Source organism: Poecilia reticulata, chromosome 8, assembly GCF_904066995.2.
Source record: "Poecilia reticulata chromosome 8, P_reticulata-male-v2, whole genome shotgun sequence".
Lineage (NCBI taxonomy): Eukaryota > Metazoa > Chordata > Actinopteri > Cyprinodontiformes > Poeciliidae > Poecilia > Poecilia reticulata.
In genome coordinates this window covers 19,362,563-19,423,510 of record NC_088837.1, presented here as the reverse complement: position 1 = coordinate 19,423,510, position 60,948 = coordinate 19,362,563, and the positions used below count along the sequence as shown (strand labels likewise).

At 38.2% G+C, this 60,948-nt stretch overlaps 4 protein-coding genes across 9 annotated transcripts; 2 read left to right on the top strand and 2 right to left on the bottom strand.

Annotated features, from left to right (window-relative positions):
• Window positions 1-6,084: 6,084 nt before the first annotated feature.
• On the bottom strand, window positions 6,085-29,816 carry ttyh3a (tweety family member 3a). 3 transcript variants are annotated; one of them, XM_081610142.1, is made up of 15 exons: window positions 29,680-29,816; window positions 29,057-29,359; window positions 25,718-25,887; window positions 23,644-23,755; window positions 23,266-23,486; window positions 21,958-22,053; window positions 21,166-21,238; window positions 20,396-20,471; window positions 15,774-15,829; window positions 14,531-14,623; window positions 13,837-13,929; window positions 13,140-13,276; window positions 11,849-12,022; window positions 10,544-10,619; window positions 6,085-7,899 (listed from the first exon to the last, which is right to left on the bottom strand). In XM_081610142.1, exons 2-15 carry the CDS (start codon window positions 29,180-29,182, stop codon window positions 7,756-7,758), a joined length of 1,647 nt encoding a protein of 548 aa, XP_081466268.1. In that variant the 5' UTR covers window positions 29,183-29,359; window positions 29,680-29,816; the 3' UTR covers window positions 6,085-7,755. The 3 variants fall into 3 exon arrangements, with proteins under 3 accessions (XP_081466268.1, XP_081466269.1, XP_081466270.1); XM_081610143.1 differs by lacking the exon at window positions 29,680-29,816 and having other exon boundaries at window positions 6,085-7,832; window positions 7,869-7,899; window positions 29,057-29,551; XM_081610144.1 differs by lacking the exon at window positions 29,680-29,816 and adding an exon at window positions 10,018-10,119 and having other exon boundaries at window positions 7,810-7,899; window positions 29,057-29,551.
• Window positions 29,817-29,885: 69 nt separating this feature from the next.
• snx8a (sorting nexin 8a) lies at window positions 29,886-42,422 on the top strand. 3 transcript variants are annotated; one of them, XM_081610146.1, is made up of 14 exons: window positions 29,886-30,016; window positions 31,891-31,957; window positions 32,607-32,734; window positions 33,013-33,133; window positions 34,242-34,432; window positions 34,588-34,708; window positions 36,008-36,144; window positions 36,273-36,353; window positions 36,461-36,621; window positions 36,752-36,881; window positions 36,947-37,015; window positions 38,544-38,693; window positions 40,456-40,605; window positions 41,018-42,422. In XM_081610146.1, exons 2-14 carry the CDS (start codon window positions 31,921-31,923, stop codon window positions 41,096-41,098), a joined length of 1,557 nt encoding a protein of 518 aa, XP_081466272.1. In that variant the 5' UTR covers window positions 29,886-30,016; window positions 31,891-31,920; the 3' UTR covers window positions 41,099-42,422. The 3 variants fall into 3 exon arrangements, with proteins under 3 accessions (XP_081466272.1, XP_081466271.1, XP_008414125.2); XM_081610145.1 differs by lacking the exon at window positions 29,886-30,016 and adding an exon at window positions 31,584-31,793; XM_008415903.3 differs by lacking the exon at window positions 29,886-30,016 and having other exon boundaries at window positions 31,584-31,957.
• A 65-nt stretch (window positions 42,423-42,487) lies between these two features.
• On the bottom strand, window positions 42,488-51,168 carry nudt1 (nudix (nucleoside diphosphate linked moiety X)-type motif 1). Of its 2 annotated transcripts, none has more exons than XM_081610148.1 (4): window positions 51,003-51,168; window positions 50,705-50,883; window positions 48,631-48,776; window positions 42,488-42,865 (listed from the first exon to the last, which is right to left on the bottom strand). In XM_081610148.1, the coding sequence occupies exons 2-4, from the start codon at window positions 50,854-50,856 to the stop codon at window positions 42,693-42,695; spliced, it is 471 nt and encodes a 156-aa protein (XP_081466274.1). In that variant the 5' UTR covers window positions 50,857-50,883; window positions 51,003-51,168; the 3' UTR covers window positions 42,488-42,692. The 2 variants fall into 2 exon arrangements, with proteins under 2 accessions (XP_081466274.1, XP_081466273.1); XM_081610147.1 differs by having other exon boundaries at window positions 50,705-50,862; window positions 51,003-51,167.
• A 486-nt stretch (window positions 51,169-51,654) lies between these two features.
• mrm2 (mitochondrial rRNA methyltransferase 2) lies at window positions 51,655-54,738 on the top strand. Its single transcript, XM_008416249.2, has 2 exons — window positions 51,655-52,087; window positions 53,578-54,738. The coding sequence occupies exons 1-2, from the start codon at window positions 51,799-51,801 to the stop codon at window positions 54,006-54,008; spliced, it is 720 nt and encodes a 239-aa protein (XP_008414471.2). The 5' UTR covers window positions 51,655-51,798; the 3' UTR covers window positions 54,009-54,738.
• The last annotated feature ends 6,210 nt before the right edge of the window (window positions 54,739-60,948 follow it).

Genomic DNA, 60,948 nt, shown 5'->3' with positions numbered 1-60,948 from the left:
TCTCAAAGGTGTACACGCACGTATGTGGAATTGCTGTTTATGTTGCGCAAAAGGGAATAATTTTGGAATGCTTTGTTTATTTTGTAAAAAACGTTTGCTGATTTTGACCTGTGAAAGTTGTACTTACTTACGTTTATTGTGAATCTCCACTTAATAAATTGATTAGAATTTAATTGTGAATTAACGAATGTGATATTTGTCCTTGATGATAATGTAAAAAAAAAAAAAAGTCATGAGGTGCAATGAGCGGCTTACATAAGAGTGTGCACCCTTAGATAAATACTTTGTTTTATGCACCTTTTAATCTGCTTTCAAATGTTTAGTCTCCAGCTAAACATCAGCTACAGTGAATCTGTTTACACTGAAATAAACTTTGGCGTTAGAAGTGAGGGTTTTCTTCAAATTTGCTTATTTGTGTCCATTATCTGCAGCTGTAGTCTTGAGACAGCTCCCAAAGGATCAAAAATGATCTCATTGTATAAAGGTATCAGTCAGGAGCAGAGTACAATAAGATGGCAAGGTTTAAACGCAGAGGGGTTTCCATTTGAATAACTGCAGAATACCTTCAAGGAAAAGAAATAACATTTTTGGGATGGCTCATCCAGAGTCCACGATTAAATAGAGCAGAGCCGAGGACAAGAACATTTCTCAAGATCCGATAAATTTGGAAAATATTTACCAGGCAGAGTGGGCAAATGGTGAAAGAAGCTGATGGACTATTAGCTAATTAAAACGTAATGCTAGAGTAGAATGAAAAAGTGCTTCAACAAACTATTAGTTTATGGTCTACACCCTTTTGCTAACAGATTACTACATCTTTATATACACACAATTAGGATATTATTGAAAAATACATTTATTTCGTTTCACCAAGAAGCACATTTCATCGCTCAGTTACACAGACTGATGCTTTAAAGCCTTTATTTTTGTTAACTGTCATAGATTTTCTGCTTTCAGGTAATGGAAACACAAAATTTATAATTTGATTATATGAAACCACTACAGAAATATGAGGTTAGTGAAATTAAGTTTTTTTTTTTGTCATTTCAAAAAGTTTATTGTATTTTGACAATTGAGGCTCAGAACACATTTTACAGTTTATTGAATATGACTTAGGAGGGACCATATTTTCACACTAATTCTTTGTTTTTGAGGTAAATTGTGTGATTGTGTGATTGTGTGAAGATAGATGTGAAAAATTTTTCAAAAATGGTTTCAAAATGTTCTCATTTTATTTACTGCACAAAAAAACCTTTGACCCTTAGAGTGTGCAAACATTTAGCGTCAGTTGAAACATATTCGACTGACATGACAGTTGAACAGTTGAACATGTTTCGAGCAGCTACCAAAAGTCCAACCATCAAAATGCCTCAAATTTGAATGAAAATTAACATAATGAGATATTACTCATTAAAACTGTAAATCGGCGGTTTAACTGAAACCAAATACTGACAGATTCAAAGCAGTGGAAGGATCCTCTGGAATGCTGTTTTGCATATCCTGGATGTGGAGACAGATGTGCAGCTCATAAAAGTGGAACTGCAGACGGCCGCCGCTGGTCCAACCACCTGCCTGCCAGCGAGCTGAGGCTGAGGCGGCGGTGTTACGGCTGATTTCTTTTCGCAGATAAAGGAGCCTCTACCATGAATATCATGTTTACAACACACACAGAAAGCCTGCATGACCTGCCTCGCTTTCTTTTTGACTCTATCGCCTCCTCTGAGGACATGAACACAAAACACGAGTCGTTTATGTTGCGACTGACAGGCTGAGAGAGCAGTGAGGTTTTATGACTGATTTTAGATGCTCACGTCAAACACTTTAATCAGTAAACCAGAGGAATGCAGGTTTGAGGGCCATAACGTGTTCTTTACAGCTCCGTTACATCAGCCCGCGTCTCCATTAAACGTAAGAGTAAAAACAACATGTTGTGGACAACAAACTGACTTCTGAAGTAGATTTAAGCATATATCACAATTGACTGCTGAAGCTCGAATACAACCACACAGGTGTGAATTCAATGAGGATTGACTCAGATTACAGTTGTAAAAACAGCTGAAAGTCACAAAACAACAGAATGTTAGCGTCGCTTATCATTTCAGTGCTGTAAATTATTTTTTGATGTCTGTAGAAGAGGCTCTCTGACCAGTGTTAGTGTACATTTTAAACACTTTTTTTTGGTTTCGTTTTGTATCTCTGCATTCAGCAGGAAACCCAAGCAAGCCTGTTAACACTCTGCATTGTGACCCGTTTAAAAATACAAACACCTCTGTGTGCTTTTTTTTTACACCTCCTATCAGATTTCTGAGCGGGAATTGTGAAATTTCACATCTCTATAAAGCCACACGCCTTGCATGAAGAGCAGCTCTAACTGCTGAGAGGAAAATGGAAAGCCCCGGTTTTTTTGGGGGGCTCGGGGGGTGGAGGCGGCGGAGGGGATGTGGCGAGGCATACATGTGGATGGATGCTTCTGAGGGACAGGGTGCAGGGGATTACAGAGACTCTGGCCAGTTGCACATTGTCTTCATGACTCTCTCTGGCTATATCAGTCAGTCTCCAATTAACAGCCTGCATTGTCTGCAGGATTAGAGCTGGCGGGACAAGCCCCGCTGGACTGATCTCACAACAACTGGCAGAGGCCTTAATCCCTCTCAGCATGTGCTACAAAGACCCACCAAGTAGGAGTTTACCCATAATCCGGGGTATCACATATCTCTGCAAGAAGAGAGACTTGAACTTCATAAGCAGCACTTGAGTTGAGGACCTGAAAAATGCGGAGGACCGCTTGTCTTGAATATTTAGGGTTTCAGTTTGTGCCGCGAAAACAGGTTCAGGACAAGCAAATAGGTTTTTGATAGATCAGTTAACTAAATCATCCGCACTGATTTCTTTTTCACAAGAATGCCTACGCTCTTGTTTTTATGTAAGACACAATGAATAAGAATGGAACTAACTAACTTAGAAAAAACACCCAAGAAACCTATTTAGAGCAGCATATTCTATAAATTCAAGGGAAAGGAAAAGAGAAGTGTCTTTGAGGGACGCTGCCATTAAGATGACGGTCTGAGCAGCATGGATATTCAGAGTTAAGGTAGATCACAATTTTTGGTGCAACCAAAAGCCAATTCTCGATTGTCCCAACATTTCAGTTTGGATCATGGAGCTGACTGAGGAGAGAGCCCTCAACGGTGTAAATGAGAAACATACAGACTGTTTAAAATCCATGGTGGGATTTAAGAACCACATAGATGAGTGACGGAGTTCTTGACAAGTTCTAAATGTTGTAGGGCTACTGGATTTGATTTAAAATAGTCCAGATGGCAGGTTAGAAAAGCAAAGTTCTCAAGAAAGACGGGAAGATTTTTGTTTCACAATGGTTAGCTGGAAAGAAATGGATTTTATAACGGGACTGATCTGTTTGACCAAATGGGTGGATTAGATTTCCTATACCACATTTGTTTAATTTTCAATAAAACTTAGAAGATTTAACTTCATTCAGGTCATAATTTTGTAAAGAAAGCTGCTTTACTGTGGTGTCAGGAGGTCACGGCTGTACAGATTACCTGGCAAGAATTAGGCCTGAGTGTTGGCAAAGTAATGATACGGACCATTATATTTGTCAAAGATTGACCCCAGGAACAACATGTACACGATGAAAAACAATGGGCCGAATACAAGACCCTGAGGCTGAATAGAATACAGGTTTGCAGACCCATTTTCTATGTTCAATCCAGTTCTTACTACAATGATCAGAATATCACATTAAATCACTGTCACTCCATTCATTCATTCATGAGGATTATAAACCTAATCATGAGAGTATATTGTGTAATAATGCTATATGTGATGTAGGCGCTTTTCTCATTGTTGTACAGTAAGTACATCCTTCCCAAACATAGCAGCTGTTTACAATTTGACACAATAGGCCCCCCAGGCGGTTTCTGTCTTTCTTTTTTTTTTGTCTCCATCTGAAGAAGAAATCAAGAGGTGCCTTTGTAGTTTGCTGCTTTATCTTCACTGTGATGACAGTAAGTTGAGGTATGAGAGGAAAATGAGAACAATATGCCCAAGACTCATGTTTTACTTGATGTTTTGACATAAGCTGAAACTACATGCAGTCAGAAAGTCAGGGGCACTAAATATTTATGGAACCTTTTGCAAGAAAAAATCAACAACATAGACATTTTGAGTTTTTCCCCAAACACGTGGAAAACCCGCACGTTTAAGCAGTTGGTCCTCTGATACATCGTCACAGCGTTATTGTTTGACAGAAGAATGGCTTTTAGACACGAGGTCCATCAGAGAGGTCTCAGGCGGAGGTGACGTCCGTCTCCCTTGTGTTTGGGTCTGATAAAAGCAAAGTCTCTTCTTTTTTTTTTTTTTTTTTTGAAATGGAAGTGTTGAATTGCCTTGATGTGGGGGAAAACGGGTGTGTGTGTGTGTGTGTGTGTGTGTGTGTGGGGGGGGGGGGGTTATCTCACTTGTGTTACTTGCTTTGCTGCCTTGCAGCTGCTCAACACTGAGAAGAAGGAGAGCCATGGTCCGACAGCTTGGCAGAGAGCCCAGTCCAACTCAGGAAGTGTCCATGTGTGTGTGGGGAAGAGAGGGTGCGCTCCCTCCCTCCGTCCCCTTCTTCTTTCTCCTCCTCCTCTTCTCCATTCAGCTCTTCACCTCAAAGCATTAGTAATGCATTCCTCCAGTTCAGCAACAAGCAGGGTAATTCAATTTCCTCAACAGTGGGGCCGTGTGAAATTTCATTTGCATGTTCAGTTCTCTGAGTTTACAGGCTGTAAAAACTTCCCGGCCTCCATTATGCTTTGTTTGATCTGCAGTTATTCCACAACAAGCAGCAGGCGATCAGGAGATGCTCTCATCAGTCGATCAGTGTTTGATGCTTTAAATACCCGAGGAGGCTCTACAGGGTTTTTTTTTTAAATTTTTTATTTTTAATTCAAAATATGAGTAATAGCTACTTTTAGCTGAGCACAAGTGAGGTTGAAAGCTATTTTTCTGTTCCAACCCTCAACGTTGGAAAGTATGTTTTTGGAGGACAGCAGCTGGCTGGGGCCACAAAGGAAGTGACAAAACCAGACTGGTGGCCTGGCGCTGACACTGACCTCCCCGCCTGCTGTCGATGAGGCGAGGTCAGACACACAAGTCTGGCTTTTTCCATCTGCACCACTGCATAAGAAATACCTACACTCATTTAGATCCAACGTGAACAAACAGATGTATATATAACTTTTGTAGCCTTGTAATAATCCCAGTGAGTAGTATGCACTCTTCATTTTTGTAACACACTTATGGCCATTATTAAGCTTTAGTTGGAAATCTGTTTTGTTCATAAACGTCAAAGATTTTTTTGGCTTTTTAGATTATATTCATCACAGCCTGATGTTAAAACCTCTAAAGTAATAGTACATTTCCTTTCTGTGATTGTAGCCATTACTTTATCCATCCACTGTTTATTCCCAGTGATATCTAAAGGAAATTTAGATAAACCAATTAACTTATGTTTTGTTTTTGAATTGTGGCAGGAGAACCAAGGTCAGGACATTAATCCGGGATAGATAACAGACCGTCAAATAAATAACTTCTGTTTTTATTTATTCCTTTGGTCAAATTTTTTTTTTTTTACTGCAGAGTACTGGTGGATAAATTTGATCCGATGCATTAGAGATAAGAGTGTGGCTTCCCAGAAAATTAGCAACAAAATCGTACAATGTTGAATCAGAAGGAAGCGAGAAATTCAGAACATGAGCCTGCAGCTGTCATAATACAAAATGTTTTTTTTAAATTCTCTGGCAGTTGTATTTGTCTAAGGGGAGTAAAAGAAAACAAATGAAAATGCTTTCACATATTACCGCATGATCAGTGTTCCGCTATACCTGAGAAAAAGTGTTTTTTTTTTTTTACTTTCAGGGCTCCAAAGCTTTAACTTTAAATGTGTTGTTTTAAGTTGGAAAAAGCACAAAAAGGTTCGTCTGTTGCACAAGAAGATCTGAGCAGCGACGCTTTGCTGCTCCCTGGTGTTTGCTCTGTGTCAAGATTTGCTCGTGTTAACGACCCCGACAGCCTCTGCACTTCAGTTAAAAGTTCCTTTAATTTCAAAACACAGCATTCAAGCTTCAACATGACCACAGCCTTTACAAGAACATTACAAAATTATGTATAAAAAACAGGTCTATTACACAAAAGAAGAAGAAAAAAAAAGACAAATCTATTCATATTTACATTAATTCTTTAAAAAGTAAAATAAAGGAATGCCTTAAAATGAATCACAGGCCTTCTAAAGAAAGAAAAATAAAGATTTCAGAGTCGGAAATGTTTTGTAATCATCTTTACCTGTACATTACAAAAAGATCAATACTACTACTACAAAAAAGAAAACAAAAACCCAGACTGCATCAGTGAATTATCAAAGGGAAAAAAAAACATTGTTTTGAAAAACTCAGGCTCATTTTTTGTTTCACAGCCACTCGGGAGCCGTTGGTTGAAAAAAAAAAAAACATCTAAAAAGTTACTGAGATACTAAAAGATTTGTGCTTAAGTTGTTGGCACAGTCTCAACATCACTTCTTACAACAGATCACATCTTAAGAAGCAAGCAGAGGCAGCTGAAATGCAAAACAACTCACTCCACATTTGAAGGTTCGTCATGCTGCAACAGATTATTTTCATAAAAAGAATTTCAATTTTTTATTTATTTATTCACAGAAAGTTGAAGATTTCACAATCCTTTCACAGCACCCACTACTTTCTCTGAGTGTTATATAAATGCTAAAACACATTTGAGGCACCGCATTGCAAATGCATTACATTTCTCCAGAAAAACCTCTAGAGAAAAAGCCATTTTTTAATCAAGTCAAAACTCCTACTGGGATGACTACTGCTGCATTTTGTGTGTGTGTGTGAACAGTTTGAACCATAGAGAGCATTACAGGCAGTCAAGAAGCTACAGGGAACTGAAACTTATTCTTAAACCCTTAAAGCGACCACACACTTATATTTTTCACAGTCATCTACTGGAAAAATAAATTACAACTTGTTAGTTTCTTTCAACCAAATAAAACATGTGTCAGGTCAGAGCTTCACAAGTGAGCAACTACTGCTGTGAAAACGGGGCTCATTGTAATTGTTTTTTTTTTTTTTTTTAAGTCAACCAATAAGAAGAAAGAAACAAGACTGTGGTCAAACATGCAATACCACAGGAAAACTGGTCCCAGACAACAGATTTAAGACAGAATGCCACTATAAGCCAAGTGTGTTGGATGTGCCACAAGTACAGTACGATTCAAGCTCCAAGAACAGTAGAGTCTTAACAAGCTAAAGTTAATCTAAGCAATGGAACAAGTAGATCTAAGCTGAGTGTGAAAGACCACATCTACAGATTCCAGAGTAAACACAGAGTATGTTGCAGTACTTTAACCGCCATGTTTGATATCATCATGAATTATAGCTAAAAAAAAAATCGTTCAAGTCCATTGGATCAGCTCAGGAGTTCGGTTGCAGCACCCTTAGTGATCCTTGCAAAGATAAACAATGAACAATGGAGTGTATATCTGTACTTCTGACTCACAGTTCGCAATCTGATGCAGGTCCTCCGGTTGTTCTTCAGCCAAGCAGGAGAAAGCATGTTTGGTTCACATAAACTGATACAGAGAAAACAAGCAGGAAGCAGAAGAAACGGGACTGATCAGTTGAGGAGAGACTTCAGAGATGTGCAGCGCTGCAGACTGGTGGAGAGCGGAGAGACTCAATGAGCAGGAGGGCTGTTGGGATCGGGTCGACTGTTGGGATCGGGTCGACTGTTGGGATCGGGTCGACTGTTGGGATCGGGTCGACTGTTGGGATCGGGTCGACTGTTGGCCAGGTACTTTGCCCGCATGCTGGAGGTGTACTATAAACAGAACCAGAAGAAAATAGGTAATTGTTTTACTATTTATACATATATAGAAAAAGGTAAAAAAAAAAAAAATCTGGTCTCAAACCCCCCCCCCCCAAAAAAAAAATCTACTAAATCTAATGTAGGATTTTCTCATTCAACAGCAACACACTGTTTCATGGACAGAAAGATTTTTGGAGCTCTTATGAATGAAAAAGATGCATGAATTTCACTAAATCTTGAATAGATTACTGTAAAGAACTATAAAAATATACAAAGGTATAAGGAAAAACAACAAAACACTAAAAAGAGAAAATCCTGCACAGACCATCTTTCTACATGAACATCAAAATCACAGAAAAATTTACAGGAGACAAATAAAAGGAACAGTCAATATAACCCTGCTGTAGTTTGAATCGTTTTTCTTCCTGCTGTGTGCAGACCGACAGAGCCAGACATTTATATACAGGTGGAACGGATCCATGCATGTACAGATGTGAGGAAAACGAGCATGACAGGGGCTGCATTTCACTCCTGTGGAGACGACCATCTTGGATGCATTTAGGTTTAGATGTATTTTATACCATGATAAAAAAAAAAACCACACCAGAACTTCCTCTTTTCAATATCAACTTAAGTGCGTAATGCCGTAATTCATGGTCTGCATGATTTTATTACTTATACTACAAGAGAGAGAATGGTAGAATCTTACACATTGTTATTGTGGTGGCACTCTAGCCAGGTCTCCATTTTAGTCTCAAGACCAGATATTCAAAGTTCTGGTTTTGTCTGGATCTCTGACATGCTGGACTTGTAATTATTTCCATGAGATCAAGAAAATAGCTGCAACGGTCTTTTGTGTAAAACTACTGGCTGCATTCAAATGCCTCCAATAAAAAGCTTTTATTTTGAAAATGTCAACGTTGTCACCTGGACTCCATGTGGCGAGGATGAGAAGAGGAGAGGGATGACAAAACAAGATGGAGAAACACTTCTCTGTGTTTCTGTGTGAATGTTTTTCTCTGTATTAGAGAAAGTCCTTCCTCCACCTCCACTCACTCTGCCTGCAGCTAATGTTAAGTTCATTAATGGTTAAAAAGAAGTCGGACCAAAAAAAAAAAAAAAGGTTTTTGCTGAATTAAATGTGACCTTATGCTTTCACCCATGCATTATTTCAACAAAATAAACTTTACATTATAAAGTCATTCATACTGAGGACCAAAAGTGCAACAATTAGATAAAGAAAAAATGTTGTTAGACATTTATTTTGTGATATAAACTGAAAATTCACAGTAAGTTAATGAGTACTTATATTTTTATGCATTTAAATATTAAAACAATTTATATAGCCGATAAAAAATAAAATGTGAAATCATGTTTTAAAAAATTTTATTATTCAGTATTTCATACTTCTGGTTTACAATAGTTTTTCCTCAACGATTTAAGAGAGGAAAAACTACTCACTTAGTAGTTTTTTCCTCACTACTAAGTGAGGAGTGAGGGGCACAGTGACAGAAAACAGTGACTGATCTGCATAATCAAATATTCAATGAGCCACAATCAATTCATGATGGGCCATGGCACAGCAAAAATGCGAAATAATTTAACAATGAAACACAGCATGATTTTAACATAATTTAAAACTGAAGTGATGAGTTATCTAATTATAATTGACCAGAATACCAAAACAAACATAAAAGCATTCTTTTTTTTATTGGCTTCTTAAGCGGAAGTGCTCATTTAGTTATTGAATTGGAGCATTTTTGGCCCTCAATAACAGTACTCAAGAAAATACAAGTCATAAAAATGCTGGAAGGGATTTATAATTTCACCACTGATTCATACGCCACAGTGACTCAGGGAAGAGTTGCAGCCTCACATGTTCCTGTTGGTTTGGGAGGGGGGGAGGCAAACATGCAGCCTGGGGGGGGGGGATGGGATACAAACATCAGATTAGACATCAGGTAGGACAGCAGGGAAGAGAGGGCGGGGTACATGAAGGGGGAGGTTTCCCTAAAATCCCACCGCTGGGACCTTAGAATGGGGTCAGCAAAGCCAAAACTCTGGGAGGTGACACAGAGGGAGGACAGGCCAGCAGGTGTGGGGAGGCGGGCGGGCGGCCATGTTCTGTACCTGTTAGTAAAGCAGACGAAGTTACCAAAACGATCTTGAACTCTCCGAGGGCTTTAACTGCCAGCAGTGACCGCTGTTACTGTCCGCGGCAGTCAAATACAACTGGATGGGTTCGCAGAGAAAGAACGACAAGAAGAGAGTACAGAGCAGATGCACAAAGCAGTGTCCAGGTCCAAGCAGACACACAGACACGAGGGAGAGCAGGGTTTCTAGAGGAGGGGTCAAGGCCGGGGCGTGTCGGAGGCTAAATAACTCAGTTCAACCCTAAACTCCTTACCGGGAACGAACCGAAACAATCCTGAACACAGGAGTGAACCTCAGAGGTCTGTTTAATGAAGCTTAGTCAGAAAAACAGCATGGCTCTCATGTTTGATGGATATGAATGATTCCTAAGGGCTGAGGGGCAAAATACTACACCACACCTGCTTAAAGGTCACTACAGTTGCTGTCACTTATTAAGATATTGGAGGATAATGATGTATAACAGTCTGCTGGTACAAAAAAAAAATAGAAAACCAAAACTTACAGAGGGAGGAGGAGACTCGCGTCCGATCAGTGGCGTGTTTTCACAGCGAGAGTTCTGGAAGTTGGAGTTCTGAGCCCTGCAGAATAAAACACACACACATCAAATACACAACCTCATCTATAAGGTAGCCCTCAAAAATCTAAACAACCAGTTTAAAATGCAGGTCGTCGCGAGGTAAAAAAGGAGACAATAATGCATCAGTTCAGAATTTTTTCAACTATTGCTGCTGTCAGATGGAAACCTTGCATCTCCAAAAATACACTTTTTCAGGAAGTTAAATGTAAATTCATACTATTTAATCCAAGTTGCTATTTTAGATAGCGTGACTGGAAATGTAAAAATGAAACCTCCAACAGACATGATCACTAGAGCTGATTTTCATAAGAAAACAATTACAAAGTTTCGTCAGAGTAACAAGAAAGCTTTAAGACTCAGATGAAAATGCAAAAGTTTTAGAATTCTTCATTTGGTGACGCTCAATTTTAAAATTGTGACCCAAACATTACAACTACAGTAGGCTTCAGCAGACACATGAGGCCGCTAAGGTTTGGGAGAGATTAGCCAGGCCTGGATATCTTCTTCTGAAGAAAATATTTTTTGCAAACCTAATCTTTAGTTCACTAGAATAGAGGAGATTTTTACTAAACAAGTACTTGGAAATCCCTGCAGCTCCTTCCATGCTGCTGTCACTCTGCACAGTGTCAGTCTTACTTTTTCATCAGTTTCAGAAAAAAGTCCTGTTTTTTTTTTTTTTTTCGTTTCTCCAATTTCAGATGGATGGCTTTGGTATTGAGATCAACATGGTATTAGTTTAACATGATGCATATTTATGCCACAAGTTTACTACCGCTGTTTTACCCTGGAGACTTCATTTTCTCTTAATGCAGCAAAATAAAATCTTGTTATTCACATCACAAAATGTCAGTAGTGTAAATTTTCGTATGTGTGCACATATTGATTTTAAGGTTTCCACTAAGGTTTTGCACAAAGTTAGAAACTGAAGTATCCCCATCCCCCAGTATCATTAGCATGAAGCCTCAGAGAGCTTTGGGTTTCACAACCATCACAGCTGGAGAGAAACAGCTGCATCTGCTGACTATGGGGGGAACTAAGCTTCTCTCTGGGGTCACATAAACTTCCTCTTGACAACAAGAGGAAATAATAAAAAAAAAAAAAAGAAAAAAGAAAAAAAGAAATCTCCCTTAATGTGCAGAGTTAAGAACATGGCATGCAAATGCATAGTCAACCACTTCTGCTTTCAGTTACAGTCTCTTGTTGCATTGTTTTAGGCAGGTGGGACCTTACATGTACTCTGTGACCGGAGCGTTGCTGACGGTGTGGGCTGTGGGAGGAATGGACGTCTCGCTCCCGTAGCTGCTGCCACAGCTGTACAGGCTGGGCATGTGGACCCGGTACAGGCTGTCGTGGGTCTGCCGCCCGGCGGGACTCAGAGACTCATCTACACTGTCCTCATCGCTCCTGCAGAAAGCAAAAACAAAAAACTGAATTTTAAACGACCACCAGGGGGCGCCTCTGATCTACAGCAATGATAACAATGGAGCAAAAACTTGCCACACAGTCACGTTTTCCCTCCTGCGACTTTTAGCCTTTTTAGGTTGAAACCCCCCCCCCCAAACCCCAAAACAAAAAAACAAACAAGATGCGGGATTATAAAAACCTCATGTGTAAAAATATACCAATGCAATTTATTCAGTTTCAACTAAAACGGTCAAAGCAAATATCTTTTGCTTCTGCCGAGATAAAAATCTGGAACCAAGAAAAATAAAAATAGTGCACGTCTCCCCCTGGAGTTCATGCCCACCACCTGCTTGACTTCCATCATACCATATTAATGACATCATCACTGCATTTATTATACTTCCCTATGGATTTCATCACACATGCATGTTGGGAATTGATTCCAAACAGCATAATTATGGCTCAAAACCCTAAAGAAATATTGGTCCTGCTTATAAATCCCAGTCATAACCTGCCTCTGTGCTGCGATTCCAGATGTGCTGAAATAATTAGCTTCCATGCTTCATTACGACTCGACTGCTGAACAAGCTTAGCAGGGGACACTGGAAACAACAGACTGGTAAAAGCGTAAGCTTTTTGCTCTGCGACAGGAAGCACCAGCTGAGATAAAACTGATTAACAAACCCCCTCCTTTGATAAGGAGTAATCAGTTAATTATGTGGGGAATCTGGAACTATTTTACAAGTAGCAACTGGAGTCATTATCCTGCTGCTAATGGGAGAAAGAAATCTGAATAATGTTACATTTTTGCTGAAGATCAAGCGAAGGATTGTGATAGATTTTGGCCAACATGGCACAATTAGGTGGAGAAAGCAGCTGGAGTCTTCTGAGCTGGATGGATTTTTGTCTTCAGATCATTCTGGTATAAGGCTTAAAGAAAAAAAAAAACAACCCTAAAAAGCCAGATCTTTTTATTTTTTTTTAACCATAAATGATTAATCAGTTTTCCTTTTGAATTATTAATCACTCCATATACAACTCAGAGTACAAGTTTGACATGAAAGCTTTTGGACGGCCATGTTTGTGGAGCTTTCCACGAAGGCAGCGGATATCTCACCGCTTGCCGCGCCAGGTGTGAGGCACGCTGCAGACGATGGAGCTGAACATGAGCGCAGTCACGAAGGAGAAGAGCAAGAGGTAGATGAGGCCTTCCAGCCCGTCGTAGCACAGTCCCGTCATGCCCTGAACATAGTCCTGCAAAACAAATTCAGCCCACAGTCAAATCCCTACAGCAAGTCTCAATATTATTTTATCAATCAAAGCAGTTTTTATCTGTATTCTGCTAGATTACATCAATGTGAAAAAAGTTTAATAAGATTTAACTTTAAGAATTACTCATGAAATGCAGAGTTAGCTATTTATTCATATTTTAACAGTTCAATGTGGTGGTTTCATTGATAGATTTTGCTACCACCTGTCCTTTGAGTGTATTCATGATTTTGATGTGGCCTCAAATGAAAACTTGATATATACATGAATATACCAAGAAAGTTGTACAAAAATGGTTTCAACTTCAAATGATTTTGGATGTTAACATCCTGGGACTTATGAATCGGGGAGCACTGCCGAATTCATACCGCAGCAGAATAGGTACAAGTACAGGACACCACAATGCAAATAGAGTGAAAACTCAGCCATCAAAGATGGGTTCCTTTATACAAGTTAGCTGCTGTAAAAACTGCCTGAACGAATCAGTTTCCTGGTCAGAGCAGCGCCACAACGAGACGGCGTCTCGGCTTGTCGCCTCTGCTCACCATGTGCAGGCTGCGACAGTCCACCAGCGCTGTGAGCTGATGAAGGCTGATCTCAGTGGTGTTCAGAATGCCCTGAATCTCTTCCAAACTTCCCTGGAAAGAAATGGAGGAAAAAAAAACCCCAGCATAATTGAACAGCTGAAACACCAAGAAAATCAGAAATATTCAGAGTTAACACGAAAAGCTAAGAACCTTGAGCAACATTTTTCTGTTCCTGCTTGATAGTCGTTTCTCGATTATTCATTCAAAGCGCATTTATCTGGGAACGGCCTTTCATAAATATACAGCAGTTAGAGCTGAAAAGCCGATTTTAATTCATGATCATTTTAATTTTTCCTCTAGTCAACATTTTATCTCCATCTTTAGCTGGAAACGCATCAGCTTGCCTGACGAAATAGTTTGAACAACCTCAGCACATTTCTCTGTGCGTGTCGGTGAAGAGGGAAACGTGCCCCGCTGTGTTCCCAACGTCAGCTCTCATTCATGCCGCCATCAACGGAGTAAAAACCAGCGATAGACAATACCAGCGCTGTGTGGACGAGGCCCAGTGAAAGCCTAATGCAGCTAAATGGACATAAAGCAGGTCCCAGGTGTGCCATCAGCTGATGGTTATGATGGACGGGTCCAGCTCCCCCGTCTGCAGCTCAGTCTGATTCCTTTCACTAAGATACAGTTTCAGCTCCTCGTATCTTACCCTGGTCTGTTTGTATTCTCTGGTGGCAGAGCGCAGCAGCTCAGACACGTCGTCCTGCATCTCCACTAATGCTTTATGGCTCCCTGAAAGCCTCTGAAAAAGAAAAAAAAAAAAAAAATTGACAGTGAGTGACGACCGTGTGCAAATAAAAGTTTTACAATTCTCACAAATATCACTAGGAACCTTCAGCGGCCATTTCTATTTTGGTTCTATAAGGCATTTCATAGTTAAAAGCACAAAGGCATCTATACTCTGATATATGAACAATAGACGCCCTTGACATCAGAAGCACTCAAAGGTTTTGACTTATTGATGTGGGCCGAACATATAAGACGCAGATAATCCATTTTGAGAAACAAGTCTGACATTGACAGAAATATTCCACAGAAACATGGCAAAGCTTTGAGTTGAAGGTTTTCCCCAAAGTTAAAATATGTAAGAACATTTCTCCAGGCTGTAGCTACACATTTTCATTTAAACCTTTAGATCAGAGCTCAGTGCAGGAGGCAGCAGATCCAATGGAGACGCCATTAGGAGGCGTAGATAGAGGAGGACCACCCTCTATAGCGTCTCGGAGTGAAACTTTGGTGTTTTACTCCGAGACTGAAAGGCATGGTAGACATCAAAGGGAGCAGGCCACAAGTAATAAAGTGAAACAATTTTAAAATGGCAAAAACAAAATAAAACAAGTATCATGTATTCAAATAGCTCACTGGAGATCATAATGAGGAAGCAGAAGTACTGCTTTCTGTTTTGAAAAGCTTCATCTTTGTTCCTTGTAAAAGGGAACTTCACAAAATGGAGGAAGTTGTGCGTTTGGATCGATGCAACATCCAACATCTAGTAGAGATCAATAAAAGTTTTCATTTGAATCAAGTTTGTTATTTGGAGGTGCTGCATTTGTTTTCCTTTTGGATCACAAAATAAAATCTATTATTCAAGAAAATAAATTAAGTATGCTGTTCTAAAAAAATCTTTGTATAGACTGTGCCGGTGTGTAAACAAATGTTTAATGAGTACAGTTTGCACAGACTCAATCCTATTAGCATGGACGCATGCTGTGGTGCATCAGATGAACTCCCTGAGAAAATAACGCATTGAACTGCTGCAGAGGGATGAAAAAAAAAACCTTGCTAAACAAAGCAGGTTTCGTTGTCATCCCTTAGATTTGAGTTGTTAACACATTAAGATAATATTTCAGAGAAAAACAAATTCGCAGTTGTAAAATGCAAGCGCAACAAACCTGCTGGAAGGGGTTGGTTTGCTCCGGACTGCAGCTAAGGTAGTACTGGAGGATCTCTGAGAGGAACAGAGACAAGAACATGTTAGAGAAGCATACATTTATTCTGATTTTACAGACAACATAATTACCATTTTAGCAATGTCTGCATTATCGTTCAGTCCAATAACTGTCAACTGGTTGTCATAATTTTACTAAAATCCAAAAGCCAGTTGAAAAGGTGAGGCATTTATCTTGGTAAGTATCTGAAAAAACTGACCAGTCACTATTACTATAAGTTTAACAGAAGGTCACAAAACACAGTGGAAACTCCTGAATCTACTTCAACCCACTTCAGATAGATTTCATGCAAAGGCAGAGTTGCAGCATTGATGGAGTTTAATCTGCTTGTGCTGCAACAAAGAGGGTTTTATAAATAAAGAAATGCCATGTGAGAGGAGAGGGGGAGGTAAATGCAAAACGAACGAACAGAAAGCAGAAAAATCTCAATTCAGAGTATTTTCGACTTTAATGTGTTCTGAGAAAGTGTTATAAACATACAGACATTAAGTTCTGTTTTCTGTCTTTAAAGTTTTGTTGAAGCCCAGAAAAAGCCCACTCCGTTATCTTGTGACTTGTCACAGCTTGCAACAAGTCAGTACCAATATAACTATGTAGGAGACAATGCTAAACTCTCAAACCTTAGAAAAGATACATAAACGTTAAATGAACCATTTCAGATCCCTGTAGCTAATACAAACCCAGTGAGAATTGCAGGTGGAATTCCTCCTACGGCACACAGCTTTGTGAAAACTCTAAAACCCGTTACATCATTAGCGCCGTTATTGCTGTTATAAGACCAAACTTGGATTCTGCTCCGAGTACAAAGTGAACCAAAGAGGATTAGAATTATTAGAAGCTAAGACTTGCGATCACCACGCACTTCCGTCGATGAGGAATCCTTCACGTCTGACTCAGAAGTACTGCGACACAGAGCCAAGCCGTGAACACCGCAGCCACCAAACTGACGCATAACGTGTTGGTGACATTCAAACTCTCTGCTGAGTCAGGAGATTTATTTTCACCCGCAACACAACTGAACACCCGGAATGTTTCCGACACAGGAAGGAAAAACACACACGCAGGTCTCCGTTAGCCCAGATGACGGGCGAGAACGTTAGGAAGAGCAGATTCTCTGATCTCAGTAAATGTCGATTTGGACACCTAGACCTCTGGTAACTTATTAATAGTGCTGCTAATGATAAAATAAGCATATTAACGGTCCACATAATAATCCAGTGCAAATACTCACCGACTTCTAAAACTATGCCACTTGAGAACTTCAGAGTAGAATATATTTTCAGAAAGACTTTTTTTAAGCTAAAATGCAAAATGTATATATTTTTTGTACAGTTTTGATTTAATTACTGCTCCAAGTATTCCTTCAGCAACTAGCCTTTCTTCTTAGTCTATACACGCCATGTAGCGATTAATCTATTACTAGATTACCTCGTTCTGTGTAATATTTCAATTTCAATTATTGATTTATCTTGATTAATCACTAAACGATGATGGACAAATGGATGGAAAGATGATTGAAGTCACAAATGGACAAGCTAATAGTGAAAGACAGACGGGAACAATCTTTAGACAATGGTATAGACTCTGACTCATTGTCTTAAATTTGTTTCTGTCTTCGGAAAACTTTATGGGCTATTCTTTAATGATCGGTTTGCTAATCTCTGCTGTCTTGAAATATGCAGTCATTAAAAAAAAACATCTGGCGCTGGAGTACCAAATGAGCAGGCTGAGCAACACCGAGACTCACTGGAGTAGCTGTTTAGTTGATGTGCGTTTTATTTTTAACTTCATAAAATTTTAAAAGACTGGCTAATCAGAATAACTGACTAAGCAAAGGATCGGCTAAACTAGCTTCATCTCAATTGCTGAAGCAAACAAATCAGGAAATGCAGATCGCTTTAGGTGTATACAGGGGTGAAAGTAGTTTTGAATTCTTGGGGGTACTATGACAAAAAAAAAAAAATAAAAAAAAATAAAAAAATAAATAAATATATATATATATATATATATATATATATATATATATATATATAAAAGCTGGGTATCTCTTGAATTGGTACAAAATAAAGCTTCATTTCCCTCAGCCCACTGGCTGTAATGTTGACACCTTGAGATGCCGTGAGACCCAAATCCTGAACATCATGGCATGGAGTGCATCCCAGTTTTCCATGTCTGGCATATAACCATTTATTTTAGCTTTTAAACTGGTTATATTGATCCTGTGTCCAGACAGAGGGATAATCAGTAGCCCAGCATCATGACCTGTTTGTTCTGAAGATCCTGCAGCTTCCACTTCTCTTCCTAACATGGCGCCTCCTCACCCTGAATCTCATACTGATAAGAGGAACCACAGAGCTCTGTTAGGTTAAAGCTCATCTTCTGAAGTTGGGATATTTTTCCTCCAACAGGATCCAGAGGAATCACCTCAAACCAGATGTTGGACTGGATTTTATTTCAATGTCATTTGTGAATGTTAGAGCCTTATTTTCAACAATGGAGCTGTAAAGGTTGAAAAAGGTTATTTTGGAAAAATTCTCATCAACATCAATATTTCCACTAAATAAGAGGCAAAAAACAAAATTATTTGATAAAGGACAAGCCTCTCAGACTCTGAGCCCGACAGCACCAAACTATTTTTTTATATTAGACATTTAATTTCACATAATTATCGCGGTCGAAGTCATTTGTTTGTTAAATACTTAATGAAACGCATTTACCGTGTTTTATGTTTGTTGTGATATAGTCACACAGAACGAGGTAATTAGTCTAAGTTTGCAGTTTATTGAACTACAGTAGTTTAGTGAATGTTCAGAAACTACAGCGGCTGTGATTCACCAAGACAAAAATAAAACAACCTGAACAGGTGATCAACTTTAAACCACTCGCACATTTTTACTCTCGGCCTCTCTCTGTCATTTAAGAGATTATGTTAAAAACATTAGGTCCGTTACGATATTAAGTTTTCAGGCTTGATATTTATTATGCGATTATTAATAAGCCTCCTTGAACACAGCGGTGGTTGATTAGTTAATTTTAAACTCCTGCTCCGCTCGTTATTTTGGTAATGGAACCGAAACGCACATAACTGCGCAACACCTTGTTGAAACAATAATTACTGATATTATTATTGTTGATGAATCATTAATTTGAACACGTTTTGTTGATTTTTTGTTGTTGTTCTTTAATAAAGTTATTAACGTTTTGATAAGGAGTCAGAGGAGGACGTGCTGGTCTCAGTGTCCTTGCGGGGTTCAGTTTGTCCTAATGCCGAGATCGACTCAAAACCTTCCACGATCGACGTGTTGCAGCCCTGCTCTATAGCACGAACAGTTCAGAGACCATATAAAATGGGGAAAAAAGTTATTTATTAACTGTTTAAGTCTGTTTTAGATTGTTCTTGAAAAACGAATCAGTCATGGCTAATTAGTGGGCGCAGTCGCAGTTGCACAGTGAACCCACTGATTTTTTACAGCAGACAGCCGCTCCCCTCTCTTGCAGGTACTGAGTACCCCCTCTAAATCTTTTAGGGGTACGCAGTACCCTGCCGTACCCCACTACTTTCACCCTTGGGTGTATACAGTAAGAATCTGGGTTCTTCAACCCAGATTATAAAGCTGCAAGACAGGTAGGACAAGAGAATGTGATGTAAAATAATAATACATGTTTAAATATGTGTAGCAGCAGAAAGTGCTAAGTTAAATAGCGAAGTAAAACACTGTTACTATCGAGGTTTCTGATGAAAACATAGAAAGGCGAAAGCTGACGAAGGGAAGAAAAATTTTTATGAGTTAGACACTTGTATAGTGTCTTGTGCATTGCAAAATTATAATGTAGAATTAGTAAAAAAAAAGAGAAATTATAATAATTACTTTAGAAAAAGTTGCATGAAGCTCAAACATAATTTCATCTCAGGCTTTAGGCAGAAAACATGTAAAAGCATAATTATAATACAGATTATTGAATAAATAGCAAATCTGTCCTTATTCCTCACTTTGCCTCAAAAGCACAGTAATTACAGCCGACATTTTAATTTCTGTTTGCTTGCATTCAGCTGCTATCATATTTCAGAAGAGAGCAGGAAAGAGCTCATTTAGCTGAGCTGATGTTGAGAAGGAACACTAAACAGTTTTATTTTAAAAACATAATTTTCATCTCCTGCCTTTGATCTTCTGCTTTCATGCTCATATCTCCCTCATACACAAACAAGAAAACCCACTGCTCTTTTATTGCCGTCCTGCGACATGCCTCCTGTCATGGAACGAATTGGAGACTTTGCTACAGTGAGATGTGTCAGAGAGGCTTTTGTGCCATTTCAAATGGCAGCCCATTCCCCCTTGACCTTTCTGGAGATGTGGCAGCAATTTTTGGAGGCTTTTTGCGGATGAAAAAAAAAGACGTCATCTTGTCTAATTACCACAGAACAATCAGAGGATTGAGAGGAAGAGATGAGATTCACTCATAATAAGACTCCCATTTAGCAGATGATGGATTGCATTGCTAATTTTAAGACATGACTGCATGTCGTTGTGTGTGTCTGAATCAAAATATAATGGGAGCCATCATACCTTTATCGATGACCCTATATTGGTCCACTACTGTGGTAACATATGTATCAGGAGCAAAGCAGAAGTCACTCGAGCTCTGAAAGCAAGAAAATTCAGATCTGAAATTAGTCACTGATCAACCCGAATAACACTAAAAAAATGTATATACATTAAAGTTATTGCATTAAGAAAAAGCTGGATCAATCTCAGCTGGAAAGAACTTATTCATGCTAATTCAGGGACAAGAAGCAAAGATTATAAAGTGAATGCATAATTTCTTAATTTGCATAAATGAAGATTAATTTGCATCAACATTAAAACTAGACGTCCATTAAAGCTAGGTAAATGAAAAAAGAAAACTGGATTTATAACGCTCTATTGTGCATTTTAGTACATTATATTCGCAGTGAAGAACACAACAAACAGCTTTCCCTTTAACAGTCCAGTACTGCAGTTCTAATAACAGCTGCCAGGCTTCAATTACAGGCCTTAATCATTGCTATTAGTCTTTAGGATTTCTGGAAAAAGCTAAGTGACCCAAAAAATGGACACAGGTGTTTATTGAAGCAACACCTATAACAATACGTCTATTAAAAATGGCATTTGAGAAACATGTATTCATTCTGAGATTTAGAGTACTATATCCAGGTTTAAAGAATTTAACAGTCTATCATTTGAGTGTTTCACTTCACTTTCATCAAGATTCTAGCAGAAAAACCATATTGAACAATTACATGTGTTAAACAGAGCAGTTCCACCAGATAAACAAGATCTGTCCTGCAGACACTCACCGCAGAAACGGACAGTTCCAGCCCCAGGGAGACCCAGCTGATAATAAGAGCTATGACACCGAACAACCACACCCTGTGGGAAGCAAGAGGTGAACACTTCAGCAGCATTAGACCATGAACTATTGCATCAAGAGGTACACTTCCATAAAGAGAGGCTTAACACAATAAAACTGATTAAATTACATGGTCAAACTGAGCAGTTTCTGTGGTAATCTAACATAAGGCTCCAAATTAACAAACATAAATCTGAAATGATTTTTGAGCTCGACATCTGTGAAGTAAATACTAATGCAATTTCGTTCTATTTTTAAAGAAAATAATTGAAATTATTGCTTAGGTGTTTTATTTAGGTTTCTGGAAAATTTGGGGCTACGATTAAAAAAAATAAAATAAAATAAGACGGCGGATTCACAAAGTTCACCATTAACTGAACATTTTTGTGCAAGATTTAAGAAATAGGAAGTTGAAATTTTGGCATAACATAAAGAATGAACACATAAGATTCTTTGTTAGTATTCATTTATCCAGAATGTAACATTAATTTATCTGAACTATTGCCATACTAAGTTAGTTTTTGACATTATGAAGAAAATTCATCCATCCATTTTCTTCCGCTTATCCGGGGTCGGGAAGGACCCGAAGAAAATGCTCAACAACAAAAACTCAAACACTTACAAAAAGGAGCCATAAAACTCCTGCTGCAGCAGAGATTTTAATTGCGTCTTATAAACTTGTTTTTTGTTAAAACAGATCAACGATGTGAGGAAACATTGACCAAATGATGACACTTACGCTATAAGTATTCCCTTTGAGTTGCGAATGAGACCAAACAGAACGAGAAGGCAGATGAGGACGTCGAAGAGCAGCAACGTGATGTAGCCCAACCACCTGTGGAGAGAGTCATTTTTTATGCATTTTATTTGATCCTTCTACCACTGAGAGAACACATTTATTGCATAAAACTATTCTGGCATACTAGGCAATTAAATGGTAAATTACTAGGCAATTATCAATAAAAAGTGATAGGTGTTTTTCCAGATCTAATTATGCCAGCCTATAAAAATGTGCATGAAATGAATTCCTTGTGATACTAATTAAAACAAGAGTAAGATTTGATGAATAACCTAAAACCTACTAACATAGTTTTTTTAGTGCAAACTGTTTAATTGGCATTCAATCTTCATAGTGATGGGTAACAATCAGTTCCAGCTAAATTTAAGATTAATAGGGAAGCAACATTCATAAAGGGAGGCTAATCTCAACAGGGTGCTGCCAACAATTCAAGCAAAATACATAAATAAATAAAGCAAAGTTTGAGTCTCTTTAGAGGCACAGACAGTTAATAACCCTATAATATATTAACAATTAACAACATTTTGTTTTGTGTTGAAGACGCCTTACCTTCAGTGATACTTCAAAACCACTAACCACTAAACAGTCCTATTTACTTCTCAAACTGATGCTTTTCTAATCAATAGTCCAGCCTGATAGCTCTTATTTTCAGTTGTATGGTCACATTGAAGTGCACCATGAGTAAAAACAGAACCCTAATCTTATAATGAGAATACATTTAACTCCCTTGATTATAAGGCAATTTTAATAAAGCACACAAATTGTTGGTGAACAAAGAGCAAACTGCTGGCAGCTAAATATCAGGGACTACATTTTCCCTTGAATGTGCAGCTGAGTGCCTACTATTACATAACCAGTCCAAATAGTGTTATTTCTATTAACACTTTTTGCTGCACTTGCATACTTTTGGTATCATGTAAATGGCGTCTGGCCAGATTTCCATTAGAGTATTTTTTTTATTAGAAAACCGTTAAGCTCGCTGCAAGCTTAATGCTGCCTAATGATGTGCTGAAGTAATTTCTTATGATTTGGGCTCCACATAAATTCCTTCTTTAGATTTCCAATAAACATCTAGGAAAATCAATTTGTGAGTCCAGCCACTCAAGATCATTTCACACAAGCTTTCAATATGAAAGGCAGATCGAGTTTCCACAGGGTTGTGCATTAACGTTTCAGTGTCTGCACATAAAGCTTAATAATAAAAAGATAACGTCTGCCGTTCTGTGGAGTGCACCATTATGGTCTTACCTATACCAGTCATACAGTTCGATGCTGGTGGACAAATCTTCCAGAGAAATTAGGTTGTTGTCCCAGAAAGGAATCTCGACCATCTGCCTGACCAGCTCATCCAGTTGGCCCTGCAGCTTTTGGATGATGGAGAGGTAGTCTGCATGCTGAGCATACTGGCCCTCAAGCTGTTGCAGATTCTTGTCCACTGTCTGGTTCAACGACGACGTACTATCATATACCTAGCGTAAAACACATGGACATATGAGGACATGATTGTGTTCAGAGGGAAATAAATACTGGATTTCACAGCAAAGTTGAAATGAAACCACAGATGCTCAGAGCAGAAGAGTGTTGAATTATTTAGACACGTCCATATGACTGTCCTTGTGGTCTTACCAGCTTTTGGACTCCAGTGATTGTGCGGTTAGCGTGGCGGAGGGAATACGTCAGTCGATTCACTCCATCGCAAGTCTCGCCATTCCCATAGAAACCGACAGCTATGCCAGCACTGAGGGGAGACAAAAACAGAGGAGGGGAGACAGGCTAGTGAGGAGGAGGGATTGGCAAAAAAAGAGACACAGAGAGGAGACAGAGAAGAAACCAAGTGTGGGGGACAGCCAGGCAGGGTGAGAGGCGTGTGAACTCTGTTTTAACCCTGTCGGTTCGGACCCCCGTCAACGGGCTCCTTTCAGCCTCAGCAGAAAGACCCTATAGAGAACCATGGAAACCCAGAGGAATGGACTAGCAATGGCCCAAAACCCCACGCTAAGGCTGACAAAGACTGCAGTGAGGCAGTAGATCAGCTCTCATCGGTTGTGACAGGCCTCAAACGGCTCAGGCAGCTACATGGGCAGCAATTTCTGAAGGTACAGGAACAGAAAAAGATGTACTTACTTTACACAATTTTGCAATGGTGGCTTAATTTAGAGTTACATTATTATCTGTTCATTTGAAACATGTTAATATTACTTGAACTCGTCTACAATTTGCTTGCTTACAGTGACAAACTTCAATGTATTTTTTTTTTTTGCGATTTTAGGAATGCAGTTTTCTGGCCGATAACCGATCTTTAAAAAGCCCAACCTGCCAATTCTGTCTTTGGCCGATAGCGACTTTTCATTTTATAACAGACACTGTCTCCAAAGTGTTAGTTACTAGTCTGTACCAATAAAAAAAAAAAGTATCTTGGCGAGTTTGGAAAACCGCTAAATATAGGACGAAAAGTCCCCAAATTGGCAACAGTGGGTGACTGTTAGCAGGCCACTTGTAGATGTGACTTGGTGGGCGGGTCCATCGGTCATCTCTCTTTCACGGCAGAGAAAAAGAGGACAGTGGCTGACTTTCAGACATTTTCGGAGTTAAACAAGACTGGTGGATAAGATTGGTTTCACATGCATGTATCGACCAATCTGTAATCAAACAACATTTTTAGAAATTTAGGTAAATTTTTATTAACCAAATTTTATTAATTACGATGATATGGCAAACAGCATATGAGTTAGTCTCAACAAATGCATTAAGGAGAAGCAAATTCCTACAATCTTGCACCAACATGGATAAACTGACAGGCCAGAGGGGAGCTGGGGGTTTTCCTTCTTCCTGTATGGCTGCTAATCTCTTCCTGTCACTATGGTGAGTAAAAATAACATTAAAAACTAATTATATTTCCCGATGTCATATGAACCTACAGATCGTTGCTGCATTTGGAAAGGAGTTAGGAAAACATTGAAACAGATTTTTGCAGGTAAAAAGACAACAGTCTAAATGTAAAGAAATACTAGAAATATAAGCCAAACAAAGCACTGAAACTAAACTGGTAGCGTCAACCTTCCCTCCCCCTCTTCCTATTTTGGCTAAAACATTAGTGCGTGGGTACAAGCGCACAGAGACGCAGCGATTGTGATGCAGTTCTTGTACTCATTGGGTCCCTGAGCTCTTTGTGCGACTCTGAATCAACTGCGGTGGCTCTCTGGAGGCCCATCAACAGGAGGAAAACAGGAAACCAACGACGTGTTCAAGGACAGAAAACATGAGCAGATGTGAAATTCTCACACCTTTCTACTCAATGACATAAGAACACCACTAAAGTAAAGAAAATGATTGTAGAGGCAAACGTATAAAGCAGGTGTACTTGTGAAAATTAAATCCATATCCCTGCAACCAAACAATACCGTTCAACTAAAGTTCGAGTGAGGAAAACACTGCCTGGTTAAAACATTTGCGTCTTAATTAGAGTGGAATCTGGCAAGATGGATTCTTTCACGATTAAGAGCTTGAGAATCTGAAAATCCGACAGCGTGTTGAACGCTTGCCGTGATCATGGGGCTATAACACACAAGCATGTGGTGACATCAAAGTGCAATGTAACACTGTGAATCATGAGCGTGGGTGAAATGAAAAGCTAATTATGCTTGGCAACTCGAATTCGTGGACTGAACCGTCGCCAGCGCGGTCATGTGTTTGCACTCACCTGCACACGAGTGTTGCGATGATGACGCACCAGGCCGTGCAGCAGCAGTCGGCGTTGGGCTGCTCTGAGGTTTTACTGCGCCGGCAGCAAAGCCAAATGGAGTAGAAGAGGAGAAACAGGAGGTCCAGAACCAAACAGGCGAGCGCCAAACCCCCCAGCAACAAGATGGACTAAAGGAAAGAGGAGCAGAGTTATTATTACGTTTTAGGGTCTTTGGAGACTTCTTCAAAAAATGTGCAGTATGCTTTCAGGAATATTGCAAAATGAACTTGCTTGGTCTGGCAGAACTAGGCCGTTATGCAGAACTTCCTCCTCTACAGTCGAACTGGCTGATTTCAAGTTCTCATGAAACCTCTCTAAAACCTTACCAGACTCAAAGCTTCTATAGCGTTCCTTCTTAAGTCCACAGACTGCTCTTTTGATCTCACCACAGTATTCACTTTTACTTCAAAAGGCTGAGCAACGATGTTCAAATCATATGGACCTGGTGAGATTTCGTCGGGTTTAGCTATTCAAAGTGGGAAAAATGTGAGGATAGCCCAACTATTCCTCAAATATATCTTCTTTTTTAATACACAAACATTGCAGAAAGTCTTCAGTCTAAATTTTGTTAAATTAGTTAAAATGATAATAATATTAAATAGCCATATGTCTAAATATGTCAGAAAAATCCTCAGGCTCTTATAGGCTGGCCTATTTTTTTTCCTGAAACCAAGAAACACATTTACAGCTATAACAATAACAGCCGTCACATTTGTGATAACAAATTTACTGGATTATAAGTTGTCCCAGACATTATTGTGATAAATTATGGTATTATTGTTTTGGGACCATATTAAAGTAATAAAATGGTAATGATATAATAATGCAACTTTGCCTCTTAAAAATCAATAAACTTTCTATTTGTAAGGAACACAACGAAGGAGCTGGAAGATATTTCAAACAGCCCCAAAAAATAAACAAAACGAGCAAAAACAAAACAATGGAAATAAACATGACTGACAACAGAAATCATAAATAAAATGATTAGGAAGTTTGCTTAAACAAAATAGTTTTTAAAAAAAATACCAGAATTGACGTTATGATTAATAAATTCTAAATTATAATGAATAATGATTTGTTGAGGGTATCGCATTTAATATCTACAATGTTAAATGCGGAAAAGAAAAAAAAAAAACAGCTAGAGGGAAAATATGTAAAAAGAACAGGATTGCAAGATACAAAACATAAAAAAAGGATCTTCTTGAATAATAACTGGTACTCTGGTACTCATGTACTGAAAGTACTTTCAGTACATGAAAGTACTTTCAGTACAGCATGAAGGTACTTTCATGCTGTACTGTCATTACAGCATGAAAGTACTGTAATGACAGTACTTTCATGCTTACAGTGGAGTGATGTACAGTGATAGTTAGATCTCTCATCCAACAGCAACATTTCATACAGTATGTAGGTCAGGCAGAAGGTTTCTGTTCGCTGCAGACTCCTGAGGACACACGTCTGTGGCAGATTTCCAAAACCTTGCGTTCTCCTGCTTGCTCCATTTTTATCTCCTCAATCACTCGTTGTGACTAACACTTAATTTTAACAACTGCTGATTTCAATACGAGAACTTATTCTGTTCTTAAAAAACCAAGCAGCGATAACCTTTAAAGAGCGGTAACTCTGCTCCTTTTATCTACTGTGACACACGACTGTGACAGACCGGCTGATCAGACGTAGCCGGATGACTTCTTGGCTCTTGCACGCTGCTCTGCGGAGCTCAGCGAGGAGCAGAAAACGACTATGCAAACGCACAGTAATCTGGGCACATCTCTGACACACTGCAACACAGCAGTCAGTCAAGGTTGCATCATTAAGAAGTGTTTGCATCGTAAGCAACAATGACAGCTCGGCCATCTGGACGAGTTGAAACGTCTTCTTAAGCCTGCGGGCGGAGAGCTGCGTTAACAGTAATTAGCAGGATGTCATCACAGAAGGTTAACGATACCGGTTTACGGGATGAGCCTGTGGCCGAGTGACGTCTGCCATGATTAAACTGTGATGGGAGAGAAATCACACATTTCACCAGCTAAACTACATGTGCATTTAAATACTCCACAAAAATCAGCCATGCTGTTCAAACCGCATAGCAAAGTCATCCATCATCTATCCAATAACCTGCCACAGAACAGGGCTTGTGTAACACAAAGAAGTGGATCGTCTTGACCATTTCCACCAACTCCTGAAGGAAATAAAACGGAGCTGGCAGCAAACACCAGACGCCCACGTGAAGTGAAGGAGGACCAAACAAGAAAACAAACTGCTTCACGCCTTAAGATTAACTTGAGTTTCCAGCCTGCATACCTGTACAAGATCGAGCACATCTCCATAAAACCACCAACGCGTGTCCGGGAACTATCTTCCTGTTTCTCTGGAACCATGAGTCGCTTCTCCAGTTTATGAACCATTTCTTCCTATTAAAGAGGAAACTCTGAATCTTGTGACTTTGTCTCCCAGAAAACCCACAAACACTGTCTGCAGTCCAGATGTGACGTAAAAGATTGTTCTGTAGTCATCCTGACTCTCATCTAAGATTATGTTTTTAATTGTCGTTTTGGTCAAAAATATTTTATTAGAGCTTTTTTATTGCCTTTTCAAAACAAACAAAAAAAAAAAACTGGATAAAGTTTCCCATTTAAAAGGTGCTAAAAGTATTTCCTCATTGGATGTGTCACCAATCCAGAACATTTAAAAATAAAAATAAAAAAAGCATGGTAGTTAACACCATAATGAGCCATGGGATTTGAGCAACACCAAACTTCTGATTAGATTTTGAAAACTAAGCATAATTTCTTCTAAACTTGTGAACACATCCAGTTCTCCTCTCCCCTCTCCTCCCCTCCCCCAGACTTAGCTGATTACTAAGCTGAGTAGACTCCACTTTGACCTTTCCCATGGTTAAAAACGCCTTAATCTGACCGGTTGTCCCTCTTCTTTGTTTGTTGCATTTGCAGAGCGACTCCATATTTTTAAATATTCATGTGTGCTGTAAAAGATGTGATTAAAACACACTGTCACGCAAGTGGTTTCTTAGGTACTTTCAGGATGGTTTTGAAAACACACCAAATGGAGCCAGCTGGCTTGTGCCTGGAAAAGGCCAAAGCCTGGATAGAACAGGTTCACACAGATGGTAACATGGATCACAGGGTAAACAGAACAAACAGGTGCAAACCTGTCACAATAAACCATTAATCTTTAATTCCAGGTTGCAAACATGATCCGTGAACTGTACACCAAAGAAGCCCTAATCCTACTGTTCCCAATTAAATGAGGCGAGTGTGTGATGAGGGATTTTACCTGCTGATATGTCCAGTCTTCTGGTTGGAAATCACTGCTTGTTTGCTGAAACTTTAAGTTGAAGTGGGGAAGTCTGTGCAGCAGGTTCACCCACCAAGGTGGCGAGTAGCTGACCACTGCTGCCATGGCGATGAAAAGTCAGTGAGTCAAAAGCAAAAAAAAAAAAAAAGAAAAAAAAAAGGATGCTCTTTCAGGTGTAAACAAGAAAAATAATCCACTTCATCCAGTTTGAGTCCAAGATGGAAACGAAACGCTAAAACAGTTGATGTGTAGCATAAAAGTGCTATCGACAGCTCGTTGTGGCTGTTGAGGAAAAAAAAAAAACACACTAAAATAACTTCATTGGTGAGATATGAAACAGCTGAACAAGCGCCAGCAAGAAGAGCTAACTAAAACTGGCAACTAGCCAACTAATAACCTCCTCAGTCTACCTATTTAACTGTTGCTAACACTGAACTATTAACTATAGCACCCTGTTGTAATGTAACAGTAAACTCCAAAGAGCTAAAGCTCACTTAAAATATGCCTTTATTGGAAAAAAACAAAAGCAACCGAGTCTTCAGAGCTAGTTAAGATAGCAATGTAGGTTAGCTAGCTTTTAGCTGCTAGTTAGTTCAGTTCACCGATAGACGGAAGACAAGAAGAAGTAGTCTCTTTTGTTCCAGTTGGCATTCTGGTCGGCACTTCTTTTCGTCCAGATTTGTCGGTTCTCCGGTCTCTTAGTTAATCTTTTCCACACTTATTCCAGCGCAGATGTCTCTCTCTGTTCATTCAGACCGACTTCTCCATCCAGCTAGGAATTGAGCGCAGGAGGCTGGAGCCAACGCTGCGACTGTTCACGACAGTCCCCCAGCTGGCAGTTCAACCCAGCCCCGGCCAGAACTCAGCAAAACCACATCATTGTCGGTGTGAAAAGGGAACTTGCAGCGACATCTACTGGCGAGCTGGCATTCAAGCAACGTGAGGTTCATGGAGTGTCGGGAATGTCATTACTGCTTGAAATTTCAGGAAATTTTGATCGCGCTTTAAGCGCGATCAGTGGTTGCTATAGCGACGTAGGTAGACTGCAAATAGACTGTCATTTTTTCTTTAATTATAGAAGGAGAGAAAAATATCAACGTTTAATCAATTTAAAATACATACATTTTTATAAATGCAACATTTCAGTTGGCCATTTCCTTCAAACATAACATTGACAGTCAACCTCTTTTGACTTGAATGGTAATTTATGAATTTTATATGGAGGCATAATTTTACTCCTTACAGACATGGAAAACCAATGACATCATGTCTAAATCACTGTTTCATCATTCATGGAAATACAAAAAAAAATTACCTTAGTTGAGCAATTGTTGAACAAAACTGATATGCTCCTGGAATACTCCAAATTTCTCCAGAAATTCTAATTACATGCCTAAAGAACATATTGTTGTTGATGCCATTGAAATCTGACAAATACGATCAGTTTTTACACTACAAGGGTCTCCTGAAGACAAACACCTGTATGACTTTTCCATTCAGTCATTTTTCCCAGCATTGCATAAAATTGACTTTCAGAACTACAAATTAACACCCCTAGTGTTTATTTCACCAGGAAATGCTAGTTAAATGAAGTGTTAAATTGGTTTCTGACATCCATTTTTCATCTGTGCAATGTTGTCGAAACTAAAAGCACACTGAAAGCACACTAAAAGCACACAGAGTGAGGCAGGCAAACTCCATGCATTGGTTTCTTTAAACATTATTATTATTATTATTATTATTATTATTATTATTATTATTATTATTATTATTATTTATTTATTTATTTATTTATTTATTTTTATCAGGAAACTCAATGAAAATCAATAAACCTTTTTCTAATGTAATTTGCAGCAAGAGATTTCATGAGAATTAAAAGGAGACATCCTATTGTTGCAATTTTTATTCGCTTCATTTGTTCTCTGTTAAATCCAGAATATAATCAATTATCAACACATTGTTTTATATGTTCACAACAGAGCCCTTCACTCTTCATACAGCAGGTTTACTGACTGTTACTAAAGTTTCTAAATCTTTCAGCATTAAAACTTTACTTTTTAATAAAACGGACATAGTTAGTTTAACTAGCAATCTCTGTGGCAGTGCAACAAACTGGACACTTGATCACTTTATGTCTTTCTCCTACTATTCAAAATGGCATTAAATACATTTTTATAAGTTTTTTTTCTTTTTTACTGTTTTTTCCTCACTGAGTCTATACCAAAAAAAAAGGTTAGACATCAGAAAGCTTTATTCGTGATAAAATATTCAGATGAATAAACTTGATGTTCGCATTCAGAGTACTGACCAACACTAATTAATTAAACTCTTAATTAATCTTGGTAAAGTTCACATAAAGGGATGATTTGCAATGAACTCTGTCTTAAAAGCTGTCACATCTTAAGAAAAAATAAATATCTACGAGGTGTACGTGAATGCAACATTTGTTATGCAGGCATTTTTTTTTTTTTTTTGGAGATTGAGGAACAGAGATTAAATCAAATAAACATGCGCTGGTGAGACCAGGAAATAAGAAGTTATATGTAAAACCACTCATGTTTTTTTTTAATTTTTTTATTGTAGAATATAGACTACATAAAGCAAATAGGTAATGTTTAACGAAACTGAGACATAAACTCGCACATTCACGCCCCCACAACCTTTAAAAATCCCCTCAGTGGTGTAGCTGCAGTGGCATCGGCAGCTTCCAGAGCGTGTAGGTGGCAACTGGCTTCACTTCATCAGGACTTGGACTTCAACCAGGAATCACTACAACTTTAAGACGCAAATTACTTGTTTTTCCTTCTCTGCAGGAAATCACATGGAGGTGCTCTTGTGCTCACATGACACCCCGAGCTATGGCAGGAGAGATCAATGAAGGTAACGTGTGAAAACATGTTTTCTACTCTCTCTTGAATCAGTGATTTCCATGTGACTTTTATGTGACTTTTCTCGGTGTATCTGCGAAACTCGCGCGTCAAAACGCGAGGATCTTACAACACGCTGAGATCGCGATTTGAACTCACCTCATGAGAAGTTATCAGTGATCGATCGGAAACAAGTTGTTCCATCTCAAAAGCTCTCATTCATGTCCTCAATTATCCCCCACCGCCCCCCAAACTACTGTTGCTCCTTTCTTGAGCCGTGACCAGAAAGATCAGGACAAGTCGTTGTTTTTTTCCCCCCCTTCTTCCTGAAATCCTGTCAGGTGTGTCTTGAAAAAATTGATTTAAAATGTCACATCAGTCATTCTTCTTTTTTAATCTCTTTAAATATTTGCAAATTATTAATTCTCTCAATTTGAGTCCATCCTCGTCATTTTTAAAATGGAGCAAATAAAAGTTGCCTTCGCAGAAAAGAAAACACAAAGTCACATGATGTGATGATGTGTTACTATCCCTTTCAAAATGAAAGTTTGTCTTTCATTGATGTCATTTATGCAAAGTCCTCCTGGGTGTTGTGCAGTTAATGGAATATTTCTAATTTTTGAGGAGCATGTGATGCTATGTAGGTGTTGTTCCCCTTTTAGGTTCAGTTCCTGCCTATTACAGAGAAGTGTATGAGGCCATCCGCTGCAGGACAGATGAGAGAGTGCAGGCTGAAGTTTTTAAGCGCCTCCTGGAAAGGACCGGTCTCTCCAAGGCGGCTCTCAGCCAGGTGAGGAGTTCCTCAAGATGCTGAGAGGCCAGAAGGCTTAAGTACCTTTTGTTGGAAATTAAAGATGAAATATTTAGTAGGGATGTAGCTGGATGAATTCCCTGAAGGCGCCATTCACCTTTTTCTGACCTTTCGTAGCATATCATTCGCTTTTTGTCTTGTGAGAGCTTTGTGCACACAGGAATTCAAACCACAGTTAAAGTTGGATCTCAGACTGAAAAATGTTGACCTTCTCTTTTATATTGTCTCTGTCCACCATTTATTTTATTTTTTTTCAGATTGCTGAGCATATTGACTGTACAGATGGATTCCTTACTAAGCTCACCCTCTATAAAGCGCTGGCTTTAATTGCTCTAGCCCAGCAAGGGAAAAAGCCAAGTCCCAAACTATTCATACATGGTAAGAGACTGTGTTGCAGTGACAGCAGAAAAGTAAAGGGTTTTTGCTTAATGAGTAGCTTGGTGTCCAAAGATGGCCTCAGAAATGCATCATCTGTTCACGTGCAAGGTGCAAATGTCACTCTTTTATTAGCTCTCCTGGAAGTTTTTCTCGACACTTTTACCAGAAGCATAAATTCAGCAGCAACTTTACTGCGGTTAGCAAGTGATGTGTGTTTGGGAATATTTTTAGAAAAGCCCTTTTGATGCACATTTATTTCTTCTTATACGGATAAAACCGCAACATGTGCTGGGAGTCTATGGTTACAGTGGCTTGCAAAAAGTAATTATATCTCTTTAACTTTTGTACTTTACAACCTGGATCTTTGATGTACTTTATATGAGTGAACAACAAGACATGCTTATTGAAAAGTGGATGAAAATGTCTTGCACAGGAATGTTTGCACAGTCTTCTTTACAAATAGCCCAGGCTAGGGGGAGAGTATCTGCAAACATACATTTTCAAGTATTGTTGAATATATTTTCAATGGATTTAAAGGCCTTCACAGAACAGCTTTATTTAGACAATGCACAGATGTACTCGATGTACAAATCCAGTGTCTTCTGAAAGTAAATGCTTTTGCATGACAGACTAAATATAAAGACGTTAAAGGTTATAAATATATATATTTTTGCAGCTTGCTGTATTTTTAAGTGTTGTTTTCTCTCCCTCTCTGTGGGATGATGATAGAGGGATATTTTATGGTTTTCCTAAAGGTAACTATTATGCAGACTTGACTTGGATCCATCTGCAGGCTTTAGTGTTGAATCCAGTTTTGTTATTTCAGGTGTGGGCAGTATGGCAACTTGCTTCATGCCACTTCCTGTTCTGCACCAGAACTCTCTTTGAGTTTGCCTCAGTAAATTAAATTTTATACACAGCTGTCTTGGAATGTCCTGGAAGGAATCATTAAAGGTCGCATGGATTACTGTCAAGAACACTTTTATAGAGAGAAACTGAGGGGGGAAAAAAAAAAGGCATTCTGAACTGTTTTGAAATTCCAGTCACTCCTAAAGTATTGATTCAATCACAGAGAACAAATGTTAGCTCTGAAATGTGTGATTTACAGAGTTGCCAAAACCCCAACTCGGCGAGCCGAGGGAACTGAGCGCTCTGAGGATGCAGCCGGCTCAGGACGACATGCTCACCATTTCGCAGACATTTGAACAGCTTCTCACCAAAGACACAATCCAGGTGGAGCTGATTCCGGAGAAGAAGGGCCTGTTCCTCAAGCATGTGGAGTATCAGGTCACCAGCCAGGCAAGGAAATTCAAATCTGCAACATGTTACAGTGTCGTGTTGAAAATACTCCATTTTTTTTATCAAGTAGTTTGCACAAATCCACATCAGAACAGACAAAATCAATTGTGCTCATACCTATTTTGTAATTCAGTTTCATCGTTTTTACTTTTTAGCGTTATAAAATGTCAGTATACAGGCGGTACAGTGATTTTGACGTCTTCCACGAAGTTTTGCTGCAGAAGTTTGCCTACAGAGTGGTTCCGGCACTGCCGCCCAAAAGGATGCTGAAGGGAGGTGGGTTTCTGTGCAGACTGCACTGTTAGGTCTCTATTTGTTTTGTTTATTTACCAGATTTGTGTTCTGCATCAACATTTCAAAGTTTTGATTTGTTTTGAGATAATTTAGGTTGAAATTCCAGCTTTTAAAAATCTTTTTTTTTTTTTTTTTATATAGACAAAGAATTGTAAGGATTTTTTTTTGTCATTTGGTTCTTCAAAGCTTTTGCGTAACAGAGACATAAACCAGTGATGCATAAATTTAGCTTCTTTCACTTCCTGAAGACTTGAAGCTTTAGTGATAATTATGTGAGTTATTCAAAAAGGATTCATGGTGTTTAGCCATGGTTTTACAAAAAATAGTCTTTGAATGTGTCATTCTGATAACTTCATCTCTGCTCCTCTTTTGATTCTGACACATGGAGCTTTTGTTGTTCAGATTTGTGAAACTTGTTGAATATTTCTTTTCATTTAAACAGAAATATTTTCTGACAAGTTTTAAATTATTTGCCCATTTAAAATGGACAAATCGGTAAAAATTTGATGCGGTTGTGCTGTGCACTTATTTAAGGTCGTTTGTGTTACCTTATGTCCCATCAGTCTGTCTGTATGGAGAGCATTTCATATCCAACAGGAGGAAGGGAAGGGATTAGTAACAGATTAATCCAAATGTATACTTCTCTTATCACTTATTCTCCCTGCCCCCTCATTTTCATGTGCACAACAAGTACTCCTAAAACTCTGATAAGAGGCATCATTTCTCAGTTAAGCACTATGATGTTGTTTTGATGATTTAACTACAATGGGTTTAATAATCTCTTGAGATTAATTCTTAAGCGAGTGTTTGGATCTATGCTAGTTCTAGCTGTGATGTTGCTTTAGAAGACAGCTTCTGTAATTTCCCTCAGTGTTGATATGACTCACTGTATGCCCCCTGATTACTGCCCCAGCTGCTTCTCCGGGGATTTTTCGATGGTTCTTATCTACACTAAACCATTTTTATCTCTTTTTTTTTAAAGACTTAAAAGGTCAGGGATAATGATATCTCTAGCAACTCTTCTTTGTGTGTGGCCATGACAAAGAAGAACTGTAGGACTGAGTTTTGGTCTAAGATTTTTGGTCTTAACTGACCATTTTCTAGCCAACACTACGTATATGTTCTGAAATCTAAGAATCTGCAGGGGGAATATTTTGCATTTAGATCAGCCTTGTGGGATTATGAGCACTTGACGCTCGAGTTTAACTGTTCTAGTTATGTTGCCTTTGCACACTTCTAAAGTAAACCTCCAGATATTTGTTTTTTTTCTTTTATTCACAGTCCTAACTTCTATGTCCGAGCGCGAGTTCATTGAAGGGAGAAGACGAGCTCTGAGCAGATTTATTAACCTGGTGGCTCGTCACCCCCTCTTCTCTGAGGATGAGCTGGTCAAGACCTTTCTCACCTACAGTGGCTCTGTATGTTTCCAAGCATTTTCTTGCACAATAAGCACTATCTTCACGACGCATGGGAGCAAAGCACATCCTGTTTGATTCACACTTTGTCCTTTTCCACTCACCCACTCGTCACCCTGCTCCGCAAACAGGATGTCCAGACAAAGCTGCGTGACACTTGCAAGAAAACGGGTGACGAGTTTATGACCAACAGGATTGCAACCCAAGCTAAGGTTCGTCATGGATATGGTGACTTCAGGCGCACTTTTTTCTACTGCTCTTACTTTCATTTACAACCTGTAAACATAATGGAGGTGATTCTGTCGGACCTGTTTTGCAGGAGTATCTCCCAGCAGACATTCAGGCTCAGTTCTCAATGAGCAAAGAGCTGATTAAAAATATCCACAACAGCTTCCAGAGGCTGCGGGACAGAGCTGAAAAAATGGCCGAGCGCTCAATGGAGAATTCAACTGATCTGGTCCAGTTTGGTCGAGAGCTTAGGTATTTTTTGTTATGAAGGATATACAGTTAATCATCCTCTAGGATTTATGGCTTTTGCAGAAGGATTCAATCCGGAGTAGCCCGGATCCTGCAATATTTTATTCTTTTCTTATATTAATGTTTTCGCCAGTGCTTTGGGCTCAGATGCGACGACTCTTCCTTCCCTGGCCTCCTCCCAAAGCAGCTGGGGAACCCTGCGTCAGTCTTTGAAAAGCCTGTCGGAGGAGTTTGCAGTTTTATCCGACAAAGCCGCTCAGCAGGTACAACCTTGAGTGCATGCCAAACTAAAACTATTTGATAATTGTTGTTCTGTTCATGTCTCCAGGGCAGACGGGAACAGGACGACGTTGTGGAAAAACTGAACTTCTTCCTAGATTTGCTGCAGTCATACAGAGTGAGCAAGCTTGACTTTCGTTTCTTTTGTACTGACAGGAATGTGGTATGTCTAGACGGCGAAAAATTCTTTTAATCCAGGATAATGCAGATGTAAGTAAGGGCATTCAGGAGTTGGTTACCATAATGCCACGAGGGAATGATATCAGCAACGATGCTAATAAAGAAATCATTGGTGTATCGGTCTTTAGAAAATGGGCTTAAGACCATTTCCCCTCCAGAACTAAACTGTTCTACAGGAACAAACATTTGCATGTTGAAAGCATCGCAGACAATTACCACTGAAGTAACTATTTGGACATGCAGGAAGCCTCTCAACAGTTAAATCTCATTTAGCTCCTTGAACTTCTTTGAACACTTGAACTTCAACTTCCTGTAAAATGAGACGTGTCCTTATCTTTATTTTTGTAGCAGACTCATGGAGGTAAAAACCGACTGGTATTTGAGCCAAGTTACTCCACTGCATGGTTTTTCCACTGTGGATATGATGGTCTTTTTGTAATACACTCAATATTTTTATTTTTATTTTTTTTTGTGCAAAGCATTTTGGAATTGCAGCTCAAAAATATATATTTCTGTCTTACCAAACTTTTAACACATTATTTCTTAAGGTTTAGAAGACGCTAGCAAAGCTAGGATATTTTCTGTAGAAGAAGTTTTATGTCTTGAAATACAACTTAGTTCAGAAATATGGCGAACACAGAGGATTGTCACAACCAGAACTTGTTAGAAATGCCTCCAGTTTTTGCCATTGCTGTTGCCTTAATATCTAGCTTCTGTCTAGTCTTTTTTTAATTTATTTAATTAATTAATTTTGGAGAGTTTCTGGAATATCTCAGTTGTTTAATTTTCTCACATTTATGTCCAATTGTTTTTATATATTTCTGCAGAAGGATTTGTGTGCCTCTCCTGACTGACACATTTGTCAACCTCGAATCATCTTTTCCTCCCTCTGTAAATTGTGACTTTTACTAAAAGATGCAAATGTCAAAAATCCCAGAACGATAACTTCATCTCAAGTTCAGCTATACTTAGATACAGGTGTTAATTCAAGAGGACCGATTGCTGAAGTTGAGTCGTAATTTTTAAGTGTTTGTTCAAAGGTGCACACAGTTACGCAACATGGTTATTTTTATTTTATTACTCAACTCCCATACATGTTTGTCAGTTGCATTGTGCAAGCTAAATGTCATGATAAAGGTGAAAAAAGTTTGAAAATTATTCCCCGTTATCTCCTCCTAAAATCTTTAACAGCCCCTCAGTATGTTTATTATTATTATTTATTTTATTTTTTTAAGTTTCTCCTTTTAAGAACAGAACTTTTATTTCCGGGAATGCTTTTCAACTAGATGGATTTATAAAATTGCAGCTCTTGTTTGTCAAAGTACTTTAAGTTATCCATACTTTTGTCCCAATGCTTCTCCTGTCACTCATCTGTTACATAATGTCGTGGTGAAGTGCATCACCCCGCCACTTTCAGTCAATCAGTAAGAACTGCTGCCTGTTTTTCTTTCTTTTTTCCCCTCTAGGATCTCTGTGAGCGTCATGAAAAGGGCGTGCTTCACGAGCACCAAAAAGCGCTGCACAAGTACAGCATGATGAAAAGGCAGATGATGAGTGCCACTGTTCAGTCCAAAGAGCAGGCTTCTGTGGAGCAGCTGGAGTCGCGAATCGTTCAGGTGATTGTCCTTTCAGTTTCATTTTGTTTGCCTAATTATAAAACTTTCTTTGCAAAAGCTTTATCTGAGTCGTGACATAAGCTATTAGAATGGCAGTGGAAGCACTGTCATGGTGGAAGGTGACCTTGTCATACATTTAATGGTGCTGTTGGGAAGCAAAGCCAGGATTCAGAGCTGGGGCAGGCTGCTGTGATGTGGACTTCAGGCCTTTTAACTCCTAACACCTTTTTTCATGCACAAAAACACTCTCACTCAAACTGGATAATCCTCAAAAAGTATAGAGTCTTCTCTTTAAACCCTTTGAGCACATTTAATTTAATGTGGTAAATCACAGACTCATTTGCAGACTAAAAACAAATTTTCAGACACTGGTACAAAGCTGAGTTCATGTTAAGAAGGTAATTAATTTTATTTTATTCTTTCATTTTCTTGGTGTTTTTTTATCTTCTGAATGCAGCCAGTGTGCTTTGTCTGTGTTTGCCATTTAAACACATTTTTCAGTTCATTTCCTTAAACAAATTGCACTTTAGGGGAAACAAGCATGTGCAATTTGGACATATAAAACTGTTCCCTATATTTTGACATTTCTTCACTTATCAAATGCTTTAGCATTTTATTTTGTTAATTTATTTCAGTGTTGATAGAAGTGCTTTCTTTTTTTTTTTTTTAAGGTTTGAGGCTCATGGCCTCAACATTTCTTATGTTTCTTAGAAACATTACATCTTGGCCAACAGATGTTAGATTGTATGGTTTTCTATCAAAAACTATGATACCATGGTTATTAAAGCAGGTATTTATACTTTTGACTGTGTGGAGTGGAGAGGTGCAATGTTCTACTCAAAAATGAACTCAGTCTCTAAAGCTTGTCTGCAGAAGGAAACATGCTTTAAAATGTCCTGGTAGATTGTCTCTGATACATCTGTGTGTGGTGACTCCTAAGTCCAAATCCTGTGAAATGTCCCAAACTCTTGACTGGGTTTTACTCCAGAATCCTATCCAGGCACAGCTGCTATAATCCCTGTTACTACCAGTTTTTTCCTTCCACTCAACTTTTCATTAACAGAGCACTCTGTAAATGGCCAGCTTCTTTACTAATTAACTTTGCACTGTATCTTTTTTTTGTCGAAGATTGCCTGCTGAACAACTGTCAAGTCAGCTGACTTGGTGATTTCTGCAGGCCATAACATTCCTACATTTTAAATCCTGTTTTGTTGGACTCCTGGTGGGTCCATTTTTGCATGTAATTGCCCCCCAAAAAAATTTGTCTTGAAGAAATATGTTAAAAAGAGAGAACATTTCAGTATTTTTAGAAGTACCAATCCTATCGTACTGCCAAAATGACATTGAACATCGAGAATATCCTTTCCTAGCAACTGGTGTGTAATGGAAAAACTTTAGGGAAAGGTAAGGCTATTTACACAGCACCAATATTACAATAGGGGATTCAAAGTGCTTTACAGGAAATGAAAAGGCAAAATGAAAGATAAAACACATTTAAGTCTTTAATTCTAAACAAGGCAAGAAGTTGCAAAGAGTAATATATTCAGTCAAATAAAAGTAAAAAAAGGAAAACATTTCACAAGCAAAGTAAAAGTCCAGACACTGTGCATTCCAAGATTAATCGTCTGGGGAACGCATCTTATGAAAGAACTTTATTTTTTTAACAAAAAGATAATAGCTTCCTCTTGTTTTTATTTTTATGTTTTCATCATAATTTGACATTAATAATCACTTTTCTATTTTGGCATAATTCTTTTAATAGCAAGAAAGTGCCATCCAGACCATGGAGCTCCGCAACTATTTCTCCCTGTTCTGCCTTCATCAAGAGACGCAGCTTATCTTCACCTACCTTCCAATCACCGCCAACATTCTTGGGGCTTTCGTTAACTCCCAGGTCCAAGGACACAGAGAGGTAAAGGCTGTATGGAAATGGGTTTTCCTCCAGCTCGCCTTGATGTCGACTCAGCACCTCTTCAGTGGGAAAGTCCAATATAGTTTTAGATTGGCTCCTAAAGTCTGACAAAAGAGCTAATACTGAAGGATGTGTGACTGGATTAGAGCTGCAGTATATTTCCCATAAAAAAGTGCATATCACATACAGCATGTCCACCTTTTCTGTTTTAAAAAAAAAGGTGTATCCTTTCTCATTTATATATATATATATATATATATATATATATATATATATAAGTCCGGTGGAATTTTTGAATTAGGTTTTTTTTGGACCTGAAGTGTTTTAGCATTTGGTTATGGAACTGTATACCAAAAATATTCATTTTACATAAAGACAAACTTGTTTTCTTTTTTTCTGTTTTGCTGATCAGATGGGTGATGTGTGGAATGAACTCCAACCTAAGCTCGGGTGTCTCTTTGGCAGTAATAACGGACTGAAGCCTCCAATCTGAAAAAGCATTGCAAAGCAGAAGATAAACACTCCTACAGACGAAGAACGCCAACTGGAAAATGAAAAGCTCTGTGAGCTTAATGCCTGAAAATGTTTTAGGCACAGCTGTTCCCATTTCCATTCAGTAAGATGCTGTGATTAACCCCATGTAAATTTGTGTTCTGTGATGTTTTCAGAATCAGCTTTTACAGATGTAAGCACAGCAAAAAGGTGTTATTATAAAAGGGATCTAAAATGGTTAACACTCACTCATTCTGACACAAAATGATCTGTTTACATCTTTTCAGAAGTTGGACACTAAGATGCTGACACTGAGATTTCAGTCTTTCTGGATGTTTTTTTTTTTTTAGATCTATCAACTGCATTCATTTTTAAGATGAAAATTGGATACTAATTGCTGTACAAATGCAATGTTTATATTCTCAACAATTCTGGTTTTTTTTGTGTTTGTTTGGACATGAAAAAATGTGACTAGAAACAACATATTTTAAATAACTTCTTCAGGTAAATAAAGGACACTCAAAATAAACCAAAGGATACTTTGTAAATCCTTAAACGAAAATTGGTCATTATGTATCTGCAAACGGCAAACGTTGCAGGCACTCTAAAAGAGGTTTTGCAAGTAAAGTTTGCCAATTTTCTTTGAAAATTCATTTCAACATATTGAAACAGGAAACCAGGCTTATTCTAATTCATTCACAACACGCTTTTAATTTTTGACTACTGTAACGGGTCTTTAATCCTTTAACTTTAGGTTGTCACTGTATTTGATTCGATTTTGAACTCAGTTTTCTTTTGCAGATCCTGTATTATAAGATTATATGCATCAAAATATTTTCTATTTTCAACAAACAAATTGAAAGGAGAATTGACGATCACGATTAATGAATCTGGGTGTAACAATGAGATTCATGCACTAGAAATGCCTGTTAATCACACCAATAATAATAGGATGGACAAGTATGAAACCCTAGTGGATGTAGGTTTAAAGTTATCTTACTTTTTCAAACATGTTTCTGTCGACTGGATGTAATGTTAACATTCTGGAGTGACTGAGTTAAATATGTAGATGGACCTCAAAATGACCTCCTTTCCATTCAAAAACAAACACATGGCTGAATGTAAATTATTTTAAACCTACATTTGCCAGGACTGTGACTATATACACACATTTGTTTTAAGGACCAAGTTTAACAGCCAACAATATTAAATTCAGTACAAAACTCAAACAAAACTCTATATTTTGTATTAAAAGAAAAATATATATTGTACTGAATACATATTGCTGAATTTTGTTAGTTCAGAAATAAACTTGCTTTCAACAAGCTGCTGCTGCTGTTGCTTTGGTTAATTTGCTGATATTTCTCAAGAAAACATCCAATGAGACGGGTTACAGAAAAATTTTTTAATTCCACTTGTTACAGTTGAAAAGCTTGTACAGTAAACGCTTCCTCTTCCTATCCAAATGATCATCTCATTCCTTTCACTAAATGAACTGTGAACACCAACAGTTACCTTCAGTAATAATTGTCAACATTTAAACACCTTATTTTTCTCCTCATGGTCGCAGACATAAAACACTACAAGGTTTGACATCAAAGCTCCTGAACCTCCTCCAGCTTGTGACTGAGAATCACGTCCTCACCCTGGAACTTGAAGTATCCCACAAATTTCTTCTTCTGGAGCATCAAAGGAAACCACAAGACATCATCGGCCCACATCTGACCGAAAGGGATTTTGTCACAGTCAAACCACTGAGGCCTCATTTCTATAAAACACAATATATGGAAAAATTAATCAAACTGAACAACTCAAATGTGTTCCCCAGATACATGCTGATCAATGTACAGATGGCTGAACAAAACTCAAGCAAAAGATTAAAAAAATAAAAATAAACACCTCATATAACTGTAAAGTATGGTGATGTCTTGCAGTCACTGAGAAGACCATAATCTCATTTTTACACTTAAGTATTCTAGAGTCAAATTTGTGGCTATCTGACAAATCAAGCTTCTTCTAAATTGGACTGTGCAACAGCAAATCTACAACAGAGTGAGTGAAAAAAAAAGTTCTGACCTCAACCAGATTGAAATGCTGCAGTAGGAGCAATGTTCAAACTTAATGAAGTGCTGCAATACCATATGCAGATAGGTGGGCAAGAATGCTTCCACAACAATCATGAGGAAATGTATTTAAGTTGCTTAAGATGGTTCTTCAAGCTGTTGAAAGACGGGATGTACCACAGTTGATTTTAATTTGGCAATGACCAAGTTATTTTATTATCAAAACAAACGCATGTGGATTATTTAAATCCTCAAATAGCTTTCAATACCCATTTGCTTTTTCTAAAATAAAATAAATCATGCACTTCTTTTTTAATTATTCACACTCGAAATGTTCTTTTCTCCTTCAGTTTCTGGACTTTGACTTCCATTACAACTCCAAACCTTTTACTTAAAGTGTTACGTCTGATTACATCAGGAGTTATGCTTCTCTGTATCTTTGTATGTTTGGTCTCCACATAGTTGACCTTGACTTATTTCTTACACAGCAAACAGAACTGCCAACTATTTAATCTAGCTACAATTCCCTCTTTGCTCTTAAAGGTGCATTGACACATTTTAAGGCTTCCTTCTAAAATAACACCTGAAACCTATTTTTTTCCTCCCTCTGTGGTGAGCGTCTTTAATTCAATCACTGTTCTTGTACACCAGGAGGGGTGCTGGTGCCCATCTCCAGCAAACGTTAATTAATTAATTATTATTATTGTTAATAATTAGTGTGATTAATTATAATCATTTTAGTATTATAAAATGATCATAGATCATAATTTTATAATACTATAAAAAATATAGTATAATTTTACAGTGTTATAAACTATTATAATACTACAGTATTATAGTATTATGCTATAGTATAATACTGCACCATAGTATAGTATAGTATTATTTACTATATTATATATTATCACAATATATAATGTGATAATATATATTATTGTGATTATATATATATATATATATATATATATATATATATATATATATATATATATGTACATACAAATATAATATACATATATATATATATATATATTATATTTGTATGTTAATACATATACATATGTATATTAACGTATTTGTATGTTAATACATATACATATATATATATTTATATTGTATTTGTATTCATATACTAATTATATTAGTAAATTATTACTAATATAATTACTAATAATTATATTACTATAAGTAATATAGTAATATAATAATTACTATATCACTAAGAATCATATTATACACTGTATAATTAATTGTGTATTGATTAATATGCTATTAATATTATTATTATTATTACAAATTCCATCCATACATTTTCTTCCGCTAATCAGGGGTCGGAAGAAAATGGATGGATGGAATTTGTAATAATAATAGCAATAATAATAATAATAATGAATATTAATATATTAGCATATTAATCAATTATTACAAATTATTATATTAATTGTTATGATTTTATAATAATTGTTATATTATTATAAAATTATAACATTTCCTTCCATCATCTATCTATTATCTAATGTGCACAAAATCTTTTTGTACTGTGGGAGGAAGCCGGAGCACCCGGAGAGAACCCACTCATGCTCATGGAGAACATGCAAACCCCATGCTTAAAGAACCCAGGCCGGGATTCAAACCCAAGACAACAGACTGGACTGGAGACGCAATGGTGAAGCATCTATGAGAAGGGACAGAGCAGACTGGAGGAAGCTAAGATCCTTCAAAGTTTGCAGCAAGATGCTGCAGATCTGTTGTTTAGAGCGTCATCTTTTCTGCTGTCATCTGTTGGGGCAGCAGCATCAGAGCCAGGGACCTAAAAAGGCTCAACAGCCTGATAGAGAAGGCTGGTTCTGTTCTGGAAACGACTGGTCAACCTCTGGAGATGTTAATGCAAAGGACGATTCTTCGTAGGATCAAGGAAATTAGGGACAATCCTGATCATCCTCTTTGACGAGACTGTCTTGGGATGGCTCTTCAATGGCTCTTTGAAGAATTTTGATGAGTGACAGCATGTAATTTCCCTATGGGATTAACAAAGTATTTTTGAATTGAATTGAAACAGGAAATGTAATTACCACTGGTAAATATGTTTTGCCAGTGGTAATTACTTCTGCCATTCGAAATATTAGAAGGAGCGCAGCAGATGTGTCATACCGTCAGTCAAAATGGCCATAAAGAAAATTTTGGCCATTTTGATTTAGTCCGCTTTTTTGGTTCAGATACTTTTAGTAAACATCTCGCCTCATACGTCCAATCTTCTAATGCCGCTTTTGGTAGATTAATAACTAAGTTTTTGGCTTCAACTGTATTGTTTTCAGAGTCAAATTCTCCATCCAGGGAAGTGTGTTCTTTGAGATCATAGCTGTAGTCGACATGGCTGTAGTCGTCTATAGTCTCATTTTTCACAGCAGGGGCAAAAAAGTCTTCATCGTCTTCATCATACTCAACTCCTGCCCCTGTAAGCATTGGCCGTGAGCGTTTACCACAAACTTTCCCAGCCGGGGAAGTTTGTTCTTTTAGATCAGAGCAATCTGTCTCCAGGACTGATCTCTTTTCCTGGGTCCAGTCTTCTAAATCTGCTTTTGTCAGAGCAGGAGTTGAGTATTCATATTGTCCCTCATACTCAACTCCTGCCCAAGAGAACATAGGGGGAGAACGTTTACTGCAAACGTCCCCAGCCGGGGAAGTTTGTTCTTTGAGATGAGAGATCTTGTTCTCTAGGACAGATGTTTCTTCATGGGTAAAGTCTTCTGATGCCTTTTTTGTCGGAGCAGGAGTTGAGTCGTCATGCTCTTCATCATACTCAACTCCTGCCCAAGAGAACATTGGGGGAGAACATTTACCGCAAACTTCCCCAGCCGGGGAAGTTTGTTCTCTGAGCTCAGAGACCTTGTTCTCTAGGACAGATGTCTTTTCAGGGGTCCAGTCTTCTGATGCCTTTTTCGTCGGAGCAGGAGTTGAGTCGTCATGCTCTTCATCATACTCAACTCCTGCCCACGTGAACATTGGGGGAGAACGTTTACCGCAAACTTCCCCAGCCGGGGAAGTTTGTTCTCTGAGATCAGAGACATCATTCCCTTGGTCAGATCTCTCTTCCTGGCTCTCGTCTTCAGGTGCCGCTTTTTCCCCACTCGAGGAAGTTTGTTCCTCGGCAGGGGAACAATTGGATAAATAGTTCTCTGATACAGCTGTCCTTTCAAGTATATTGTCTTCCCCAGCCAGTGAACTTAGCTTCCCAGCTGGGGAAGGCTTGAATAGATAAGCATCAATCACATCATATTCGCAGTCAGTGCACTCGTCCTCAGAGCTAAATTTTTTTGCAGGGAGAACCCCCCTCCCCCAGCCAAGGAAATTCTGATTGTTGCCATGGAAATGGCCAGATCAGTTCTGCATGACTCAAGCTATTAACCCTTTGCAACTACGTCACTTAATCCAGTGTTTTTCAACCACTGTTCCGCGGCACACTAGTGTGCCGTGAGTGATCGTCAGGTGTGCCGTGGAAATTATTCAATTTCACCTACGGTACCGTATTTTTCGGACTATAAGCTGCTACTTTTTTTCTAAGCTTTGAACCATGCGGATTGTAGCCCGCTGTGGCTTTGCTGTGTATTTTTTTTCAACCACCAGGGTGCTCTCTAGCAGGAAGTGAATCAGAAGTCAAAATTGGAAATCAAAAGAGGAACGTGCTAATTTTCAACCTGATCAGGGGTATTTTTAAGCAGCAGGCACGATGGAGAAATGCTTTCAAACTCATATCATGCAGCTTTTAAGTTAAGGGCTGTTGGTCTGACACTACAGGAGGGGAATAGAGCCGCTGCATTTAAGCTCTGTGTGAACGAAACCATGGTTCGGCTTTGGAGATGGAGTGCTGTGTCCTTAATATATGCAGCAGATTTATTAGGACGCCGCCCTCTGCTGGGTCCTTATGGAAAATCGAGAGCAGCTTCCAATTTTTTTTTTGTTGTTTTTGTTTTCAAAAAAAAAATTTAAGGTGCTAGTATGGTGCGCTCTATAGTCCGAAAAATACGGTAATTGATTTTAAAAGATTTTTTGAAAATGAATTATCTGCAAATAATGCCATCTTCGAGTGTCTGCTGTAGCAGTGACTAGCGGTGTAATCATGTAATTTTCTTACCACTAGATGGCAGTAGGTACACAGCATTTTACATTACAACAAGAGAATTAGTGATGCATGAATGTTACAGGTAGCGGTCAGAGCATCGTATCTAGCAAGACAGTGATGGAAAAGACAGAGAAGCTCAGCAGTAGTTGGGTTGGAAAGAACATGGGTCCATTTCCCACAACATGTCTGTGTGAAATTAGCTTCTCTAGTCTGGCTACTATAAAAACTAAAACCAGAGAGAGACAGAGTTGTTGAGGAAGAGCTTTGTCTTTCTTCAATTTCTGCCAGAAAATCAGCAGTTTTCATCCAAACATGCACAGGTTTCACACTTGGTGGGTAAAATATACAGATATTGACATTTTGTACATGCAACTCTTCATATTGTAACAGTGAATATAAAGTGAAATGTTTTCCAAATGTTATTGCTTCTTTCAAAATAAGAATTATTTTCTGTATTCCGGTTAAAAGAATGCTTGTGGATTAGTTTGTAAAACAGTTTGAAGTTTTCTACAACTTCTTTACATTTAACACCACAGTGTGGTGGAACTGTTCAGGGGTATTTTTGAAGTGGACATGTTAAGTGCAATTTGAAATAAAAAATGTAAAATGTGATAAAAATGCATTTTTTTGTTTATTTGATTCCTATTCAAGAGACTTTGATAAGAATGACTATATATGTAATATAGGCGGCTACAGAATATCTTTGTTTACAATTTTGGTTGGTGGTGTGCCTCGAGATTTTTTCAATTAAAATTATGTACCTTGGCTCAAAAAAGGTTGAAAAACACTGTTGTAGGGAACTGTAAAGAGTGTGGTATTATGGATTGAATGGTTTGTTTAGGTTTTTGAAAATATTCTGTGCTATGTGACCTATTTACATTTTTTTTTTTGCGTTTTCTCAAAATGTTTGGTTTTTAAATAGTTTTCAGATTAGTCTCAATATATTAACACAATTATTTCCCCTATGAATCATACAAGCAGGTAGTTAACTCATCAAGGGATGAACTTGGATTGTGCCTGCGTAACATTAGCAAGCTTGAAATGTCTACTTGAATCTTCACTAACTTTTTGTGACTACTTTAAACTTTGAAGGGTCATAAAAGACTCAAATCCAGACCTCAGCATGCCTCTCAACCTTACAAACATGTAGAAATTGTGACTGAGACTATGAGTTAGTAATAACATTAAAAGGAAGTCAAGTTTAAAAGGAACTGAAACCAAAATAGGAACATTTGGTTTTTCATACATCTATTACTTGGAATGGTGTTCAAAAAGGTTATTCCCCCAGTTTTTTATGAACTTCTACTTTTTTAAAGGAATCTGCTTTGGTTTCTATAGAGAAAGTCTTACCCTCTGATTCTGTTGGTTCACCTTTATATACGTCAGCTCTGAAGACGTGGACGTCAAGAATCTCTGTTTCGCCAACAAATTCAAATTTGATATTTCCAATTTTGTCCAGAATGTCCACTGTGAGGCCACTTTCTTCCTGAAGTTCTCTAAAGGGAAGAATAAAAAAATGATAGGTTATATTTCTGCAAGTGCACTTTCATATGGAGACTAAAACAGCCTAAAGTTTTAGTAGAACACATGGGAATACGAGGGAAAGCTATATATGCATGAAACCTAAAAGACTGATCAAGAAATTCAGAAACTCCACTATTATTTTATATGATATCACTTTATCTGGATGCCCTGATTTCCACTAATTGAAGAACCCAAAACAATTATGAAATCTTCTTATGTTATTTATGAATGATAATTCAGACCGCCATGGTAGCCATGTCTGCCATGGCTGTCAGACTCAGAGCAGTTAATATAGCTGCGGTGCATCAAGTTGAGGTCACCTGTACAGCACTATATTGTGCAAAGCTGAACAGGCCAAAATGATGTGACTCATTTCAACAGAACACCCCACACTGTCTCCTGTCTTGAATGCCCGCATCCCAGATTTCCCACAGACATATCCCAGGATTCAAAACTGTCAAGCGGACCTGCATTGTTATTGCAATGACATTGGCTTTGATGATAGGTTTAATTTAGCTGCCACTCATCGTTATGGATAAAAAAAAAAAATTTTGATCCACAAAGCCATTTCTCCTGGATTAGATAGTTCTTCTCTAGCGGTGTGCAATATAGGTTGACTGTATGGCTTTATTGTACTGCAACGATGAATGAGAAGATGTTCTTTTGTGGATATTTTTTTTTCTTCAGTGCAGCACTTTAGGATTCAAGGAGTATGACGTATCCCGTACGCATTTACACGCAGATTTCAAGGTCAGGTTTTAAATGCTTTGTGTATATGACCAACAATTATTCCTATAAATAGTCCACATTTCGTGTCAAGTACAACATCTCTATTTTTGAGAAACGGGAGCCTAGTGACAGCCATCTAAAAATTCATTCTATTTTAAATGCTAAATATACCCTACTCTCTCAAACTAAAAGTCAAGCATACAATTTTGCTATTTTACTGGGGTCATTTTGATAAATTACATCCAATGTGTTTTAAAATGTGCTACTTCTCTTTGATGACAACTACTGCCACTTTTTCTTAAATGTGCACAGCTTGATTCCAGAGGCGGTTTTCAAATTTAACTTTGGGAGCAAACTGTGCCCCAAACAAAAACTTATATAAATGCGACAGGGAGACTTATATTTTCCATTTCAAAAGCACTGAGAACAGATGCTCGACAACACAGAAGTAAAATATATTTGCATATTATGAATAATGTAACTATTAAACACCCCTGCACACAAAGCAGTTTTCTCTGTTTGTTTGGAGACAGTTTTGGAGTGGGCCTAAATGCCTTCAGGGCTTTGCTCCTTCACTTCTGGAATAATAACATTGTCCCGGCTAAAACGTTTATTCTTTTTGTATATCCCAGCAAAACATTCGCAATTATTTTTTCTGTCTCAACAGCTTACTCCCACTGCCTTTTTAAAAAAATGTAAATATACTGGATGTGTGATCCCAAAAATGTAAAACAGAGATGTGCTTTGCAAGCACACCAAAATTATGCCTCCCCTTTTAAAATTTTAAAGTCTCTGTCCATGTTACTCAATCCCATCAGGGAGCTGTAGATTGCCATGTGCCCTGAGCCTGGTTCTGATGGAGTTTGCTCATTGAAAGGGAGATGTGCCTCTCTACTGAGGCTTTGTGCTTCATCAAAAATTGAAGCAATTTGCTGGTTTTTCAAGATGGACTTTTTTTTTTTTTTACTGAATTGTCTGAATCTGACAGGATCAACTTGGACTTGAACTCTGTTACACCTGTAATAAAAATACTTTTGGACAAATAATGAACAGCTGTCTGCTTATTAATTTAATAAATGCAATAATTTAGATTAGATCTTATACTTACGTTACGCTTTGACACAAACCACAACATTAACCTTAAATGAAATAAATATTTTTCATATAATACCTTCTAGCTGCTTCCTCGATGGTTTCTCCAGGTTGAACTTTGCCCCCAAATCCGTTCCACTTGCCAGCACCAAAGCCTCTCTTCTTCATGCCCAGAAGTACTCTACCTGGCTGGACCACCAGGACCAGAGTGAGCAGCTTGGAGGTCAACATCTTAACCTGAGAGGAAGAAAGAACTTTCTGAGCAACAGAAAAAAAACCCCAAAAAACACAATGAGCAATAAGCAACAGTGGTTGCAATATGGGTTGCTAACCTATGTTATTAAATATTGCAGAACAAGATCAGATCGAACAAGTACCTTTTATTCAAGAAAACAGTCCACCTCACGAAAGACTCCCGCGTGGAGAATGCAGATGTCGTCCCATGATAACAAGATTTGTATACAAAAGGATCGGTCTGACTAAAGTCAGATTCAACGCATGTGGCCCATCTTTTGGTTGTGGGATCTGTTGCAAGTGTTACTTTGAAATATGTCCGACTAGAAAAATGAAGATTTTTTTGTCCCGTTTTCTTATTTCAGAAACTTGATGCTGCCATATTTTGCTAAGCAGTTGTCATAACACCCCAAATTCACTCTCTTATTTCATGTTTTGATATTTTAATAGATTGTGACAAAGCCTAACATCAAATTATTAGGTAAATTAGAAGCCATACATTTGATATTTATTCTGTGATGAAATGGCATTTATTCAGTGAATGCCAGGTATCCTATCGAGTGGTTCTTCGACCAGTATGAGTTTATTTTTAAAAGCAAGATGTTTATTTATTTATTTATTTATTTATTTATTTATTTATTTATTTATTTATTTATTTATTTATTTATCAAAAGTTCCTTTTTTGAGAATGCAATCCATAATATGGAGATATTCACCATGTACATTAAGGTCGTTGATAACAAATGCACACAATTAAAATATGAAAATTAAACGAACGCAAATTTAATGTACGGGATGAATTTGCTCAAACATAGGAACAAATGTTTTCTCGTTCTTTTTCAAAAATAAAGGGGACCCAAATAGGTAGCACACGTTGGGAACTCTGTTTCACGCAAGCGCAGTTGATGAAATAGGAATAGATATAGTAGAATAAGCCAAATGTGGATATTTTCTGTTCAGAGGAGATGTTTTCACTGCTCGCTGAGTGTAACGAAGAAGCTGAAGGGGAAAACTGCAACAGAGCAGCGTTGGGTGCTGCGGCAGCTGAAAGATCCGTATGTCAAAGCTTCACACGCTCAAAACTTTCGATGCAGAAGCGCCTTCAAACTCTTGGAAATAGACGACAAGTTCCGGCTATTACAGCCCGGATACAGCGTGGTGGACTGCGGTGCTGCACCTGGAGCATGGAGCCAAGTGGCAGCGCAAAGGATCAACTCTGCTGGGACAGGTAGACATGGCAGGTTTCAGTCACATGGGTTCAAATCCCTAATGGTCATTAAAATGTAACGAAATCTCTATTCATCATTAAACTAACTCTTAGATTCAATTGATTAGTTAGTTAGTTAGCTTATCTTTCTAATTTTATGTCATTAGAAGAGCCAAATGGCATTCATGACTGAGAACATTAAAGGTAGAACTAAGAGCCACAGTACAGAATATAATAAAAATATTACTACAATTATGTAAGGCTTTGTCATGCTTTTTACATGGATAGCAATTTGGAGCTTTGTCAGCTTTTTTTTTTGTTTATAACTGCTGATAATTTAGCCTATCACTAAAAAAAAGTATTGCTTTTTATGCCAATTTATACTGCTGTAACAAAGAACACAAATGTTGTCCTTTTTTTTTTAATGCATTGCCAAGATAAAAATTTAGCACGTGCTGTGGGTCCCTTCATGACATCTCTGGGCTTTTGGAGACTAGTTTTAGCATCTTGAACTTTGAAGGTGAACTTGCTTGGAGAGCCAGACCTGTGCATGTTGGCAATTCTAATAAGGTTACATAAAATGTTTGCTATAGTGCCCAAAAATCTTCCTCTTTTGTGTTATTGTCCTTAAAAAACAGCAACAACAAAAAAGACAAAAGAAAAATGTGAAAGATTAAAAATTTAAATTGACAAGCCAGCTAACAAAAAAGACCAGAAATTGGTATTGACGTGTAGGATCATGATCAATGCAAAGACCAGAAATTGGTATTGACGTATAGAATCATGATCAATGCATTAGTAACTCTAAAAGATTTAGCAATAAATACATATTAGTCAGTGGATAAATATCAAGTCCTCTTGAGAATAATGTTCTGCCACATGAGCCAGAAAAACAGGGTTGTTGTCTTATAGTAAACTGTCACATTTATTATGCAGGCTTGAGTGTTTCATTGTTTTGGAACCTGTGATTAATCTGAACATTAATCAGTATCCTTAGTTATCCTTGTCACATTGAGGTTATTGCTGTCTAGTGATGCTGCTGTAAATGAAGATGAATATTATAAGTTTGTCCTACATCATCACCCAGCAAACATGTAACTTTGTCCAAAAAAAAAAAAAACAAGGCAGATGTGTTTATGATTGTGATGGATTACACAGATAAAGCAAGTTTAAAGTCTAACAGATGAGTTTACATCTCATTAATCAGTAAATCTTTGGTTTGGAAAAAGGGAAATTGAAGTTAATTTGTCACTTTATTTATTTGAAATATGCGTAACTTGCAAAAACATTAGTGCGGAATTCCTATATTAACATCAAGTTCATTTTTGAAAAATGTATAAGAATCGGAGACAACTAAAGGGATATCAAAGATGACAAGGGAGCCAACCATTTCTCCTGCTTTTTGTTTTTGGTGTTATTTTTTTTAATCGCTCAGATTGCCACAGGCTGTTTGTGTGAACAGATAAGACATGTAGAAGGGAGATGAACTGTTCCGGTGGCTGTCGTTTTAGATCAAGGCTCGCCACGTGGAACAGTCATCGGCATCGACCTGCTCAACATACCACCCCTGGACGGGGCCCACTTCCTGTCCGATCACGATGTCACCGACCCCGCCACGCACGGCAAGCTGCAGGAGCTCCTCCCCGGGGGCCGAGCTCATGTCATCCTGAGCGACATGGCGCCCAACGCCAGCGGCTTCAGAGACATGGACCATGAGAAACTGATCACCATGTGTTTGTCTCTGATAGACTTGGCTGAGAAGATTCTGCTGCCTGGAGGCTCTCTGCTCTGCAAATACTGGGACGGGGTTCTTTCCCGTCACCTCCAGGAGAAACTCTCATCTGTGTTCAGCAGTGTTCGGACCATAAAGCCAGACGCCAGCAGAAAGGATTCAGCTGAGAGATATTTCCTTGCTAGAATGTACAGGAAACCCGTGAAGTGATATTTATTGTCCTTTATTTAACTCATGACTGGCACATTTGCTGAAGTGCTTCTCTGTGTCTCTGATCAGTGAGCTGTTTGAACATGAAGAGGTTCACTTAGTGGCTGTTATCAAAAGATGGCAGTGTTGAGACATCAGTGAGGCTTGCTGCTGCTCCGGGCACAAATGCAAGCATATTAAAGACCGTAATGTGCTTCCGTTCCCTGCAAACCTAACACAGTAGCAGCACTTAATCAGTAAAATGAAAACCTATGCAAGAATCAGTGAGATTACTCAAGAGCATTTTTCTTATTATTGCCCCCAGTAGCTGTTCCAGAGTCTCTCTTTACTGTTTGCTTTGATGCAGAAAGTCGTTTAGCTCGGATGCTCATTGTAAGATTCTGCACTTCCAGCCATGTTCAGCTGTTCCGTTACAAAGAGCACACGGAGGGAAAAACAAATTTCTAAGTGTCATGTACAATGTGACCAATGGAAAGTGGAATGACAGTAAAGATGGCATGCATATGTGTGTTGTACACCTTTGCTGTCTGGCAGGAGAAACATCCAGATCCAAGTTGTTGGATTTTAATTTATCCTTAAATTTGACCTCAGTGACTGCCAAAACACTTCAGAAAATAGTCCAAGTTTACTTTTATTTTCCTCCCCACATAAATGATTAATGAACAGAAGATGTGATAAAATAATGACAAGCTTGTTTATGCAATTAAAGTTGAACACCTGGATAATGGTTTCTGCTGTTATATGCCTATTTTTTTCATTGTTTCTTTTTTTTCATTTGGCATTAATAGCTCTCCACTTTTTATTTATGTAAATAATTTATTTATCATTTAATACCATTTAATCTTTATGCAACTATCCTAGTTGCATAAAGAAAAGGCAACTTCAAGAACAATTAAAAGTCTTTTTACACTTGAGTCTCAGTAAATTCGAATATCACTGAAATATAAATTAATTTCAGCTCAATTCAAAAGCCTACTTTAATTGATTACATATGTAACCCTTATATTTCTGTCTCCAGTACAATAGGTTTATGGAAATCTCTCCATATAGGTTGACTTAATCACAGACACATTCAGGTTCATTGTATTTATTCTAACAAACAGGAAATCGAGTTGGTTATTAACGTCAATTCAGCAGCTTCTGGTCCTATACATAAAATAAAATAAATAACCCCAAACGAACTACTAAGCAATAGCTCCCAAATAGCAGTTATCAGTAGTTAACATTTGTAAAATTAACATACCTAAAATGGATAACATCAATAATGATAACGGTTACAAATTTATACAAAACAGGAAAAATTGCTCGTGAAACACTGTATTTTATCAAATTTGTCTAAAATATAACACTTGTAAAGAAAACAGCTGATTATAATAGATACCACAGTCACAGACAGCAACAGAAAAAGGGGACGAGGTGTCAGTTACCGGTTACTATGGCAACCACCAACTGTCAAGCGCAGTTGTAGCAGAACTAAAATGACCAATAAATGTCTGGAGAAACAATTGTCTGACCACATCAAACAAACTCTAAAGAATAAAGAAACAATTTTAGGCAAACTTCACATTCACAACACTGCCAAAATAAAACTCTTGTTACACATACATACATGAGTGACAAATGTCAAACTTTAATTAAAAATTTTTCTTGAGATTACGGCTAGGAAAGCCCAACATTCAGTTTCAGAAACTTTGAAGAGTGGAAATATTTCATAAACCATTTGAACAAAGATGTTTCCTCAAAAGCAATCTACACAATCATGGGAAACACTGCTGAGTTGACAGCTATCTTGCAGGCCAATAGAAAAACATGCCAAGGGCTGTTTACCAGCATATCAATGGGAAGTTGAGTGGAAGGAAAATGTCTTGTAGAAACATGGTGCACAGGTAACAGGGATACCCACAGCCTTAGGGGGATTAGGAAGCAAAGCTGTTTGCAGAGTTTAGGGCAGTTTTAAAAAGCATGGACTGAGCTTAAAGAACCATGGCTCACAGTAGTATTCAAAACATTTTGCCACAACTGAGGTATTCCTTATGTCAAGACACTCCTGAAGGTCAAAAGTGCCTTTCATACTGGGCAAAGGAGAAAAGAGACCAGACTGCAGCTTATTTGTTAAGACTCTTCTTTTCGTATGAAAGTAAATTTTGCAGTTTATGTAGAAATTAAAGTGCCAAAGTTTGGAGGGAGAGTTTTGGGCCACTGAACTGAAGTTCCTTAAAGTCCTGTGTGACTGCTGCACAGTCCAAAGTCTGAGCAGTTGTCCACCAGGAAATTTTAGATGCTTCTGCTGACGAGCTTTATGGAAATGCTGTTTTTATTTGTAGAAGGACTTGGCACCTGCCCACACTGCCCAAGGTGCCAGTACACGCTTTAATGAGCATGTTTTGCAGTGCTTGATTGACTAATACCCTCTCCCGAGAATCTATGGGGTTTTGTCAAGAGGAAGATGAGAGATACCTGAGCCAACAATGCAGTTGAGATGAAGGTTGCTATTAAAGCAACCTGGGCTTCTTTAACACATCAGCAGAGCTGCAGGCATATCTCCTCCATGCCATGCTGCATTGGTGCAATAATTCATGCAAAGGAACCCCAAACAGCTACTAGGCTTTCATTGTTACATAACAAACCATGAACCCATCTGGCTGTGTTCTGTGTTGTGGTCCTCATGCAGGCTGTCCAAATACACTTAGTACTGTAATACAAGCAAATATTGTGAATTCTCAAATTGTTATTATCAACATCAGATTTTGCTGATCAACATATTTCTCAGATTAGGATCATCTGGTGCCTCTAAGCATCTGCGTCAGTGGCGTGTTTGGAACATTACAGCTCGTCGTCGTTCTTGCTGTGTTTCTACCTCAGAGGAAATGTTGCTTTTGAAAAACAATTTTGAGGTGAAAAATCTATTTATTAGGAGCTAAAAGATAATAAAAAAACATTCTAAATGGCTTTGTTAAGGGGCCACACAGTGGCGCAGTTGGTAGAGCCGTTGCCTTGCAGCAAGAAGGTTCTGGCTTCGATTCCCGGCCCCGGTCTTTCTGCATAGAGTTTGCATGTTCTCCCTGTGCATTCGTGGGTTTTCTCCGGTTACTCCGGCTTCCTCCCATGGTCCAAAAACATGACTGGCCTCTCCAAATTGCCCCTAGGTGTGAGTGTGTGTGTGTCGTGTGTGTCTCTGTGTTGCCCTGCGACAGACTGGCGACCTGCCCAGGGTGTACCCCGCCCCTCGCCCGGCACACCAGCTGGAGATAGGCACCAGCAACCCCCTCGACCCCACTGAGGGACAAGGGTGTAAGGAAATGGATGGATGGCTTTGTTAAGCACTCCCCTAGTTTGTTTCATTTTCTAAATGAATTCTTGTCTCTTGGTTTAATTGGCACATTTTCATTCCTCAGAAAAACAGACTGGTTCCAATTAGTCATAAATGATCATTTTAAGTGAAATCAGATTATCCCTAAATAGATTTTTAACTCTGATAATTCAGCAAAAAATGAATAAGAAAAGCCCAATCAAGATCACATTTGCATTTATGCCGCAAAGGAAGACCAGAATAGGCTGCTATTTGGCCTTTGTGTCTCCGAAGTGATGAGCAATACAGTACTGACTGAAACATTCATGCCTCTCGGCAAAATTAACTGCACAGAAGGGGGACTGACCTCTAAAGATGATTGTTTGGAATGAAAGGGAGCAGTCATGCCTGTTGATGAAGCTGATATAGTGAAAGATGTGAGCAGATGACCAATTTTATTTCTCATTACTTGTTGATTATTCTGCCCTGCGTTATTCAGATTCAAATTATTTCAGAATTACTGTGGGATCTGTGTAAATTCCATCGGAGCTGAGCGACTCGCTCTCGTGACGAATGATTATTCGCTCACAGGTTAATTCATTCTTTTCTGGCCAGATGGAGGTACAGATGTAAGAATTAGCAAATGAAGAGAGGAAATCGGGTGTAGAGAGACAAATGGTAAATTTAGACGTTAAGATGAGAGGACTTTTTGAATTGCTCTGGTCTTTTGTGTCTTAAATTTTAACTCATGCAGGTGCATATTTAAACGAAAACATTAAATATCAAAAAGATATTTGAAATTTTAGTGGAATTATTTGTTACAAGAGTGCCAATAGAATCACAATGGCATAATTTCCTTGTATAAAACAGTCTGTGATGGAGGAATTTTCTTCTCTTTTCATACAGGTTGAATAACAAAGTTTTCAAAAGGCTGGGTCCTTAAAAGAGTAATTCACCCCTTCCAGATCGCTGCGGTGCCGCAGACGAGCACGCGAGTTTTACTTTTTAATAGCCGCTGAATGTTTTGAAATCTGAGCTGATTTTTTCACCATCTTCAAGCTTTTATTAAAATCTGCCTGCCGGACAGTAGCCTGGGAGAGCTCATTGTGCAAAGATGGAAGCTGCATTCAATAAAACACTGAGTGCATTTGGCCAAAGAAAGAATGTTTCCTTTTAGAATCTTTGCTCCATCTCATCTCAAACAACACAGAACATGCATTATCTCAAGCAATTGACAGGAAATTAAAGAAATGGCATTATCATTTTCCACCATTGTGTCATCCATTCCCTTTGGCTGACCTGAATTGCCAGAATGTTTTTCTTGCCTGGCAACATTAATCATTTCTCTCAGCCTCCGAATGTTTGACGACAGAGCCAAACAAACATTTTTGGATAAAAACTTTGGACTGCTATTATGATGGTAGTGAAAAAAAAAGTTTGACTTTTGTTCAGGAAAATGGTTCCTAGAAAACTAAAAGACTCCTGTTTGTTGCTGCCACAGTACTTCAGTGAATCCTCCATGGTGTAATAGAAGAAAATCACATTTTTGGCCAGCTTGCAAATACATGGACTAAAACCTTTGGAATGCTTTCGCATCAATTCTAAAATGATTAGGCGCTGTAGCAAAAATGAATTTGAGCTGATGGAAGACATCTTGAAGGTAGAAATGTCCAGTTGTAAATCCTATCAGGACGGCAGTAAATTCTGAAAATATTCTTTCTTTATTTGTTCCTTTAACTTTAAACATATAACTTTACAATGTCCTCCTAATTGTTGATAAAATATCTCTTACAGTTCTTCTGAAGTGTTTGCATCCTGGGGGGTGTTGATATTTAATTATGGATTTTAACAGTTATTTGTCTGTGGTGGGAAGGTTATTGTAGACTTTATATTGAAATGAAAAGACATCTTCCAAAGATTAGGAGAAGAATCACCATGAGCTACTACTTGCATCAAGTTATGACTTTGCTCCCAGTCAAGTAATACTAATACTAATACATTTATGAAATCTTTTATAAAAGTATCCCTGTTTGTCTGATGGTGGGCTTCTCTAACATAATAGCAGAAGAGTGGAAGTTCTTTGTCCTTTTTTGCAAGTAGCAGAATATTCCTGCCTCGTGTCCATGGAAGCTCTGGAGTTACAGATCTCAGATTCGCAGTAAGGACAGCAGTCCAATGTTTGTCTATCTCTCTTTGCCAAAGGATTCCAGGCTGTTGTCCCCACGCCTGGCCTGGGTTATGTTTGAAGGAGGCGCGCACTCTAAAGAGTGTTCGGCTAACAGATTTAGATGTCTGGATGGAATGTTTCGGATTCCAGCCGGTACCCAAACTCAGCATAATAGTTGAGAAATGAGGAATTACTCGCCTGGTGGTGTTGACAGGAAGCTCCCCAATGAATAAAAGGAAGCAAATCTCTTCAGGAGTCACACAGAATAATCTTCTCGGTAAGGGCTGGAGAAAAACAATAGGCTTCTTGATTGCAGCAGAGACACGGTGTCAGAAATAATGCAGATGAGCAATGCAGGTGCTGTTAGCTTCAATACGGCAAAGAAACTTTCTGTCATTTTGGCACAGTGGACCACGCTGGATGAGTCCTGATGGCTTTTGTTTTGAGATGACCAGAACTTCACATGTCTCACTTCTTCTGGTGGCTTTTCATCTATTCTCCTCTCATCTTTTTATCTGACGTGTCACTGATCAAGCTTTTAAAAGTTCTCCAGACTTCCTGGACCTTCCTGCTATATTGTTGGCGACTTTTCAGGGGACACTCCATAGTTTAATTGGCGATAGATGTGAAGCCCTTGAGTGTAATTCCTCAGCCAGCTTTTATCAAGGATGGAGAAATTTCCACACAAATTCTCATAAAAATCCTCAAGATAACAAATATATGAGAATAATAACTTCACCCTTATCGACATTCTAAGTCCGTCTAAGAATGAAATCATTCAATGATAGCATTTTCATTTCAGTTTGTAACTATCATGATTGACATTAAACAGAGTTTTACTACAGAGTAATGAGAAGTACTTCAACTTCTAAATCTGAACCCAATTATAAGGGCAAAAAGAGGAAAGCAAGAAATCTTTTCTGTTTATAAAGCTAAGACTCTACCAGCTTCTTATCAATTCAAAGCCTGAACTGCGTGTGAGAATAACAAAACATCACTCCACAGACTGAAATTGGAAACTGACACTCTGAATTGACCTGAGGAGAAAAACGGGAAACTGCAAGTGCCACATCTGATGGCAGCCTAATCCTATTTTATACAATGAATATCTTCCAATTTTTAATTTACTGCAAATGTTTTTTTTTTCTACAATACACATGACAAAAGCTATATATATATATATATATATATATATATATATATATATATATATATATATATATATATATATATATATATATATATAGCTCACTGATATTTCAATAACTAATATCTGTATCAACAAGCGTTCTCATTCTGGCTGGATGTTTGACCACAGCTCTTTTGTGAAATGCTGGAACTCATTTAAGTTAGTTTCCTGGCCTGAACCCCGATTTTCAATACATTTACAACAGAGCTTTGGTTGGGGCCATTCCAAAGGCTTAACTTATCCTGCTTCATTAAAAATCAGGTCTGATGTATGTGAGGGATCATTGTTTTGTCAG

What these genes read in the sequence shown, in the direction of transcription:
- nudt1 (XM_081610148.1), bottom strand. Translation starts at nt 50,856, where the DNA reads ATGTTGACCTCCAAGCTGCTCACTCTGGTCCTGGTGGTCCAGCCAGGT. An exon ending in ATCGAGGAAGCAGCTAGAAG is followed by an intron (nt 48,777 to 50,704) that starts GTATTATATGAA and finishes TCTTCCCTTTAG; the next exon opens with AGAACTTCAGGAAGAAAGTG. An exon ending in TGAACCAACAGAATCAGAGG is followed by an intron (nt 42,866 to 48,630) that starts GTAAGACTTTCT and finishes TGTGTTTTATAG; the next exon opens with AAATGAGGCCTCAGTGGTTT.
- snx8a (XM_081610146.1), top strand. Translation starts at nt 31,921, where the DNA reads ATGACACCCCGAGCTATGGCAGGAGAGATCAATGAAG. An exon ending in TTCTCACCTACAGTGGCTCT is followed by an intron (nt 36,145 to 36,272) that starts GTATGTTTCCAA and finishes CTCCGCAAACAG; the next exon opens with GATGTCCAGACAAAGCTGCG. An exon ending in CAGTTTGGTCGAGAGCTTAG is followed by an intron (nt 36,622 to 36,751) that starts GTATTTTTTGTT and finishes TGTTTTCGCCAG; the next exon opens with TGCTTTGGGCTCAGATGCGA.
- mrm2 (XM_008416249.2), top strand. Translation starts at nt 51,799, where the DNA reads ATGTGGATATTTTCTGTTCAGAGGAGATGTTTTCACTGCTCGCTGAGT. An exon ending in GATCAACTCTGCTGGGACAG is followed by an intron (nt 52,088 to 53,577) that starts GTAGACATGGCA and finishes CTGTCGTTTTAG; the next exon opens with ATCAAGGCTCGCCACGTGGA.
- ttyh3a (XM_081610142.1), bottom strand. Translation starts at nt 29,182, where the DNA reads ATGGCAGCAGTGGTCAGCTACTCGCCACCTTGGTGGGTGAACCTGCTG. An exon ending in TCAAAGGGAATACTTATAGC is followed by an intron (nt 21,239 to 21,957) that starts GTAAGTGTCATC and finishes TGCTTCCCACAG; the next exon opens with GGTGTGGTTGTTCGGTGTCA. An exon ending in ACTGTCGCAGCCTGCACATG is followed by an intron (nt 13,277 to 13,836) that starts GTGAGCAGAGGC and finishes TTTGTTTTGCAG; the next exon opens with GACTATGTTCAGGGCATGAC.